Raw genomic sequence first — 72,089 nt, 5'->3', positions numbered from 1 at the left:
CGAATACTAATGACCCAAAGTGGATAACAAAGGATTTGAAGAACCTTATAGGTAAAAATAGAGCATGATACGAAAGGATTAAGAATGGGGAAGTCATTTTAGAACAGTAATTCGTACAACTGATTATAAATGTTAAAAAGAGATAAGGAAAGCAAAAAGAAACCATGAAGTTCGCATAAAAGGCAATCGAAGACCAATCTTAAAGGGTTTTTAAGTTATATCGAACTAAGACTAGGGAAAGGATAGGTCCATTAAAAACTGAGGCAGGTCAAATAAAGGATAATGACGAGGAGATGAGTAGTATTTTTTATAAATATTTTATATCTGTATTTACTAAAGAGGAACTTAACAATATGCCTTCAGCCGAACAAGTCCATGTGGGTGGGGATGAGGATAGGTTGACTAGCTTAGCAGTTACCAGGGAGGATGCAATTAAACAAATAGTAAAACTTAAACCAAACAAATCCCCAGGGCCGGATGAAGTGTTTGCCACGGTGCTTAAAGAATGCAAAGAGGAGCTTTCCGAGCCACTGTCTACCATATTTAATAAATCTATAGAGTTAGGCAGAGTGCCAGAGTCATGGAAGGTAGCTAATGTGGTACCAATTTTTAAGAAAGGAGATAGATCACTTGCGTCAAACTATCGGCTAATTAGCCTAACGTTTATTGTGGGAAAGTTACTTGAATCGATAATTGCAAATACAATTCGTCTTTATCTTGAAAAACATAAATTAATAATTGAGTCGCAACATGGTTTTACAAATGGCCGTTCATGTTTGACAAATTTGCTATTTTTTTTATTCCAGCATAGTTGAGGCCGTTGATAGTAGTAAGGATTGTGATGTAGTGTACCTTGATATTAGCAAAGCTTTTGATACAGAGCCACATGAAAGACTGATTAAAAAAATAGAGGCTCATGGTATTGGGGGTAATATATTAAGTTGGATTATCGCATGGCTATTCCAAAGGAAACAGAGAGTTAGTATAAATGGGGTTAAGTCAGAGTGGGATAATGTTGTTAGTGGAGTGCCTCAAGGCTCTGTCCTGGGACTTCTGTTGTTTATAATATATATAAATAATTTAGGATTTGTCTTTGCTTGGCCTGCTATATGAACTTCATAGTTTCTTTTTGCTTTCCCTATCTCTTTTTTAACATTTCTAGTAGGTTGGTCGAATTCTTGTTCTAAACTGACTTCCCCATTCTTAATCTTTTTGTACCAAGCTCTATATTTAGCTATAAGGTTTTTCAGATTCTTTGTTATCCTTTTCGGGTCATTTGAATTAGATCGATTCAATTTGTAAGGTATACTGCCTTCCTGTGCTTTGCTTAGAATATTTGTAAACCAGTTATACCATCCCACGCCCTATGCCCAAGACTTTCCAATCAATTTGACACAAAAAAATTCTTAGGATATTAAAAGTAGCTTTTACGAAAATCTGGCACTATAACAGAATTTTCTCCTGCAGATCTATTCCACTCTATGCTAAATCTGATTTCTTTGTGATCACTGTTCTCTACTTCACTCCCAATTTCGATGTCATTAATCTGTATTTCCCTGTTAGTTAACACTAAATCTAAAATATTATTTTCCTACGTTGGTTCCTTAATGTGTTGCGTAAGAGAGCAATCGTCAACTAATTCTATAAAATCTTCTGCTTCGTTATTCCTTGATCTGTTAATCCAGTTTATTCCCCTAAAATTAAAGTCACCCATGACACATATACTTTTAGACCTAGATATTTTATATATTTAAGAACAAAAGAACATAAGAACAAAGTCAACTGCAAAAGGCCTATTGGCCCATACGAGGCAGCTCCTATTTATAACCACCCAATCCCACTCATATACACGTCCAACCCATGCTTGAAACAATCGAGGGACCCCACCTCCACAATGTTACGCGGCAATTGGTTCCACAAATCAACAACCCTGTTACTGAACCAGTATTTACCCAAGTCTTTCCTAAATCTAGACTTATCCAATTTATACCCATTGTTTCGTGTTCTGTCTTGTGTTGATATTTTTAATACCCTATTAATATCCCCTTTGTTATGTCCATTCACCCACTTGTAAACTTCTATCATGTCACCCCTAACTCTTCGCCTTTCCAGTGAATGCAACTTAAGCTTTGTTAATCTTTCTTCATATGAAAGATTTCTAATTTGGGGAATTAACTTAGTCATCCTATGCTGGACACGTTCAAGTGAATTTATATCCATTCTATAATATGGCGACCAAAACTGAACTGCATAATCTAAATGGGGCCTAACTAGAGCAAGATATAGCTTGAGAACCACACCAGGTGTCTTGTTACTAACGCTGCGATTAATAAATCCGAGTGTCCGATTTGCCTTATTACGAACATTTATGCATTGATCTTTTTGTTTTAAATTCTTACTAATCATAACTCCCAGATCCCTTTCGCAATCCGACTTCTCAATCTCAACACCATCTAGCTCGTATCTTGTAACTGTATCATCATTACCTAACCTCAGAACTTTACATTTATCAGCATTAAACTGCATCTGCCAATCCTTTGACCATTTCAACACCCTATCTAGATCAACTTGAAGTGATAGTGAGTCCTCCTCCGAATTAATTTCCCTACCGATTTTCGTATCATCGGCAAATTTGCAAATGTTGCTACTCAAACCTGAATCTAAATCATTTATATATATTATAAACAACAGAGGCCCCTGGACAGAGCCTTGAGGCACTCCACTTGCAACATTTTCCCACTCTGACTTGACTCCATTTATACTAACTCTCTGTTTCCTTTGGTATAGCCATGCCCTAATCCAGCTTAATATAGCACCCCCAATACCATGAGCCTCTAGCTTTTTAATCAGTCTTTCATGTGGCACTGTATCAAAAGCTTTGCTGAAGTCAAAGTACACAACATCACAATCCTTACCACTATCAACTGCCTCAACTATGCTAGAATAAAAAGATAACAAATTTGTTAAACATGAACAACCATTTATAAAACCATGTTGCGACTCAATTATTAATTTATGTTTTTCAAGATGAAGACGAATTTTATTTGCTATTATAGATTCGAGTAACTTTCCCACAATAGACGTTAGGCTAATTGGTCGATAGTTTGACGTAAGTGATCTATCTCTTTTCTTAAAAACTGGTATCACATTAGCAACTTTCCAAAACTCTGGCACTCTGCCAGACTATTGATTTATTAAATATGGTTGACAGTGGGTCACAAAGCTCCTCTTTGCATTCTTTAAGCACCCTGGCAAACACTTCATCCGGCCCTGGGGATTTGTTTGGTTTAAGTTTTACTATTTGTTTAAGAACATCCTCCCTGGTAACTGCTAAACTCATCAACCTGTCCTCGTCCCCACCCACATAGACTTGTTCGGCTGAAGGCATATTGTTAAGTTCCTCTTTAGTAAATACAGATACAAAATATTTATTAAAAATACTACTCATCTCTTCGTCACTATCTGTTATTTGACCTGTCTCAGTTTTTAATGGACCTATCCTTTCCCTTGTCTTAGTTCGATATAACTGAAAAAAACCTTTAGGATTTGTCTTTGATTGCCCTGCTATGCGAACTTCATAGTTTCTTTTTGCTTTCCTTATCTCTTTTTTAACGTTTCTAACCAGTTGTACGAATTCCTGTTCTAAAGTGACCTCCCCATTTTTAATCCTTTTGTACCAAGCTCTCTTTTTACCTATAAGGTTCTTCAAATTCTTTGTTATCCACTTTGGGTCATTAGTATTCGATCTATTCAATTTGTATGGTATACTACGTTCCTGTGCTTTGTTTAGAATATTTTTAAATAAGTTATATATTGAATCCACATCGAAATCCCCATTTACGTCACCTATCGCTGGGTTCATGTCTCGCTCCGAGACCGGCCCACACCCCATACCCAAGACTTAGGCTATTAAAATCAGCTTTTCGAAAATCGGGCACTTTAACAGAATTTTCTCCTACAGGTCTATTCCATTCTATGCTAAATCTGATTTCTTTGTGATCACTGTTCCCTAGCTCACTCCCTATTTCGATGTCATTAATTTGTGTTTCCCTGTTAGTTAACACTAAATCTAAGATATTATTTTCCCGTGTTGGTTCCTTAATGTGTTGCTTAAGAAAGCAATCATCAATTAATTCTAGAAAATCTTCTGCTTCACTATTCCCTGTTTCGTTCAACCAGTTTATTCCACTAAAATTAAAGTCACCCAAGACATAAATTCTGTTAGATCTAGATGCCCTAGATATTTAATCCCATAGATGCTTTGCATCCATTCTGTCTAAATTTGGTGGCCTATATATAACTCCTATTATAATATTATTTGCTTTTTCGTTTAATTCTATCCAAATAGTTTCTGTGTGTGGCTCAGTTTTGATTCCCTCTTTGAGACTACATTTCAAATTGTCCCTAACATATATGGCTACTCCCCCTCCTCGTCTAATATATCTATCTGTGTGAAATAGTTTAAATCCATTTATTTGATATTCAGCTAATAGTTATCTATTTTCTACATTCATCCACGTTTCGGTAAGTGCAATAATATCTATTTTTTCTGTGCAGACAAGAGCATTTAATTCATTTATTTTATTTCTTAGACTTCTACTGTTAGTGTAATATACCCTAAGTGAATTGTTATTTTGAGGCCCTTCTCTTTCCCTGATCATTTTGCCAATTCCTTTCTCCAACAAACACATACTTTTATTACCTCCTTCCTCCAAATCAATTCCCATACCTCTATCAACTAACAGTTTAAACCCAAACAAACACCTCTAACCACTTCTTCCAACGAGTTCGCAACAGCAACAACCCCAGCCTTCGATAGATGCACCCCATCACGAGCATACATTTCATTTCTTCCATAGAAGTTTTCCCAGTTGTCTATGAAAGATATTGCATTTGATATGCAATATCTTTCCAGCCGGCAATTGACACCAATTGCCCTCGACATCCATTCGTTTCCCACTCCCTTTCTTGGAAGAACATAAGAACATAAGAACAAAGGTAACTGCAGAAGGCCTATTGGCCCATACGAGGCAGCTCCTATTCTATAACCACCCAATCCCACTCATATACTTGTCCAACCCGCGCTTGAAACAATCGAGGGACCCCACCTCCACCACGTTACGCGGCAATTGGTTCCACAAATCTACAACCCTGTTACTGAACCAGTATTTACCCAAGTCTTTCCTAAATCTAAATTTATCCAATTTATACCCATTGTTTCGTGTTCTGTCCTGTGTTGATACTTTTAATACCCTATTAATATCCCCCTTGTTATGTCCATTCACCCACTTGTAAACCTCTATCATGTCGCCCCTAACTCTTCGCCTTTCCAGTGAATGCAACTTAAGCTTTGTTAATCTTTCTTCATATGAAAGATTTCTAATTTGGGGAATTAACTTAGTCATCCTACGCTGGACACGTTCAAGTGAATTTATATCCATTCTATAATATGGCGACCAAAACTGAACTGCATAATCTAAATGGGGCCTAACTAGAGCAAGATATAGCTTGAGAACCACACCAGGTGTCTTGTTACTAACGCTGCGATTAATAAATCCAAGTGTCCGATTTGCCTTATTACGAACATTTATGCATTGATCCTTTTGTTTTAAATTCTTACTAATCATAACTCCCAGATCCCTTTCGCAATCCGACTTCGCAATCACAACACCATCTAGCTCGTATCTTGTAACTCTATCATCATTACCTAACCTCAGAACTTTACATTTATCAGCATTAAACTGCATCTGCCAATCCTTTGACCATTTCAAAACCCTATCTAGATCAACTTGAAGTGATAGTGAGTCCTCTTCCGAATTAATTTCCCTACCGATTTTCGTATCATCGGCAAATTTGCAAATGCCACATATGAATGCCACATATGATCGGGATTCCTCCCTTGCTCCTAACTAATTCAACGGCTGTCCTGAATCTCTGTATTAGTTCCTCACTCCTAACTCGTCCAACATCGTTACCCCCTGCACTAATACAAATAATGGGTTTGTTCCCATTTCCCGTCATAATATCATTCATGTTTCCAACAATATCACTAATTCAAGCTCCCGGACAGCAAACCCTTAATCTGTTCCCCCTATCTCTGGCACAAAACATTCTGTCTAAATACCTCACCTGGGAATCTCCCACAACCAAAATTCGCTTCGATTCTCCCTTTTCCTTTTGAGCAGTTTGAGGGACCTGCGCTTCAATGCTCCTCGTTGCTTTGTCTTTGCCTCCTCGTTGAACAACAGGTTCACCACAGCACTCGTCCTCTAATACGTCAAATGCGTTAAAAGTCCTTAGGTGTAGGCTATTAGTTGACGGTTTGGCAAGGTCTTCTTTAGACCCCTAGACCCCCTGTCTTTCACAACTTGCCAAGACGAGGTCTTCTTAATACTGGTTTCCTCCTTTGTTTCTTCCTGCTGTCGTATCAGCTGTCGTACCTCCTCCCGTAGCGAATCCAACTCTGTCCTCAGAGCTCCAACCAGACTCACCAGCTCCATCACTAATCCTTCCATTATTGCTAGAACAATGTTAGTACAATCGGAGCTCCAGCCAACACACCCTCTCACTGTGACTGCACCAGACTGACTGATTTCATCCCATAGATGATTTACTTCCATTCTGTCTAAATTTGGTGGCCTATATATAACTCCTATTATAAGATTATTTGCTTTTTCGTTTAATTCTATCCAAATAGTTTCTGTGTGTGGCTCAGTTTTGATTCTCTCTTTGAGACTACATTTCAAATTGTCCCTAACATATATGGCTACTCCCCCTCCTCGTCTAATATATCTATCTGTGTGAAATAGTTTAAATCCATTTATTTGATATTCAGCTAATAGTTCTCTATTTTCTACATTCATCCACGTTTCGGTAAGTGCAATTATATCAATTTTTTCTGTACAGACAAGAGCATTTAATTCGTTTATTTTTCTTCTTAAACTTCTACTTTTAGTGTAATGTACCTTAAGTGTGTTGTTATTTTGAGGACCTTCTCTTTCCCTGATCATTTTGCCAATTTCTTTCTCCCACAAACACATACTTTTATTACCTCCTTCCTCCATATCAATTCCCATACCACTATCTAATAACAGTTTAAACCCAAACAAACGCCACCAACTTCTGGTTCCAACGAGTTCGCAACAACAACCACCCCCAGCCCTCGATAGATGCACCCCCATCCCTAGCATACATTTCATTTCTTCCATAGACGTATTCCCAGTTATCTATGAAAGATATTGCATTTGATTTGCAATATCTTTCCAGCCGGCAATTGACACCAATTGCCCTCGACATCCATTCATTACCAACTCCCTTTCTTGGAAGAATGCCACATATGATCGGGATTCCTCCCTTGTTCCTAACTAATTATATGGCTCCTAACTACAATTCCATAAACAACATCAACAATAACCACCACCTTTACAACAATAACAACATCATCAACTACTACCTCCACAACCACAACATCAACTACTACGACAAGAAAACCAAAAAAAATCAAGTACCACGAAAACAACAACTACAATGACAACAACAACATCAACTATCACCTCTACAACTACTACATCAACAACATCAACCACCACCTACACAACCACAACATCAACCACCACCTACACAACCACAACATCAACCACCACCTACACAACCACAACATCAACCACCACCTACACAACCACAACATAAACTACCACGACAGCAACAACAACAACTACCACGTCAACAACGAAATCAACTACCATGACAACAACAACAACAACAACAACATGTTTATAAAAATTATTTCATCATTCCTAATGCTCGTATGCTTTACAACGAAGCTATTGTACATTAGGTTATGTCCCCCTAGTCTCGCAAGGACATATTTCTGAAACAGTCTCTGATATTTTCCAAATTTAAACTACTATTCGTCTCTCTCGAGTAGATAGAGATGCATTGTTCGAGTATGCGTCGCTTCAAAGAGTGGAGATTGAGCCATTTTATGCAATCCGAATAATTTACATAGCTCCTGATCCCAAGCCCCCAAGAAGGATCTGGGGCTCCTGATCCCAAGCCTTCCGCTGGTACCTGATCCCTAGCCCCCAGCTGGCCTTTTAACCCCAGCCCCCAGCTGGCCTTTGAACCCCAGCCCCCAGCGGGCACCTGATCTCCAGCCCCCAGCTGGCTCCTGATCCCCAGCCCCCAGCTGACACCTGATTCTCAGCCCCCAGCTGGCCTTTGAACCCCAGCCTCCAGCTGGCACCTGATCCCAGCTGGCACCTGATCCCCAGCCCCCAGCTGGCACCTGATCCCAGCTGGCACCTGATCCCAGCTGGCACCTGATCCCCAGCCCCCAGCTGGCATCTGATCCACAGCCCCCAGCTGGCCCCAGATCCCCAGCCCCCAGCTGGCCCTTGAACCCCAGCCCCCACCTGGCACCTGATCTCCAAGTCCCAGCTGGCACCTGATCCCCAGCAGCTGGCACCTGATCCCCAGCCTCCAGCTGGCACCTGATCCCTAGTCCACAGCAGGCACCTAATCACTAGCTGGCACCTGAACCCCAGCCCACAGCTGGCACCTGATCCCCAGCCCCCAGCTGGCACCTGATCCCCAGCCTCCAGCTGGCACCTGATTCCTAGTCCACAGCAGGCACCTAATCACTAGCTGGCACCTGAACCCCACCCCACAGCTGGAACCTGATCCCCAGCCCCACGCTTGCATCTGATCCCCAGCCCGCTGCAGGCACCTGATCCTCAGCCCCAAACTAACATCTGATCCCCAACCCCCAGCTGGCACCTGATCCCCAGCCCCCAGTTGGCACCTGATCCCTAGCCTCCAGCTGGCACCTGATCCCCAGCCCCCCAGCTGGCACTTATACCCAGCTGGCACCTGATCCCTAGCCTCTAGCTGGCACCTGATCCCCAGCCGACACCTGATCCCCAGCCCCCAGCGGGGCACCTGAGCCCCAGCCCCCAGCTGGCACATGATCCCCAGCCTCCAGCTGGTACCTGATCCCCAGCTGGCACCTGATCCCCAGCTGGCACCTGATCCCCAGAACCCAGCTGCCACCTGAACCCCAGCCCCCAGCTGGCACCTGATCCACAGCCCCCAGCTGGCACCTGATCCCCAGCCTCCAGCTGGCACCTGATCCCCAGCCCCCAGCAGGCACCTGATCCTCAGCCCCCAGCAGGCACCTGATCCTCAGCCCCCAGCAGGCACCTGATCCTCAGCCCCCAGCAGGCACCTGATCCTCAGCCCCTACCTGGCACCTGATCCTCAGCCCCCAGCAGGCACCTGATCCTCAGCCCCCAGCAGGCACCTGATCCTCAGCCCCCAGCAGGCACCTGATCCTCAGCCCCCAGCAGGCACCTGATCCTCAGCCCCCAGCAGGCACCTGATCCTCAGCCCCCAGCAGGCACCTGATCCTCAGCCCCTACCTGGCACCTGATCCTCAGCCCCTACCTGGCACCTGATCTCCACTTCATTACTTGCCAACAACTTGGTCCAGATTCATGAAGCAGTATCGAGAGTGCTTAAAGTAACTTTTCCTTCTTATCAGGTTCTTGGTTGATAAGTTGTGATACAACAAACTGTTTACTAATACCGATCTTTCTAGCAACACGCCTTCAAGCCAAGGCATTTCTGAAGCACTTGTAGGCGCCCAGTTCAGAGACCGGGCCGCGGGGAGGTTGATCCCCGAAATAAGCATTGCTGAACATTGCATGTCATAGACGCTTATTATAGCTAACTCAGTGGGAAACTAGACAACATTCTTCTGTCAAACGTTAATTACTAATCCTCGGTGTCTCACATTTTTATTATGTAGGTTTTTAATAAAATATGTAAATAAATAATATCACAGCATCATATTATGAGAAAAAATATTAAGTAAATAGAATCTGCGAAACATTTTAGTAGACCTCTGTTGAGTGGCAGGTGAACCAGATCCAAATAGCTGGCTAAGAACACCTTGGTAAATCCTGCCTGGGGGATTCTTACAGAGTTCCTAAGAACCTTCGTGAAACAGCCCAATAATAAGGTATTTGTGATGCTTAGTGAATCTAGTTCTGAAGTGGTAGAATTTTCATGTTTGATTTGTCAGTTTTTCTTGTGTTTATTACTTAGGCTTTCGTAAATTTATTTAAGTTTTCGCTTTATGTTGTTTTATTTATTTTTATTTTTCTGTTTAATAAAGAGCATTCAAGTTATTGACTTTAATTCTGTCCAATTCTTGCATAAATTTTTGAAATGCATTTCTTATCCTACAGATAAATATAATAATTAACCTACAAATTTAATGTTATTTATAGCTGTGAGAGTATGATCACTCAAGATTCTTCCACAGCTGACTTGAATGGCTCATTGCAGTGCACAGTGCACCGATCTCGTGCACAGGGCACTATCTCTGTTAACCCTGGATAGTAAACTGTCATGTTGGGTGTCCCTAGCATGCCCACATAACCAGTAATACGTTTATAAAACGGAGACCACCGTATGTCCAGGCAGGAAGTAGATACATGGAAGTTAAGCATCCATGCCATAGGGTCAGAGAGTACATGGCTGGTGCCAAGCGTGAGACCGAGAGAAGAGACGCCAGTGAGGCTACAGATCTGACCTTTGGGGGTCAGCCTCAACCGGCGGATGGAGAATAACAACTATGACGTGGTCGTGTTGTGTTCATGACGTCACCTCTGCTACTGATCATGGAACGATCAATATGATTGGTTCCCGCTCTTTTGCTGCAATGCCATTGGTCAATTGTAACCCCTTGTATTTGTGTCCCACGAGGAGCCCTGCAGCCGCAGGCAAAGGTATTCACGTGAGGAAGTTCGTAGCTAGTGGACGTGTCCTCTTCTGTCTATCGGCCAATAGACTGAACACTGTCCATTCCTCACCGTCAAGTTAAACTCCGTGTCTTTTCGATATACCAACGCTCGCCGGAATCGCGATCATGAATATATTGTTCAGAAGCCTAGTGACAAATCACCAGTGAAACAGACTGGGATCAGGTAACCCTTGGTGACAACTGGAGATCGTTGTGAGTGACCTAGAGTGAACTAAGGAGTGCCACTGCCTAAGTAATCTGTGAGTGACTTTACCACAGTGTACCGCATGGTACCATATAATCAGCCACCGCCAGCCGCCAATCTGTCCCGGCTACGCATTTCCATACGCATATCCAGGTTTATATTCCCCAATAATCTTTGGCAGGTGGAGTCCGGATTTCTTGGCATGATGTCTTCGATGAAACCATTGGAGAAGCCGTTATTGACTAGGACCTGCCTTACCCTACAGAGTTCTTCGTCGACTTGCTTCCATTCTGAGCTGTGGCTGAGAGCACGGTCGACATATGCGTTAACAACACTCCTCTTGTACCTGTCATCATAAGAAGGAAAGTGAAAAGCCATGCAACCTCTGAAGAGACAACTAACACAACACCTATACCCCCTATTAGACTATTTTACAGGAACTTCTTTTCCACAGCTCATAAAACGGAGGAAAGGGTCCTGAAAGATATTGTTAATAGAAACGTTATCCCTACAGACAAAAATCAGAGGATACAACTGACGATTTACTATAAAACCAGAAAAACGGCCAGCCTACTTATGAGAAACTCTCCACACACAAAACAGAACGCTTTAAAAGAGACTAACGTCGTCTATGCCTTCAAATGCCCACTTGGGGACTGTAAGCTCCAAAAAAACCAGTATATAGGCAAGACAACAACATCTCTTTCTAGGCGTTTAACGATGCATAAGCAACAGGGCTCCATTAAGGAACATATAATCTCTTCCCACAACCAAACCATCGCCAGTGAAATCCTAGTAAACAACACAGAAATCATAGATAGATACAGCGATAGCAGGCGGCTTGACGTTTGCGAGGCACTACACATCAAGAAGTCAACACCAGCAATCAACAGCCAATTATTGCACAACTATATTCTACCCACCTCAAGACTCCGCTCCAATATAGAAGCATCAAGAAATATGGACCAATAGGCTTTCTACAAACACTTCAATTCAATACCCATTGTTTGTGTTCTGTCTTGTGTTGATACTTTTAATACCCTATTAATATCCCCTCTTGTTCTGTCTTGTGTTAATGCCACATCACCCCTCCCACCTCACTCAAATGTAGATATAAAATCGGAGATACGTAAGTTCTAATCAGTTGTGTATTTGTGAACTAAAGTCTTTGAAAATGTAATAAGTTTTACGAAACGCGCCCGTGTCGCGTCAGACTAGAACTCCAACAGTGAAGCGTAATGTACGAAAGATTGAGAAAATTCGTGTTAGAATTATTAATCTTACTTTTTCGGTCATATTTAATAATATATGTCTACAGGAAAGACTGCTACCAAAATATACTAATATATATATATATATATATATATATATATATATATATATATATATATATATATATATATATATATATATATATGTTTCATTGAATATGACCGCATATTCTGTATTTATTATTTTCTGGTTTAGGGCTTCTATCCCTCTAACTATTTTCTTAGCATCAGGGCTTAATTGAGATAGGAGTTCTCAATTAAGAACATGTTTGAAAGAAAACCTGCTGCCAGTATACACCAATATATATATATATATATATATATATATATATATATATATATATATATATATATATATATATATATATATATATATATATATATATATATATATATATATATATATATATATATACTTATGGCGTATTCCCAGAAGTGTGGGATGACCTATTCTCAATCATGTCACTTCATTTATTTTATATTATGTTGTTTTATCAGCAATACTCTAATGACTCCTGAGAGATTCGAACCTTCGCTGGCAGAGCGTCAGTCATACCCACTATGCCATTGATAGCGTTATAAATGTAGCAGTTGGCATCCATCAGTCTCAGGAGACTGATGGAGCCCAACTATGGAGTTGGGCTCTGGTTGTCGGTCTGGAGTGGCCTCTCCAGGGCGCAAAGCCAGGGTAGGTTGATATGGAGGAGAAGCTGTTACCCAAGCAGCAGGTGATCCCCCTTCTCCACGGCGCCGAAAGTCTCCAATGGAAAGGCAAACGCCAATACGATTGCACAGACAGCGTCTGGGAAGATCTCGGATGCAGGTTCGAATCTCGTCACGGCCCTTGTGGACTTGTTCTATAACCAATACGATTGGTTCCAGGGCCGTCGCAGGAACTCTCAGATACCAGCAGAGAATGAGAGAATGTAGAAAGGTCGTAAATATGCGTGAAAAAAACAAACAGTAATCCATACATATGGGCTCGTGTAGCGCAGTGGGCTGACGGGCGAGGAACACAGGATCCGCGCAGAAGAGATGTTTGCGACGCCGGCCGCCCGCCACACGTGGTGCAGTAGCGCGCGAGGGGCGGCCGGAGGCAGGCCATGCTGGTGCGGTAGGTCAGGAGCCGTGCATGCTGACTCGTGCTGCTTAAACAGTCCCCAACAGTCTCCGTGGTGTAGTGGTAAGACACTCGCCTGGCGTTCCGCGAGCGCTATGTCATGGGTTCGTATCCTGGCCGGGGAGGATTTACTGGGCGCAATTCCTTAACTGTAGCCTCTGTTTAACGCAACAGTAAAATGTGTACTTGGATGAAAAAACGATTCTTCGCGGCAGGGGATCGTATTCCAGGGACCATAGGATTAAGGACCTGCCCGAAACGCTACGCGTACTAGTGGCTGTACAAGAATGTAACAACTCTTGTATATATCTCAAAAAAAAAAAAAAAAAATAAAGCTGCTGTCTTGATGCTGCCTGGGGAGGACCCCCTGCCCCCTTCCCTGAGGCCAAGCCAGAGTGAACTGCTGTCAAGGTCGCTTGCTTGGGTTGGCAGAGGTTCAGGGAGGTCCTGGAGGAGGTGTAGGGAGGTTCTGATGGTTCGTATGGGGTGAGAAGGCTACAGGATCGAACGCGGGATCTGCGAGTGTGAGTCGAATACTATACCACTGTACCACAGGACCCATATAAAGGAAACACAGAGACAAAGAGTGTATAACACGGACACAGGGGAAAGGGTCGGATATTGAAAACTGGGCCCAGTATGATGTGGATCCAAGACACTCTTGAATAGAGGCGACGCGTCTATTGTTCTATTTGGGGGAAAACAAATTCCGCGTCTCGATAAAAATAAAAATTGTGGGGAAATGTATTCCTAGGAGAAAATTTTTCTTTCTTTCTCTGTCTCTTTCTCTGTCTCTGTCTCTCTGTCACTTTCTCCATCTTTTTCTCTTTCTCTATCTTTTTCTCTGTCAGTCTCTTTCTCCATATTTCTCTCTGTTTCTCGGTCTCTTTCTCCATCTTTCTCTCTGTCTCTCTGTCTCTTTTTCTATGTTTGTGTCTATCGTTGGAACTAGGACCATTATTATTGTGTGCTATGACACCCTCGGGACACATATGGTGTAGAATCATACGATGGTAGAGTTACAAGATACAAGCTACATGGTGTTGAGATTGCGAAGTCTGATTGCGAAAAGCGATCTGGGAGTTATGATTTGTAAGAATTTAAAACCAAAAAATCAATGCATGAATGTTCGTAAGAAGGCAAATAGAATACTGGGATTTATTAATCAAATTACTAATAAGACACCTGGTGTTGTTCTTCAAATATATCGTGCTCTGGTTAGGCCCCATTTAGATTATGCAGTTCAGTTTTGGTCTCCATACTTTAGAATGGATATAAATTCACTTGAACGTGTCCAGCGTAGGATGACAAAGTTAATCCCTCAAAATATAAACCTGTCATATGAAGAAAGATTGACAAAGCTTAAATTACATTCTCTAGAAAGGCGTAGATGTTGACATGATAGAGGTTTACAAGTGGATATGGGGAAAATTAACCATTACAAGATGAACGGGCATAACAAAGGGGGATATTAATAGCGTATTAAAAGTATAAACACAAGACAAAACACGAAACAATGGGCATAAATTGGTTAAGTACACAGAAATCACACTAACGTGATGCATCAAATGAACAAGAAAACTCTTTTACCCTGTCGTAGCTCAGTCGATTAAGGCAGTGTCTGGGATGCTCCCGGACGCAGGTTCGAATCCTCGTCACGGCCCTTGTGGATTTGTTCGTTAAATTGGTTAAGTTTAGATTTAGGAAAGACCTGGGTAAATACTGGTTCGGTAACAGGGTTGTTGATTTGTGGAAGCAATTACCACGTAGCGTGGTGGAAGTGGGGTCCCTCGATTGTTTCAAACGTGGGTTGGACATGTATATGAGTGGGATTGAGTGGTTCTAAATAGGAGCTGCCTCGTATGGGCCAATAGGCCTTTTGCAGTTACCTTTATTCTTATGTTTCTATGTGTGTAAATCACGAAAATAAACACGTGATTAAAAATGTGACAGTGTCAGACCACGAAGGAAAATTGAAACAGGAATTTCCTTAAGTACTTTCGTATATTAATACATCTTCAGAAGGAGTTCTTATGTTCTTATGAAGCACGTGTCGTACAGAGCCGTCAGGCAAGTAATACTTCAGTTGCCCGAAGACTACATGTGGTGGTTTCAGTTATATATGTATACTCATGTATTGGCTACCTATTTTATTCATACATTTTATTGATACATTTTATACATGCATATTTTACTTTTTTTTTAACATGTGAACCCAGGTGTGTGGTAATACTCGAAGATATTTATCTTTTAGTATTAGAATATTAGTTTAATATATATATATATATATATATATATATATATATATATATATATATATATATATATATATATATATATATATATATATATATATACAGTATATATATATATATATATATATATATATATATATATATATATATATATATATATATATATATATATATATATATATATATATATATATATAAGCACGGGTGTTAATCTATCAATATCTGCGGGGGGGGGGGAGTGAGGGTGTGTATGATCATGTATAATCATGTATGATAGTGGAACATAATCCTCCGAACAATTAAAGGCAATTTAAATCTAAATTACAAATAAGTTTTTAATCATATTAATTTAGAAATTGCTTTGCACTTTATCCACAATATAAAAATAATACAAATTAGAACATTCTAATGTTCTAATATATATATAAAATATATATTTTATATATATATAAAATACCAAGATGACAAAATTGAAAGTTAAAAGGATAGAAAACTAGATACTAGATAGAAAGACTATTTAAAAAATAGAAAAAAAAAGAAAAATATTTATATTTTTAGATAGAAATACTAGAAAGCAAAGGAAAAATAGTAGTGGGAAAGAAGGGATGATAATATTACAACAATAGGAAAGGAAAAGAAGACATAATAGGAATATTACTAAAATAGGAAAGGTAAGGAATAGGCTACGTGACCTTCAGGAATGTTTCCTAGTTCTTCATAAGAATGGTAGTCTCTGCTGCCTACTCCTTAAGTCGGTGAGTTGTATATATGTATAGTGTAGTATTACCAATTATGTATGTATAGTGTAGTATTGCCAGTTATGTATAGTGTAGTATTACCAGTTATGTATGTATAGTGTAGTATTGCCAGTTATGTATAGTGTAGTATTACCAGTTATGTATGTATAGTGTAGTATTGCCAGTTATGTATAGTGTAGTATTACCAGTTATGTATGTATAGTGTAGTATTGCCAGTTATGTATAGTGTAGTATTACCAGCTATGTATGTATAGTGTAGTATTGCCAGTTATGTAGTGTAGTATTACCAGCTATGTATGTATAGTGTAGTATTACTAGCTATGTATGTATAGTGTAGTATTGCCAGTTATGTATAGTGTAGTATTACCAGTTATGTATAGTGTAGTATTACCAGTTATGTATAGTGTAGTATTACCAGTTATGTATAGTGTAGTATTACCAGTTATGTATAGTATAGTATTGCCAGTTATGTATAGTGTAGTATTACCAGCTATGTATGTATAGTGTAGTATTACCAGTTATGTATAGTGTAGTATTACCAGTTATGTATAGTGTAGTATTACCAGCTATGTATGTATGTATAGTGCAGTATTACCAGTATTCTATTCACTTATGGAGGGCATCCATATACTGAATGATAGGTATGCTGTATGATATATGCATATATGAGAAAGTATACTGTGTGTAATTTGGTATGTGATATATGGTCAGGTTGGTCGTGTAATATTGGTTGTACTTGTATACATGTTGTGATGTATACAAGTACTATGTTGAGTGATGTGTGATGCCTACTGGATTTTTATTATGTATGAATTTATGTATCCACGTATTTATGTTTGCTTATTTATATGAACGCTCAACCGCTTGGGCTGGACGGTAGAGCGACGGTCTCGCTTCATGAAGGTCGGCGGTCAATCCCCCGATCGTCCACAAGTGGTTGGGGCACCATTCCTTTCCCTCCGTCCCATCCCAAATCTTTATCCTGACCCCTTCCAAGGGCTATATAGTCGTAATGGCTTGGCGCTTTCTCCTGATAGTTCCCTGCTCTTCCCTTATTTGCATGTACATAAATGTACATAAGTATGTTTGTATGTATGTGTATTAATATATGTATATGTGTGTGGAAAAACCACAAAGAAATGGGGAAGAGAGATGAACGTTTCGTCTTGTTAAAGCCGTTGTTAACACCAGACTGACTAGAGAAAGAGAGAGAGGATACAGGCCAACACCTGGCACCTGACCAACCCATCTCTAGGCAAAGAATTTGTGTATGTATACACATGTGTATGTATATAAGCACATAATTGCCAAGATATAATTTTTTTACCTTTGGTCATTTATGCACCCATGTGACGTGTTGTTTACCCGGAGACGTGGACGCTGGGTACGGAATATTTATACATGGACTGGCGTCATGTGTGTATGTATTCCGGCTGACGGCTGGGACACTTCGTCATGATTTACAGGGTCATGCATAGCAGGGGCTGCGCTGGGTGTTGATGAGGACGGCCGTGGGGAGGAATGCTGTCATGACATCAGTCAGGGAGGCCTTGTTCCCGCCCGATGTCTAGGTGAGGCTGGAGTTTCCCGCGCGTAACAGCAGCGTCGTCCTTCTGCTGGTGCCCTTTGGCGCGGTGTTCCGCGGGGATTTGCCATCGCGTTTCGGCTCCTCTTCGCCGTCTCGGAGCTGTTGGTATAGGTGTTGTGTACAGTGTCGAGTCTTTCGTTGTTGATGTTGTCGTGTGGTGTGGCGACAGGACCGTCGCTTTTATAGTCTGGCGTCATAGTCGTGGTGTTTGTTCTAATTTCGCAGCTGTTTGTCTTCATATTGTAACTGTTTGTCTTCATATTGTAGCTGTTTGTCTTCATATTGTAGCTGTTTGTCTTCATATTGTAGCTGTTTGTATTCATATTGTAGCTGTTTGTCTTCATATTGTAGCTGTTTGTCTTCATATTGTAGCTGTTTGTATTCATATTGTAGCTGTTTGTCTTCATATTGTAGCTGTTTGTCTTCATATTGTAGTTGTTTGTCCTCATATTGTAGTTGTTTGTCCTCATATTGTAGCTGTTTGTCTTCATATTGTAGCTGTTTGTCTTCATGTTGTAGCTGTTTGTCTTCATATTGTAGCTGTTTGTCTTCATATTGTAGCTGTTTGTCTTCATATTGTAGCTGTTTGTCTTCATATTGTAGCTGTTTGTCTTCATATTGTAGTTGTTTGTCTTCATATTGTAGTTGTTTGTCTTCATATTGTAGTTGTTTGTCTTCATATTGTAGCTGTTTGTCTTCATATTGTAGCTGTTTGTCTTCATATTGTAGCTGTTTGTCTTCATATTGTAGTTGTTTGTCTTCATATTGTAGTTGTTTGTCTTCATATTGTAGTTGTTTGTCTTCATATTGTAGCTGCCTGTCCTCATATCGTAGCTCCTGGTCCTCATATCCCAGCTGCCTGTCCTCATATCGTAGCTCCTGGTCCTCATTTCCCAGCTGCCTGTCCTCATATCGTAGCTGCCTGTCCTCATATCGTAGCTCCTGGTCCTCATATCGTAGCTGGTTGTCCTCATATCCCAGCAGCCTGTCCTCATATCGTAGCTCCTGGTCCTCATATCGCAGCAGCCTGTCCTCATATCGTAGCTCCTGGTCCTCACATCGCAGCTGCCTGTCCTCATATCGTAGCTCTTGGTCCTCATATCGTAGCTCTTGGTCCTCATATCGTAGCTCCTGGTCCTCATATCGTAGCTCCTGGTCCTCATATCGCAGCTGCCTGTCCCCATATCGCAGCTGCCTGTCCTCATATCGCAGCTGCTTGTCCTCATATCGCAGCTGCTTGTCCTCATATCGCAGCTGCCTCTCATATCGCAGCTGCCTCTTATATCGCAGCTGCCTGTCCTCATATCGTAGCTCCTGGTCCTCATATCCCAGCTGCCTGTCCTCATATCGTAGCTGCCTGTCCTCATATCGTAGCTCCTGGTCCTCATATCCCAGCTGCCTGTCCTCATATCGTAGCTCCTGGTCCTCATATCCCAGCTGCCTGTCCTCATATCGTAGCTGCCTGTCCTCATATCGCAGCTGCCTGTCCTCATATCGCAGCTGCCTGTCCTCATATCGTAGCTCCTGGTCCTCATATCCCAGCTGCCAGTCCTCATATCGCAGCTGCCTGTCCTCATATCGTAGCTCCTGGTCCTCATATCGCAGCTGCCTGTCCTCATATCGTAGCTCCTGGTCCTCATATCGCAGCTGCCTGTCCTCATATCGCAGCTGCCTGTCCTCATATCGTAGCTCCTGGTCCTCATATCCCAGCTGCCAGTCCTCATATCGCAGCTGCCTGTCCTCATATCGTAGCTCCTGGTCCTCATATCGCAGCTGCCTGTCCTCATATCGTAGCTCCTGGTCCTCATATCGTAGCTGCTTGTCCTCATATCGTAGCTCCTGGTCCTCATATCGCAGCTGGTTGTCCTCATATCCCAGCTGGTTGTCCTCATATCGCAGCTGGTTGTCCTCATATCGGAGACCGGATGATCAGGTTAACTATTTAACACGCATTTAGTGCCCAATTAACGTGAAGGATCTTGACACCCAACACAGCAATATTTAACATGATTCGAAAGGAATCCAAAGAGAGATGAAGTGGGAAGGATTGACACAGTTGATGGAATCGCTTTGAATAGATGAGATCTCACAGAGTTTAATTTTAAAGAGGATAGAAGAGGATAGAATGGGAGGAGGAGATGCCTGAGGAGAAAGTCTCAGACGTCAGGTGACGAGGTGGAGACGAGAGAGTGACGGACGTAAGGTACGGACGTCAGGTGGGGATGTAATGATATATTCTAGAGTCGTAGAGAATTGTGTCCCTCCTGTCTCTTGGGCTTGTCACAGCTGGGTGTCAGCAGCTTAGCATGAGAATTGAATATGAGGTCGTCTCCATGTGTTCTGGGCGTCCGTGGTGTGTTCTGGGCGTCCGTGGTGTGTTCTGGGACGTCCGTAGTGTGTTGTGGGCGTCCGTGGTGTGTTGTGGGCGTCCGTGGTGTGTTGTAGGACGTCCGTGGTGTGTTGTGGGACGTCCGTGGTGTGTGGAAGGCGTCCGGGGTGTGTTCTGGAACGTCCGTGGTGTGTTGTGGGCGTCCGTGGTGTGTTTTGGGATGTCCGTGGTGTGTTGTATTCGTCCGTGGTGTGTTCTGGGACGTCCGTAGTGTGTTGTAGGCGTCCGTGGTGTGTTCTGGGCGTCCGTGGTGTGTTGTGGGCATCCGTGGTGTGTTCTGGAACGTCCGTGGTGTGTTGTGGGCGTCCGTGGTGTGTTTTGGGATGTCCGTGGTGTGTTGTATTCGTCCGTGGTGTGTTCTGGGACGTCCGTAGTGTGTTGTGGGCGTCCGTGGTGTGTTCTGGGCGTCCGTGGTGTGTTCTGGGACGTCCGTAGTGTGTTGTGGGCGTCCGTGGTGTGTTGTCGGCGTCCGTGGTGTGTTCTGGAACGTCCGTGGTGTGTTGTAGGACGTCCGTGGTGTGTTGTGGGACGTCCGTGGTGTGTGGAAGGCGTCCGTGGTGTGTTCTGGGCGTCCGTGGTGTGTTGTAGGACGTCTGTGGTGTGTTGTGGGACGTCCGTGGTGTGTTGTGGGCGTCCGTGGTGTGTTTTGGGATGTCCGTGGTGTGTTGTATTCGTCCGTGGTGTATTCTGGGACGTCCGTGGTGTGTTGTGGACGTCCGTGGTGTGTTGTGGGCGTCCGTGGTGTGTTGTAGGATGTCCGTGGTGTGTTGTGGGCGTCCGTGGTGTGTTGAAGGCGTCCGTGGTGTGTTTTGGGACGTCCGTGGTGTGTTGTGGGCGTCCGTGGTGTGTTGAAGGCGTCCGTGGTGTGTTGTAGGACGTCCGTGGTGTGTTGTGGGCGTTCGTGGTGTGTTGTGAGCGTCCGTGGTGTGTTGTGGTCGTCCGTGGTGTGTTGTGGGACGTCCGTGGTGAGTTGTGGGCGTCCGTGGTGTGCTGTGGGCGTCCTTGGTGTGTTGTGGGATGCTAGAGATGAGTTAGGGAGTTGGGGAGTGTTGTGGTGGGTGGATACACCTGGTGATATTGATTGGCAGGTTTGGAGGCAGGTGTGTGTGTGTGTGTATTTACTATTTGTGTCTGCAGAATCGAGCTGTTAGCTCTTGGACCCCGCCTTTCTACCCAATCTTTTTTTCCTTTATTATATCTACTGCATATATATTTCTAACACACACACACACACACACACACACACACACACACACACACACACACACACACACACACACACACACACACACACACACACACACACACACATAGCAGGCACCATAACAATGGCAGGACCAAGAATAGTAGTAGCAGTAATATACAACCCTCCACCAAATGACAGGAGACCCAGTCAAGAGTATGAAAACAACAACAAGGCAGTTAACACTATAATTGAGAGGGCAGCCTCTGCTGCCTGTAGAAATAGATCCCACCTGCTCATCATGGGCGACTTCAATCACGGAAAGATTGACTGGGAGAACAAGGAACCGCATGGAGGCGAGGATACGTGGAGAGCCAAACTATTGGAGGTGGTGACAAGCAACTTTTTAACGCAGCATGTCGGAGAACCCACAAGGATGAGAGGCAATGACGAACCAGCGAGACTCGACCTAGTCTTCACTCTGAACGACTCCGACATAAGAGAAATCGGTTTTGAGGACCCAGTAGGAATGAGCGACCACAGTGTACTGGTGTTTGAGTACTTGATTGAAGAAGGGTTATTGAACTCGAGGAGGGATACCGAAACCAAAAGGTTAGCATACCGAAAGGGAAACTATGAGGGGATAAGAAAATTCCTAACAGATATAGCATGGGAAACAGAGCTCAGGGGAAAGACGGCCCAAGATATGATGGATTACATCACGCAGAAGTGCAAGGACGCAGCAAACAAGTTTGTCCCAGTCCAAAAGGAAAACAGAGAAATGAAGATGAGAAACCCATGGTTTAATCAAAGATGTAGGCTAGCTAAGCAGCAAAGTAAAAGGGCATGGAGAAACTATAGGAATAACAGGACACTGGAGAGCAGAGAAAGATACCAGAATGCCAGGAATGAATATGTCAGGATGAGAAGAGAGGCAGAAAGACAATACGAAAATGACATCGCAAGCAAGGCAAAGACTCAGCCTAAATTGTTGCATAGCCACATTAGGAGAAAAACAACAGTAAAGGAACAGGTTATGAGATTAAGGATAGGGGCGGAAGGATTCACTACAAATGACAAGGAAGTGTGTGAGGAATTGAATAAGAAATTCCAGGAGGTCTTCACCTTAGAACAAGGAGAAATTCCAGAGGTAAGTGAGGGAGTAGCTAACCAGGAACCACTGGAAGAGTTTGAGATTACCAGTGGGGAAGTAAGGAAGTGTTTACTAGAGTTGGACGTGACGAAGGCTATAGGCCCAGATGGAATCTCCCCTTGGGTTCTAAAGGAAGGAGCAAGAGAACTGAGCCTACCACTCTCCATAGTGTATAACAAATCACTGGCAACAGGGGAACTGCCAGATACTTGGAAAGCAGCTAACGTAGTCCCGATATACAAGAAAGGGGATAGACAGGAGGCACGGAACTACAGGCCAGTGTCCCTAACCTGCATACCATGCAAGCTGATGGAGAAGATTGTGCGAAAAAAACTAGTGGAGCATCTGGAGCGAAGGAACTTTGTAACACAGCATCAACATGGGTTCAGGGATGGCAGGTCCTGCCTCACAGGGTTACTTGAATTCTACGACCAGGCAACAAAAATAAGGCAAGAAAGAGAAGGGTGGGCAGACTGCATATTTTTGGATTGTCAGAAAGCCTTTGATACAGTGCCACACAAGAGGCTAGTGCGAAAGTTGGAGATGCAGGCTGGAGTGAGAGGGAAGGTACTCCGGTGGATAGAGGAATACCTAAGCAACAGGAGACAACGAGTCTGTGTGAGGGGTGAGGTCTCAGATTGGCGAGACGTCACAAGTGGAGTCCCGCAGGGGTCAGTCCTTGGACCTATACTGTTTCTGGTATATGTAAATGATCTCCCAGAGGGTATAGATTCGTTCCTCTCAATGTTTGCCGACGATGCAAAAATTATGAGGAGGATTGAAACAGAGGATGATAGTAGGAGGCTACAAGATGACCTGGATAGACTGAGTGAATGGTCCAACAAATGGCTGTTGAAGTTCAACCCGAGTAAATGCAAAGTAATGAAACTAGGCAGTGGAAACAGGAGGCCAGGCACAGGATACAGAATAGGAGATGAAGTACTTAATGAAACAGACAGAGAGAAAGATCTAGGAGTTGATATCACACCAAACCTGTCTCCTGAAGCCCACATAAAGAGAATAACGTCTGCGGCATATGCGAGGCTGGCTAACATCAGAACGGCGTTCAGGAACCTGTGTAAGGAATCATTCAGAATCTTGTACACCACATATGTAAGACCAATCCTGGAGTATGCGGCCCCAGCATGGAGCCCGTACCTTGTCAAGCACAAGACGAAGCTGGAAAAAGTCCAAAGGTATGCTACTAGACTAGTCCCAGAACTAAGAGGCATGAGTTATGAGGAAAGGCTGCGGGAAATGCACCTCACGACACTGGAAGACAGAAGAGTAAGGGGGGACATGATCACAACCTACAAAATCCTCAGGGGAATCGACCGGGTAAACAAGGCCGAACTTTTCAACACTGGTGGGACGCGAACAAGGGGACACAGGTGGAAGCTGAGTACCCAAATGAGCCACAGAGACGTTAGAAAGAACTTTTTCAGTGTCAGAGTAGTTAGCAAATGGAATGCATTAGGAAGTGATGTGGTGGAGGCTGACTCCATTCACAGTTTCAAATGTAGATATGATAGAGCCCAATAGGCTCAGGAATCTGTACACCAGTTGATTGACGGTTGAGAGGCGGGACCAAAGAGCCAGAGCTCAACCCCCGCAAGCACAATTAGGTGAGTACAATTAGGTGAGTACACACACACACACACACACACACACACACACACACACACACACACACACACACACACACACACACACACACACACACACGCGCACGCACACACACACACACACACACACACACACACACACACACACACACACACACACACACACACACACACACACACACACACACACACACACACACACACACACACACACACACACACACACACACACACACACACAAAACACACACAAAAAACTAGTGGAGCATCTGGAGCTAAGGAACTTTGCAACACAGCATCAACATGGGTTCAGGGATGGCAGGTCCTGCCTCACAGGGTTACTTGAATTCTACGACCAGGCAACAAAAATAAGGCAAGAAAGAGAAGGGTGGGCAGACTGCATATTTTTGGATTGTCAAAAAGCCTTTGATACAGTGCCACACAAGAGGCTAGTGCGAAAGTTGGAGATGCAGGCTAGAGTGAATGGGAAGGTACTCCGGTGGATAGAGGAATACCTAAGCAACAGGAGACAACGAGTCTGATGAGGGGTGAGGTAAGGTGTAAGGTAATGATGGGGAAGGGAGGTAGAAGAGCAGAAGGACTGTACCCTATATGGGAATGCTAGGCATCGACAGAAATCACAAATAGAGAAATATTTAGGAATGGATATAATTCCAGCAGATATAATCAGAGATAACTCCAGAGACAGATATAATCAGAGATAACTCCAGAGGCAGATATAATCAGAGATAACTCCAGAGGCAGATATAATCAGAGATAACTCCAGAGGCAGATATAATCAGAGATAACTCCAGAGGCAGATATAATCAGAGATAACTCCAGAGGCAGATATAATCAGAGATAACTCCAGAGGCAGATATAATCAGAGATAACTCCAGAGGCAGATATAATCAGAGATAACTCCAGAGGCAGATATAATCAGAGATAACTCCAGAGGCAGATATAATCATAGATAACTCCAGAGGCAGATATAATCAGAGATAACTCCAGAGGCAGATATAATCAGAGATAACTTCAGAGGCAGATATAATCAGAGATAACTCCAGAGGCAGATATAATCAGAGATAACTCCAGAGGCAGATATAATCAGAGATAACTCCAGAGGCAGATATAATCAGAGATAACTCCAGAGACAGATATAATCAGGGGAACTTCAGTATCATATGGTAGGCTATCTTCATGAAGTTATCTTGAGGTTATTTCGGGGCTTAGCGTCCCCGCGGCCCGGTCCTCGACCAGGCCTCTTTTTTGTTACACCCCCCCAGGAAGCAGCCCGTAGCAGCTGTCTAACTCCCAGGTATATACCCATTTACTGCTAGGTGAACAGGGGCATCAGGGTGAAAGAAACATTTTGTCCATTTGTCTCCGCCTCCACCGGGGATCGAACCCGGAACCTCAGGACTACGAATCCGAAGCGCTGTCCACCCAGCTGTCAGGCGCCCTTCGAAACATTTGAACAATATATAAAAACCAAAATAATGATTGAAGACAATTTTTACAGTTTATTTGGGACCAATATTAGTATCCTTGGTATTCCACTAGCATGGAATCGCAAGTCCTCAAACAAAACTGAACTTGAAAAAGTTCAAAAGTTTGAATTTTTACGAGTTCCAGATTAAGGGGAACTCAGTCTCACAACTCTTGAAGAATAGAGAAAGAGCTGATGGGATATAATCACTACATACAAGATACAGAGACAAGATGGAAAAGTACAGTGTCTTTTAACTGAACGTTGGACAAGAGGACATTGAAGGGAAGCTGGGAACTCAAGTGAATGGAAGAAATATATGGAAATACTCATAGTGAGTATGGGTTACTCATTATCTTCATCATACTTCATAATCATACTGTGTATCCAGCAAACTGAATGAGTGATATTCTCTCATTCTTATCTTCTCTCTCTCTCACAATTTAAGAATGAGTGACATATATAATGGTGCAGCAGGTCAACAATATATGCAATAAATATACTGACTACAATTGACTCAAATAGTAATATTGAAAAATATTGAGTACTCGTAACTTCGAGTATTGAGTAATTTCGAGTATTGAGTAATTTCGAATATTGAGTAATTTCAATCACTGCTGAAGTCAGATGTATTTTGTCTGAACTATGTCTGTAGTGATTATAATCGTCCTGTATAGTTCTTGAATCTGTTGATGAAAAATGCTGAGGGTGTGAATTTTTGGTTGGATATAACTTCGTGGCATGATTATTTTATATTAGTTCCTTAAACTGTCTTCTCATCAATATGTCTCACTGCTCTGGTGGTAAACTATATTTTCGGCCCCACACGCATGGGGTTCGCAGTTCGAGTCTTCCAGAGCCCAGATGAATGGCAGGATTATTTGTCCAATATATATATATATATCACCTTTCAAATTGTAAGCTAAACGTTACTTTATGGAAACAATGTTAGGGTTGATGTCGATAAATGTACACCTGTTTAATTCAGCCATTAAATTTCATCACCTGTTTAATTCAGAAATTGAATTCATCACCTGGTTAATAATTTGTATAAGTTGCTATGAACATACATTCTGATTCTGCACTTGACAGGTGTGATGGTTTTTAAATCTGATAAATGTAGCTTCTAAATCTAAATTGATTTTAGATTTTCATGACCTTGAGTATACAGCATGTGATAATATATATTATATGATAATATATGATAATATATATTATAAGTTATTATGTGTCTGAATTTTGAATTTCATAATAATAAAGATTAGAGGAATAATAAAAAATAAAGTGACGATAATAATAATTATAATTCCAAATAAATTGCAAATACAAATTAAATAAAAATTGAGCAAAATGAAATAAAATTTCATGAAATATCTCGAGAAATAATATTACTGAAGTTCTTATATTTTATGCATATTAATTGATATATCAGATGGTCATTGTATATATGTATTACGTAAATTATTCAATAAATAAATTATTACAAAACTGGTTTATTTTGATATTCAAGCTGCCTACATGCTATCATAATTAATATTTATTAATTCAATATTCATACTCAACCCCACTAAGAAAAATCATTATGCAAGAATTCTGCCCCATCAGAAATTTTTACTTGAAAATGCAGACATTGATTACATGTAAGTCTACACAATTACCATTAGCAATCAATTACAATAATTACAGAGACATATAAAAGATATCACATGTTGCAAAAGCCATTGCACGAATAATTGTGGTGTATTTAATTTGGTTTAATTTGTCGTATAGCTTAAGGGCGCGGAGTGGTATATAAATTGGTCTTCAGTTTGCATTTTAAATAGGTTCCTGGATTCGAAATTTAAATTGGAAATGAATCAGGATTAGAAGTTTTAATTGGTATTGAACCTGGCTTCGAAATTATATTGGAATCTAAACAAGATTTAAAATTTAAATTGAAAATGAAATTGGATTCGAAATATCCATTGGTTATTATTATATATATATATATATATATATATATATATATATATATATATATATATATATATATATATATATATATATATATATATATATATATATATATATATGTGGGCCCAAACACACCAAACACCGCCGAGGCAGACCAAGTACGACAATCAGCGACAACAGAAAATTAGGTACCCAAGTCAGCAAGAAAATTGAAGAGGGCAATACAGTCGGGGCACTCAGGTTGATCACAAGTGAGGACAAAATTTTGCCCAGGGATGAAACCACAGCCCAAGCACTGAGAGAAAAACACCCCCACAGGGCCGTAGGTGGACCTCCCCCACAGGTCAGGCTCGCCCCTAACCAGGAACCTCTCGTCCTCCGGTAGTCTGAGGTTTATAAAGCTATCGTTTTATTTCCCCCGGGCTCCTCAGGAGGCTACACAGGGATAAGACCTCAACATGTGAAGGAAATGGTGAACCCTGTTCTTGGCCCAGCTGCAGAAGCGCTCCTGACAGAAATCACAACGTTTGTCAACAACTGCCTCGCCGGGTTAATCCCTGATGAAATCAAACCATTCTTCTTTGGTGCATCCCTATGTGCCCTTAAAAAGAAGGGGGGAGGGATCAGACCCATTGCCGTTGGTAATACCCTTCGCCGCCTAGTTGCAAGGGCTGCTGTCAGAAGTATCCGAATGGAAGCAGCCACCATGCTGCAACCCAACCAGCTGGGGTTTGGAGTCCACCAAGGCTGTGAAGCAGCGGCTCATGATTGCACGAGCCTACATTAGCTCTCTTACTGAAGACCAGGCAGTAGTAAAATTAGATTTTAAAAACACTTTCAACTCGGTCAAAAGGGAAGCAATCCTCACTGCAGTCCAGGAACAATGCCCAAGCATTCTCCCGTTTGTGTCAGCAGGCTACAGCAAAGACTCAACCCTCCTGTTTGGCAAACATGAAGTCACCTCAGCAGAGGGAATTCAACAGGGAGACCCACTTGCACCGTTCCTCTTTTGCATAGCGGTTCGAGAAATTACAACCAGACTGTCCAGTGAGCTCAACATCTGGTTCCTGGATGATGGCACTCTGGCAGGCACACAAGATTCCCTGCTAGAAGACCTACAGCTGGTGAAGACACGGGGGGAGTCCATGGGTCTCGTTCTTAACCCCTCCAAGTGCGAAATTATTGCATCCAGTGAAGTAATCATTAGAGCAGTGAAATCAGTTCTACCAGAAGCCTCAGTCGTTAAACCTACCGACAGCACACTACTCGGAGCACCTCTGGGCCACAATGCCATTGCTGCAGTCCTTCACGAAAAGTTTAGAGACCTAAAGAGGATGGAAGAGAGAATTGGGGACTTGGACTCCCACGATGCCCTCTACCTTCTCACAAAGTGCCTTACCTTGCCCAGGCTAACATACTTCTTAAGGTGTGCACCAACTTTTGGCAACCCACTTCTACATCAATATGATGAGCTCCTCAGGTCAATATTCAGGAAGGCGCTCAACCTAGATTTAGATGACAGTCAGTGGGACCAAGCAACGCTCCCAGTGAGATTTGGAGGGATAGGCATACGAAAGGCAACTGAGGTAGCACTTCCAGCATTCTTATCCTCATGTACAGCAGCCAACGAATTGGTAGGGCAGATCCTACCAGAGCGTATGAGAGAGACAGCGGGAACTCATGATCAAACGTTCATCGAAGCAGCCAGACAATGGGACACCATTGCACACCCTCAACCCCGACCACAAGTCCCAAAAGACCACAAGCAGGCCCACTGGGATAGCCCCATAGTGGAAAAGACTGTCACAGCAATGATTGACAACGCTGATGCTGAAAACAAAGCCCGCCTCCTAGCGGTAACAGCACCCCACGCCGGGGATTTTTTATTTGCTGTGTCCAATGCAGCCCTGGGAACTCGCCTCAGTCATGACGCTCTCCGCATTGGAGTTACCCTTCGCCTTGCCGCCCCCATCCTCACCGAACATAGGTGCATCTGCGGAACTGCGATGGCAGACCAATATGGTCGTCATGGTCTGGTATGTCGTAAATCACAGGGTAAAATTGCAAGACATGAAGAAGTCAACGACATCATCAAGAGGAGCCTCGCCACAGCCCGCTGCCCGGCACAAAGAGAACCACACTTATCCAGACCTAACGACCCTCAGAAGCGCCCTGATGGGGTCACCTTGCTACCTTGGAAGGATGGTAAGCAAGTGGTATGGGACTACACGTGCGCTGCCACACTGGCCAGTACCTACCTCCACTACAGCACACGTGAAAGCGGCGGTGCTGCTTCTTTCAGGGAATCGCAGAAAATTATTAAATACAGAGGTCTAGCACACTGCTACAGCTTTGTTCCGATCGGCTCGGAGACCCTCGGTTCGTGGGGAAAATGTGCATTGAAGTTCCTGAAGGAATTGGGGGACAAATTGATCAGCGCTACAAAAGACCAGAGAGCAAAAAGTTTCTTGTTCCAGCGCCTCAGTGTTGCGATTCAGAGGGGAAATGCCTGTTGCGTCTTGGGCACTAGTCCAACTTCAGAGGAATTCGAAGAAGTGTTTGACTTGCAACAATGATCGAACCCGTCTGTGACATTCATCAATGTTTCCCATTGTTGTGTTTTTCAAGAGATCCATAACCTTTAAGCACCTTTTTGCATTATTATTTTTGTATCAACCCATGTATATCTTGTAACCATCAAATGCATAATAAAGCACAAAAAATAAAAAAGGAAGGGGGTGGTAGGAGAAAAGCACACAGAAACTGTATTGGAGGGGATCTAAACATTCCCTCTAATGCGTTATGCGTGGTTTCCTCCGAGGCTATGGGTCCCCCTTCTTCCAGCTAGAGGTGGTACTCCCTTCCATATATTATTTTATTTATATTATTTAAAAAAAAAAATATATATATATATATATCTATATATATATATATATATATATATATATATATATATATATATATATATATATATATATATATATATATATATATATATATATATATATATATATATATATATATATATATATAGGGAAGAGAGTACCACCTCTGGCTGGAAGAAGGGGGACCCATAGCCTCGGAGGAAACCACGCATAACGCATTAGAGGGAATGTGGGTCCCCTCCAATACAGTTTCTGTGTGCTTTTCTCCTACCACTACCACTCCTCCTATATATATATATATATATATATATATATATATATATATATATATATATATATATATATATATATATATATATATATATATATATATATATATATATGTCGTACCTAATAGCCAGAACGCACTTCTCAGCCTACTATGCAAGGCCCGATTTGCCTAATAAGCCAAGTTTTCATGAATTAATTATTTTTCGACTACCTAACCTACCTAACCTATAGAGATAGGTTAGGTTAGGTTAGGTAGGGTTGGTTAGGTTCGGTCATATATCTACGTTAATTTTAACTCAAATAAAAAAAAATGACCTCATACATAATGAAATGGGTAGCTTTATCGTTTCATAAGAAAACAATTAGAGAAAATATATTAATTCAGGAAAACTTGGCTTATTAGGCAAATCGGGCCTTGCATAGTAGGCTGAGAAGTGCGTTCTGGCTATTAGGTACGACATATATATATATATATATATATATATATATATATATATATATATATATATATATATATATGCAAACAAGCCTGAATGGTCCCCAGGACTATATACAACTGAAAACTCACACCCCAGAGTTCGAGTCACTTCTGGGGTGTGAGTTTTCAGTTATATATATATATATATATATATATATATATATATATATATATATATATATATATATATATATATATATATATATATATATATATATATATATATATATATATATATATATAAGTGATTGTAGAAAGCCTATTGGTCCATATTTCTTGATGCTTCTATATTGGGAGAAAGGATATCCCTACAGACAAAAATCAGAGGATACAACTGACGATTTACTATAAAACCAGAAAAACGGCCAGCCTACTCATGAGAAACTCTCCAGACACAAAACAGAACGCTTTAAAAGAGACTAACGTCGTCTATGCCTTCAAATGCCCTCTTGGGGACTGTAAGCTCCAAAAAAAAACAGTATATAGGCAAGACAACAACATCTCTTTCTAGGCGTTTAACGATGGATAAGCAACAGGGCTCCATTAAGGAACATATAATCTCTTCCCACAACCAAACCATCGCCAGAGAAATCCTAGTAAACAACACAGAAATCATCGATAGATACAGCGATAGCAGGCGACTTGACGTTTGCGAGGCACTACACATCATGAAGTCAACACCAGCAATCAACAGCCAATTAATGCACAACTATATTCTACCCACCTCAAGACTCCGCTCCAATATAAAAGCATCAAGAAATATATATATATATATATATATATATATATATATATATATATATATATATATATATATATATATATATATATATATATATATATATATATATATATATATATATATGTATATATATATATATATATATATATATATATATATATATATATATATATATATATATATACATATATATATATATATATATATATATATATATATATATATATATATATATATATATATATATATATATATATATATATATATATATCAGGCTTTTGAACTTAAAAGTGTAATTATATAATAAAATATCCATTCATTATTTTATATCATCCGAATATGGAATTATTAGATAATTGCAAATATATAAGTAGGATAGTAAATATATATTTGATTGGGCACGTTTCCTATCACCTAATGCCTCTGTTCACCTATCAGGAAATAGTCTTATTTTGCCACCCAAATACATTCACATATATGTCTAACCTGCGCTTGAAACAATCAAATGATACCTCATCTGCCACATTACCCGGTAATTTCTTTCATTAAACGGGCGGACACACACACACACACACACACATCCGGCTGGCTGGGTAAACATTTAATCCTATTGAATAGCACATCGAAATTTGACGTAGAAGTCCCTTAAGGCTAAAGAACCTGATGAACTAAAACTGGCTGCGGCTCGCTGTGATCTTCCGTTTTCTATTCGTGGACCCTCGGGTAAGTTAGGTAAGTGAGCACATCAGCTTACGTTGGAAACGCGGCTATGTAAAGCTAGTCCAACACAGAACAATCTCACAAATCAATTCTAATTGCCTTTGGTCTTGTCAGCTTCCCTGGCAGACCCACCACGACCAGCTCACTTGCTTGCCAAACATACACGACAACACCGCATTGCTTGGCACTTGGTCCACCCAGTTGATGCCAATGTTGGGAGGGCGGGCCGGGCTTGGGGCAGGTCAGCGCCACCGAGGGCTCCTGGCCAGCCTGGGACCACCATTACTCTCACTATGGGAAGGTCTTTCTTCATGGTACACGGAACATGCTATGGCACGAGACCCCTTCGCCAGTAAAAAATGCATCTGGTTTGCCTAGCATATAATGTATATAATTCAACTGTTTTATCTAACATATCAGGTAGAAAATGGAACTGTTTTGCCTGACATAAACATAGAAAATGGAACTGTTTTGCCTAACATAAACATAGAAAATGGAACTGTTTTGCCTGACATAAAGGTAGAAAATGGAACTGTTTTGCCTGACATAAACATAGATAATGGAACTCTTTTGCCTGACATAAAGGTAGAAAATGGAACTGTTATGCCTGACATAAACGTAGAAAATGGAACTGTTTTGCCTGACATAAAGGTAGAAAATGGAACTGTTTTGCCTGACATAAACGTAGAAAATGAAACAGTTTTGCCTGACATAAACGTAGAAAATGGAACTGTTTTGCCTAACATAAGCATAGAAAATGGAACTGTTTTGCCTAACATAAACATAGAAAATGGAACTGTTTTGCCAGCCATATAACGTATAAACCGAAAATCTCATCAGATCTATCAAGGCTGATGCATAGAAAACGAGAGCGGGGTTGAACAGGTTCACAGCTCTTGGACCGCGCCTTTCTAAGCGTTGATTGTTTAATATACTGACTCCCGATCTGTTTTATATATGTTATCTTCTACATATTTGTCTCTCACACACACCCAGGAAGCAGCCCGTAGCAGCTGTCTAACTCTCAGGTTCCTATTTACTGTTGGGTGAACAGAGGCATCAGGGGGGGACAGAAAATGCCTATTTGTTTCTGTCTCGACCGGGAATTGAACCCGGGCCCTTAGGACCACGACTCCAGAGCGCTGTCTGCTCGGCTGCAAGGACGTGTATGTGTGTGCGTGTGTGCGCGAACTCATTTGTGCTTACATAGGTTGAGTTTCGGCTCCTTGGTCCCACTTCTCGCCTGTCAACCAACTGGTGTACATTTTCCTGAGCCTAATTACTCCACCACAGGATAACTGTCTTATCCTGAGGCTTTTATGTCTACCATCGAGCAAGGATAAACTGTACTGGGAATTACCTTAGACTATTAATAACACTAGGATAACTGCCATAGTTAGAACGGCTAGTTCCTAACTAAGTCTATCATCCTAGAACTGAATACCTAGATTAAAACAGAATGGGTAAGGATAATTCTTGTAGTCTAGGATAACTGACCTACACTAAATCCTACCTCCTCTTTCTTTTCATTTTGCAGGCCACACTGTCTCTACCTCGGGTTTACCTGTCTTCCCCTCTCTACTAGGACAATCCTCCCTCCCCTCTCTAAAAGGACCACCCTCCCTCCCCTCTCTACAAGGACAACCACTCCCCTCTCTACAAGGACAACCCCTCCCCTCTCTACAAGGCCAACCCCTCCCCTCTCTACAAGGACAACCCCTCCCCTCTCTACAAGGACAACCTACTCCCCTCTCTACAAGGACAACCCCTCCCCTCTCTACAAGGACAACCCCTCCCCTCTCTACAAGGACAACTCCCTCCCTCCCCTCTCTACAAGGACAACTCCCTCCCTCCCCTCTCTACAAGGACAACCCTCCCCTCTCTACAAGGACAACCCCTCCCCTCTCTACAAGGACAACCCCTCCCCTCTCTACAAGGACAACCCCTCCCCTCTCTACAAGGACAACTCCTCCCCTCTCTACAAGGACAACCTCCTCCCCTCTCAACAAGGACAACCTCTCCCTCCCCTCTCTACAAGGACAACCCTCCCTCCCCTCTCTACAAGGACAACCCCGCCCCTCGCTACAAGGACAACCCTCCCACCCCTCTCTACAAGGACAACCCTCCCTCCTCTCTCTACAAGGACAACCGTCCCTCCCCTCTTTACAAGGACAACCCTCCCTCCCCTCTCTACAAGGACAACCTCCTCCCCTCTCTACAAGGACAACCCCTCCGCTCTCTACAAGGACAACCCCTCCCCTCTCTACAAGGACAACCCTCACTCCCCTCTCTACAAGGACAACCCTCCCTCCCCTCTCTACAAGGACAACCTCCTCCCATCTCTTCAAGGACAACCCCTCCCTCCCCTCTCTACAAGGACAACCCCTCCCTCCCCTCTCTACAATGACAACCCCTCCCTCCCCTCTCTACAAGGACAACCTCCTCCCATCTCTACAAGGACAACCCCTCCCTCCCCCTCTCTACAATGACAACCCCTCCCTCCCCTCTCTACAAGGACAACCTCCTCCCCTCTCTACAAGGACAACCCCTCCCTCCCCTCTCTACAAGGACAACCCTCCCTCCCCTCTCTACAAGGACAACCTCCTCCCATCTCTACATGGACAACCCCTCCCTCCCCTCTCTACAAGGACAACCCCTCCCTCCCCTCTCTACAAGGACAACCTCCTCCCCTCTCTACAAGGACAACCCCTCCCCTCTCTACAAGGACAACCCCTCCCCTCTCTACAAGGACAACCCCTCCCCTCTCTACAAGGACTACCCCTCCCCTCTCTACAAGGACAACCTCCTCCCCTCTCTACAAGGACAACCTCCTCCCCTCTCTACAAGGACAACCCCTCCCCTCTCTACAAGGACAACCCCTCCCTCTCTACAAGGACAACCCCTCCCCTCTCTACAAGGACAACCCCTCCCCTCTCTACAAGGACTACCCCTCCCTCCACTCTCTACAAGGACAACCTCCTCCCCTCTCTACAAGGACAACCCTCACTCCCCTCTCTACAAGGACAACCCCTCCCCTCTCTAAAAGGACAACCTCCTCCCCTCTCTACAAGGACAACTCCTCCCCTCTCTACAAGGAAAACCCCTCCCCTCTCTACAAGGACAACTCCCTCCCTCCCCTCTCTACAAGGACAACCCCTCCCCTGTCTACAAGGACAACCCTCCCCTCTCTACAAGGACAACCCTCACTCCCCTCTCTACAAGGACAACCCCTCCCCTCTCTAAAAGGACAACCTCCTCCCCTCTCTACAAGGACAACCCTCACTCCCCTCTCTACAAGGACAACCCCTCCCCTCTCTAAAAGGACAACCTCCTCCCCTCTCTACAAGGACAACCCTCCCCTCTCTACAAGGACAACCCCTCCCCTCTCTACAAGGACAACCTCTCCCCTCTCTACAAGGACAACTCCTCCCCTCTTTACAAGGACAACCCCTCCCCTCTCTACAAGGACAACTCCCTCCCTCCCCTCTCTACAAGGACAACCCTCCCCTCTCTACAAGGACAACCTCTCCCCTCTCTACAAGGACAACCCCTCCCTCCCCTCTCTACAAGGACAACCCTCCCTCCCCTCTCTACAAGGACAACCTCCTCCCCTCTCTACAAGGACAACCCCTCCCTCCCCTCTCTACAAGGACAACCCTCCCTCCCCTCTCTACAAGGACAACCTCCTCCCATCTCTACAAGGACAACCCCTCCCTCCCCTCTCTACAAGGACAACCCCTCCCTCCCCTCTCTACAATGACAACCCCTCCCTCCCCTCTCTACAAGGACAACCTCCTCCCATCTCTACAAGGACAACCCCTCCCTCCCCCTCTCTACAATGACAACCCCTCCCTCCCCTCTCTACAAGGACAACCTCCTCCCCTCTCTACAAGGACAACCCCTCCCTCCCCTCTCTACAAGGACAACCCTCCCTCCCCTCTCTACAAGGACAACCTCCTCCCATCTCTACATGGACAACCCCTCCCTCCCCTCTATACAAGGACAACCCCTCCCTCCCCTCTCTACAATGACAACCCCTCCCTCCCCTCTCTACCACTACAACCCTCCCTCCCCTCTCTACCACTACAACCCTCCCTCCCCTCTCTACCACTACAACCCTCCCTCCCCTCTCTACAAGGACAACCCTCCCTCCCCTCTCTACAAGGACAACCCCTCCCTCCACTCTCGCTTGACAATGGTGACATTACAATGAAGCAAATGGTTGGTTGTGACTCCGATCTCTGTGCATACCCTCTGACCTTCCCCTCTCCCTCTCTCTCTCACTCATCCTGAGTGAGAGAGATATGTAACACCCGAGGAAAGCCTTGTCGGGCTTCCATGTGCTCTGGCACATATTGTCTTCTCCTACATATGTAATTGTTTATTTTATTTAGACTTTGTTACAAAAAATTAGCTACATATAGGGTACAAAGATGATTATAATAAATTGTCGAGTTCCTCCAGCTCCTCAGGTGGCGGCAGGAACCCTGGATGCAGTGAGCATTTCCCCTCTGTATCGTTACGCTGAGGCGCTGGAAAAGGACGCTGGCAGCTCATGGGTCTTTTGGTGTTCCAGTTAGCCTAGAACCCAATTCCTTCAGAAAACTGGTAATCTCAAATCCCCGTGATAAGAGCTTTCAGTTGGTATATAATATAGAAATCATCAGTTACATATATAAGGAGAGAAGATACAATATATTAATTATATTAACCCTTCTGTAAAGCTGCGTCGTAATTAAATGAACAAATCCATAAGGGCCGTGACGAGGATTCGAACCTGCGTAATTAGTATAATAATGTGTGTTCTTGAAGGTGAATATAAAAGACTGTTGCTACGCCTGTGATTTATAATCAGTTCCCCTGCGGCTGACGACGATATAGACTTGCTGTTCCTAGTCCAGTGAACTATCCACTTGAATATATCTTGGTACTTCATAATCCCTCCCCCTCCCATCCCAACCCTCAACATTGTGGAAAATTGCCCGACTTTTGTGATGAAGAGGAGGAGGAGGTGGCCAAGAATATACCAAGTTCCTTTTTTATATTGTTTTGTGGTGTCGGGAAATAGTTGAATCAGTTGATGTAACATACTTTTACAAATGGGAATGTTGTCGTTATATATATATATATATATATATATATATATATATATATATATATATATATATATATATATATATATATATATATATATATATATGCGAACAAGCCTGAATGGTCCCCAGGACAATATGCAACTGAAAACTCACACCCCAGAAGTGACTCGAACCCATACTCCCAGGAGCAACGCAACTAGTATGTACAAGACGCCTTAATCCACTTGACCATCACGACCGGACATAATGAGGTGATAGCCGAGGCTATTTGAACCACCCCACCGCCGGCACTCGGATAGTAATCTTGGGCATAGCATTTTACCAAATCTCCTCATTCTTTGGGGCACACGTGAGGAACACAAATGCGAACAAGCCTGAATGGTCCCCAGGACAATATGCAACTGAAAACTCACACCCCAGAAGTGACTCGAACCCATACTCCCAGGAGCAACGCAACTGGTATGTACAAGACGCCTTAATCCACTTGACCATCACGACCGGACATAATGAGGTGATAGCCGAGGCTATTTGAACCACCCCACCGCCGGCACTCGGATAGTAATCTTGGGCATAGCATTTTACCAAATCACCTCATTCTTTGGGGCACACGTGAGGAACACAAATGCGAACAAGCCTGAATGGTCCCCAGGACAATATGCAACTGAAAACTCACACCCCAGAAGTGACTCGAACCCATACTCCCAGGAGCAACGCAACTGGTATGTACAAGGCGCCTTAATCCACTTGACCATCACGACCGGACATTCAGGCTTGTTCGCATTTGTGTTCCTCACGTGTGCCCCAAAGAATGAGGTGATTTGGTAAAATGCTATGCCCAAGATTACTATCCGAGTGCCGGCGGTGGGGTGGTTCAAATAGCCTCGGCAATCACCTCATTATGTCCGGTCGTGATGGTCAAGTGGATTAAGGCGTCTTGTACATACCAGTTGCGTTGCTCCTGGGAGTATGGGTTCGAGTCACTTCTGGGGTGTGAGTTTTCAGTTGCATATTGTCCTGGGGACCATTCAGGCTTGTTCGCATTTGTGTTCCTCACGTGTGCCCCAAAGAATGAGGTGATTTGGTAAAATGCTATGCCCAAGATTACTATCCGAGTGCCGGCGGTGGGGTGGTTCAAATAGCCTCAACTATCACCTCATTATGTCCGGTCGTGATGGTCAAGTGGATTAAGGCGTCTTGTACATACCAGTTGCGTTGCTCCTGGGAGTATGGGTTCGAGTCACTTCTGGGGTGTGAGTTTTCAGTTATATATATATATATATATATATATATATATATATATATATATATATATATATATATATATTTATATATATATATATATATATATATATATATATATATATATATATATATATATATATATATATATATATATATATAACTGAAAACTCACACCCCAGAAGTGACTCGAACCCATACTGCCAGGAACAACGCAACTGGTATGTACAGGGACGCCTTAATCCGCTTGACCATCACGACCGGACATAAGGAAGTGATAGCCGAAGCTATTTGAACCACTTCCCCGCCGGCACTCGGATGGTAATCTTGGGCATAGCATTTTATCAAATCACCTCATTCTTTGGGGCAACACGTGAGGAACACAAATGCAAACAAGCCTGAATGGTCCCCAGGACCGCCGAGTGCCGGTGGGGAAGTGGTTCAAATAGCTTCGGCTATCACTTCCTTACGTCCGGTCGTGATGGTCAAGCGGATTAAGGCGTCCCTGAACATACCAGTTGCGTTGCTCCTGGCAGTATGGGTTTGAGTCACTTCTGGGGTGTGAGTTTTCAGTTGTATATAGTCCTGGGGACCATTCAGGCTTGTTTGCATTTGTGTTCCTCACGTGTTGCCCCAAAGAATGAGGTGATTTGATAAAATGCTATGCCCAAGATTACCATCCGAGTGCCGGCGGGGAAGTGGTTCAAATAGCTTCGGCTATCACTTCCTTATGTCCGGTCATGATGGTCAAGCGGATTAAGGCGTCCCTGTACATACCAGTTGCGTTGCTCCTGGCAGTATGGGTTCGAGTCACTTCTGGGGTGTGAGTTTTCAGTTGTATATAGTCCTGGGGACCATTCAGGCTTGTTTGTATATATATATATATATATATATATATATATATATATATATATATATATATATATATATATATATATATATATATATATATATATATATATATATATATATATATATATATATAACGACAACATTCCCATTTGTAAAAGTATGTTACATCTACTGATTCAACTATTTCCCGACTATAACGTTAGCAGTTATATATATATATATAAATATATATATATATATATATATATATATATATATATATATATATATATATATATATATATATATATATATATATATATATATATATATATATATATATATATATATATATATATATATATATATATATTATTAAATATGACCGAAAAAGTAAGATTAATAATTCTAACACGAATTTTCTCAATCTTTCGTACATTACGCTTCACTGTTGGAGGTAAATCAAAAATCACTTCTCCAAAGTTCATTTTTATTTCTAGTCTGACGCGACACGGGCGCGTTTCGTAAAACTTATTACATTTTCAAAGACTTCACAAATACACAACTGATTAGAACTTACGTCTCTCTGATAATATATCTACATTTGAGTGAGGTGGGAAGGATGATGTGGCATTAACACAAGACAGAACAGGGGATATTAATAGGGTATTAAAAGTATCAACACAAGACAGAACAGAAACAATGGGTATTGAATAGAAGTGTTTGTAGAAAGCCTATTGGTCCATATTTCTTGATGCTTCTATATTGGAGCGGAGTCTTGAGGTGGGTAGAATATAGTTGTGCAATAATTGGCTGTTGATTGCTGGTGTTGACTTCTTGATGTGTAGTGCCTCGCAAACGTCAAGCCGCCTGCTATCGCTGTATCAATCGATGATTTCTGTGTTGTTTACTAGGATTTCTCTGGCGATGGTTTGGTTATGGGAAGAGATTATATGTTCCTTAATGGAGCCCTGTTGCTTATGCATCGTTAAACGCCTAGAAAGAGATGTTGTTGTCTTGCCTATATACTGGGTTTTTTGGAGCTTACAGTCCCCAAGTGGGCATTTGAAGGCATAGACGACGTTAGTCTCTTTTAAAGCGTTCTGTTTTGTGTCTGGAGAGTTTCTCATGAGTAGGCTGGCCGTTTTTCTGGTTTTATAGTAAATCGTCAGTTGTATCCTCTGATTTTTGTCTGTAGGGATAACGTTTCTATTAACAATATCTTTCAGGACCCTTTCCTCCGTTTTATGAGCTGTGGAAAAGAAGTTCCTGTAAAATAGTCTAATAGGGTAGAGTAGATTTCTCATGAGTAGAGAAATAGTTTCTCTACTCATGAGAAACTCTCCAGACACAAAACAGAACGCTTTAAAAGAGACTAACGTCGTCTATGCCTTCAAATGCCCACTTGGGGACTGTAAGCTCCAAAAAACCCAGTATATAGGGAAGACAACAACATCTCTTTCTAGGCGTTTAACGATGCATAAGCAACAGGGCTCCATTAAGGAACATATAATCTCTTCCCATAACCAAACCATCGCCAGAGAAATCCTAGTAAACAACACAGAAATCATCGATAGATACAGCGATAGCAGGCGGCTTGACATTTGCGAGGCACTACACATCAAGAAGTCAACACCAGCAATCAACAGCCAATTATTGCACAACTATATTCTACCCACCTCAAGACTCCGCTCCAATATAGAAGCATCAAGAAATATGGATCAATAGGCTTTCTACAAACACTTCTATTCAATACCCATTGTTTCTGTTCTGTCTTGTGTTGATACTTTTAATACCCTATTAATATCCCCTGTTCTGTCTTGTGTTAATGCCACATCATCCTTCCCACCTCACTCAAATGTAGATATAATATCAGAGAGACGTAAGTTCTAATCAGTTGTGTATTTGTGAAGTCTTTGAAAATGTAATAAGTTTTACGAAACGCGCACGTGTCGCGTCAGACTAGAAATAAAAATGAACTTTGGAGAAGTGATTTTTGATTTACCTCCAACAGTGAAGCGTAATGTACGAAAGATTGAGAAAATTCGTGTTAGAATTATTAATCTTACTTTTTCGGTCATATTTAATAATATATGTCTACAGGAAAGACTGCTACCAAAATATACTAATATTAAAGTGCACGACCCAGCAGCAAGGAATCAAGCCTTCACGATAAAATATCGCCAGGATCTGATTCGTGATCAGATATACAAGGCAGAGAATGAAATCAAAGACAACAAAACGCAACTACTTCATGCTACAAACGAGTGGAGAAATAGCAACATCGACCATAGTATCCGTACCCGCATTGAACAACACCTCGACATCCTGACAGACCAACATCACCTCAGCACTGAAACAAGGATTATCAAGAAACTAACAACATTATATGGAGGACCTATGGCAATTCCACGACCAAGAGATGGCTTCCTGAACCTTGCAGGAATTAACCTCACTGAGGACCAAGTCACTCTCCTAAATCTGGGCATAAACTGTCATGTTATGTCCAGACCGAGTGAAATGGCCCGGAAAGTAGAGTTGGAAATTCTGTTGGACGACATATTCGACCTCGAGACACAAAAGAAGGTCACTACCAAAGATACCTTACAAGCAGAACTTATTGCAGAAGGAGGAAAGAATCGAGGCAACTACAGAAGCACCATACTGTCCCCCGAGCTTAAAGCGGCAGCTAAAAGCCTTCGTGAGAACAAGGAGATAGTTGTCAGGAGAGGTGACAAGTCGCCAATATATGTCATTCTTAAAAAAGACGAATATCTGGCGAAAATGAACATCATACTCTCTGACCAAACTAAGTTCCAAAGGGTAACGAAGGACACTACAGCCGAATTAAAAGCAAAGGTCAACAAACTGATCGAAACTGTGAACGCCAAGAAATCCGGACTCCACCTGCCAAAGATCATTGGGGAATATAAACCTGGATATGCGTATGGAAATGTCAAGACGCACAAGCCTGGAAACCCACTTCGGCCAATCATTAGCCAGATACCCACACCCACGTACAGACTGGCGAAGCGACTCAACGGCCAGCTGACTCCTTATGTTCCTTGCGCCTTCAGCCTGAAGTCTCCAAAGGAATTTGTGGACTTACTGCGGGGCACACGGGCCACAGGGATAAGAGCCTCGTTGGACGTAGAATCGCTGTTTACCAACGTACCTGTGGACGAGACAATCGGAATGATAGCCGACAGAGTGTATCGTGATCCAGCCTGTACTCCTCTTGACATGCCAGAAAGTATTCTGAGGAAACTACTCCAAGCTTGTACTAAAGAGGCACCCTTCTTGAGCCCGGATGGGCACATGTATAAGCAAGTAGATGGGGTCGCCATGGGTTCTCCCCTAGGTGTCCTGTTTGCAAACTTCTACATGGGTACCATCGAGCAAAAAGTCTTAGTCGACATGAACTTGAAACCGGCCATATACTACAGGTATGTTGACGACATTTTTACACAGGTACCTGATGTCAGACATCTGCAGGAGCTGAAGGAGGCATTTGAGCAGAGTTCCGTGCTGCGTTTCACTTACGAGACGGAAAAGGATGGGAAGCTGCCTTTTCTAGATGTAACAGTCATGGAAAAGGGCGGAGGTTTCCACACTGCAGTCTACACTAAGGAAACAAACATAGGAATGTGCCTAAATGCCAACAGCGACTGCCCCGACAGGTACAAGAGGAGTGTTGTTAACGCATACGTCGACCGTGCTCTCAGCCACAGCTCAGAATGGAAGCAAGTCGACGAAGAACTCTGTAGGGTAAGGCAGGTTCTAGTCAATAACGGCTTCTCCAATGGTTTCATCGAAGACATCATAAGAAGGAAAGTGAAAAGCCATGCAACCTCTGAAGAGACAACTAACACAACACCTATACCCCCTATTAGACTATTTTACAGGAACTTCTTTTCCACAGCTCATAAAACGGAGGAAAGGGTCCTGAAAGATATTGTTAATAGAAACGTTATCCCTACAGACAAAAATCAGAGGATACAACTGACGATTTACTATAAAACCAGAAAAACGGCCAGCCTACTCATGAGAAACTCTCCAGACACAAAACAGAACGCTTTAAAAGAGACTAACGTCGTCTATGCCTTCAAATGCCCACTTGGGGACTGTAAGCTCCAAAAAACCCAGTATATAGGCAAGACAACAACATCTCTTTCTAGGCGTTTAACGATGCATAAGCAACAGGGCTCCATTAAGGAACATATAATCTCTTCCCATAACCAAACCATCGCCAGAGAAATCCTAGTAAACAACACAGAAATCATCGATAGATACAGCGATAGCAGGCGGCTTGACGTTTGCGAGGCACTACACATCAAGAAGTCAACACCAGCAATCAACAGCCAATTATTGCACAACTATATTCTACCCACCTCAAGACTCCGCTCCAATATAGAAGCATCAAGAAATATGGACCAATAGGCTTTCTACAAACACTTCTATTCAATACCCATTGTTTCTGTTCTGTCTTGTGTTGATACTTTTAATACCCTATTAATATCCCCTGTTCTGTCTTGTGTTAATGCCACATCATCCTTCCCACCTCACTCAAATGTAGATATAATATCAGAGAGACGTAAGTTCTAATCAGTTGTGTATTTGTGAAGTCTTTGAAAATGTAATAAGTTTTACGAAACGCGCCCGTGTCGCGTCAGACTAGAAATAAAAATGAACTTTGGAGAAGTGATTTTTTATTTACCTCCAACAGTGAAGCGTAATGTACGAAAGATTGAGAAAATTCGTGTTAGAATTATTAATCTTACTTTTTCGGTCATATTTAATAATATATGTCTACAGGAAAGACTGCTACCAAAATATACTAATATATATATATATATATATATGTCGTACCTAGTAGCCAGAACGCACTTCTCAGCCTACTATGCATGGCCCAATTTGCCTAATAAGCCAAGTTTTCATGAATTAATGGTTTTTCGTCTACCTAACCTAACCTAACCTAACGTTTTCGGCTACCTTACCTAACCTAACCTATAAAGATAGGTAAGGTTAGGTTAGGTAGGGTTGGTTAGGTTCGGTCATATATCTACGTTATTTTTAACTCCAATAAAAAAAAAAATTGACGTCATACATAATGAAATGGGTAGCTTTATCATGACATAAGAAAAAAATTAGAGAAAATATATTATTTCAGGAAAACTTGGCTTATTAGGCAAATTGGGCCATGCATAGTAGGCTGAGAAGTGCGTTCTGGCTACTAGGTACGACATATATATATATATACATATATATATATATATATATATATATATATATATATATATATATATATATATATATATATATAAAAGCATCCTAACTTGGCAGTAAGAGTGGTGTTAAGAGGTGTGGTAGGACACTTAGAACATGGAACAGATGTGTGCTATGAACAAATCCACAAGGGCCGTGACGAGGATTCGAACTTGCGTCCGGGTGCATCCCAGACGCTGCCTTAATCGCCTGAGCTACGACATGGTGTGATGTGTGCTATATTCCTTTCTTGCTAGAAATCAAGCAAGAAAAGGTCTAAGCAACTTGACTCTTCACTGGTTGTCAGAAAGCATTGGACACTGGCCGGTAGAGTACCCTTCAGTCTTGTACTCACTTAGTTGTGCTTGCGAGGGTTGAGCTCTGGCTCTTTGGTCCCGCCTCTCAACTGTCATTCAACTGACCTACAAGTTCCTGAGGCTACTGGGCTCTATTATATCTACACTTGAAGCTGTGTATGGAGTCAGCCTCCACCACATCACTGCCTAATGTAGTCCATCTGTCTACTACTCTGACACTATACCATTCATACACTCTTGTGTATTCACACTTGTTCACCTACAGCCCGACCTGACGCCTCAAGTATCTTGTCGTAGAGTGAGATGTGAGTTGACTTGTGACCCCGGACGGTCGGTAGTCACCTGTGGGACTTCTGTATTCACCTTTGCTCACCTTTCCGAGCACCTGCGGCCATCTATATTCCCTCTGCTGTCTTGCTCTCACCTGTGGTAACTGGAGCTTATTGCCGGCGACTCATCTTCTAACACAGGATCATAAAACCCCACTTATGACTCGAGGGTAATCTACCCCCTTCCCCCCCCCCCTCTCACTAGGATTACACTAAATAATCATCTTCCCCCTCTTCTTCCCTCACCGCCCTCTCCCTCTACACCAATCACAAGGCCCGTCACGTCCTCAGCCTGCCAATTAGTGGACCATATACATGCGCGACCACCACGCCACTTGCCATTGACGGCAGGAACCAGAAGCTCTCTCAGTAAATATCTGTTTTGTGAACTTTAATAACAGCTAACGACATCTTTCTACTACTCTTTTCTTTTTTATAATTTTTCTTCTATATAGCTACTATTATGTATATATTGCACTGATATATTTATCATGATTTTTATTGAGAGCAATGTCTGACAAGCCGCCGGCTTTCTGTCCCCCGTCGAGGCCGCTGGAGGTGATGCTTCTCGGGTAAATCCAGGTAAAAAAATTTCTCTCTCATGGGGTTCCCGCGCAAAATGTTGAAAATATCTCTTCAAACTTCAGAAAATTATATAATCTCGATGAAAATATCCTGATTTGCAAAGCCAAAATATTGCACAAACGTTTCTTATGGTTAATCGTCTTATGACATCTAATGATATCATCTTATGATATCATCTTATAAAATCTTATGGTTAATGGTCTGAAGGGGGTCTTCTATGGGACAACGTTTATTCTGGCTGATTGATGATATCTTTTGAGGTCACGTTATCCTCCTTTTCCTATTCGAGACATTTACTGAAAATGGTTGAAAGTTTGAGGACGTGACACGTGTGTGAACTGCTTGAGTTGAGTTAGGTTATCTTGAGAGGATTCTTGAGGTTATCTTGAGAGGATTTCGGGGCTTATTGTCCACGCGGTCCGGTCCTCGACCAGGCCTCCACCCCCAGGAAGCAGCAGCCCGTAGCAGCTATCTGACTCCCAGATACCTATTTACTGCTAGATAACAGGGGCATCGGCGTGAAAAACATTTTGCCCATTTGTCTCCGCCTCCACCGGGGATCGAACTCGGAACCTCAGGACTACGAATCCGAAGCGTTGTCCACCCAGCTGTCAAGCGCACTCATGTAGGTTAGGTTAAGGGGTGAATTATATTATGTTAGGGTGAATTAGGTTATGTTAGGTTCAGTTTGGTTAAGTTAGGTTGAGTTTGGTTAAGTTAGGTTGAGTTTGGTTAAGTTAGGCTGAGTTTGGTTAAGTTAGGTTGAGTTTGGTTAAGTTAGGTTGAGATAGGTTATGTTAGACAGTTCTGTCTATAGCAGTTCCCTATTAGGTAGCGTCTGTGATTTGAAGTTTGAATTTTGAAAGTATAAACTTGTTAATTTGCTAGGTATGATACCTGCTAGGTATGCAGAACAATATCTTGTCTTATTTCAAAGAAGATAGATTAGCAGGTATGGAAGATGATATGTGACCAGGTATGAAAAAAAGATATATCATCAGGGGTAATGGGATTGATTTTTGATTGTTGCCTCCGGAGGCGGCTAGTTTATTGTGCACCCCATACCCATCCTGTGAGCGGTAGCGCAAAAAGCATTACAGAGGGCACAAAAGGTCTTTATCAGACCTCATCTTAGAATATTACATAAACAATTTCATCTAGATCCCTATACAAGCCGAACTGCCAGAGATACTTGTAGCCAAGTCTTATACGAGCTGTGACAACATCTGTTAGTCTACTGACTTTGTTACTTGCCCCATACACATGTTTTACTCCACACATTTCCTTGTGATGAACAATGGAACTGCTAGTTCCAGTTTGCACTGTTCTACTTTCTTCAGATCCCTCCAGGAGCTCTCGTCTTGAAGGAACATAGTAGTGGAGATGATGATGACAGCGATTGTGATAACGACCAATTTGAAACCAGTGACGCCTGTAGTGATAATGAAAGAGTGGAACCGGACGTTGATGACATCCTCGGACTTCACGGTGATAGGATTGAACCCACATCCTGGCTCCTTCAAAGACGCTAGCGTGCGTCTTGGGAGACACCCAGGATCCCGGTTTGATACTACCGCCCTTCTCAAAATATATTTTCCTCCTTGAAAATGTTGTCATAACCTTGTTTCCGTCTCTTGCTCCTTAGCAAATGCACTTCGACTTTGGCTGGGTGACTATTGTGTTGTGTGATACATCCTGGGATGTTTAGGTTGTCAGTAAACCTAAACCTGAGGTTGTCAGTAAGGTTGTCATTACTAGCATCAAAGTCATCCCAATTTCACATCTTCCAGTGTCATATGTAAACTGTACTCATCATTTCATGTAGATTTTGTGGCAACAATCCTGGGGAATGAAAGGTGCAGAGAGGTGACAGCTATTCTTCCCTCCTCAAACAAGAAAAATACAACTGGTTATCTTGAGGTTATCTTGAGATGATTTCGGGACTTTTAGTGTCCCCGCAGCCCGGTCCTCGACCAGGCCTCCACCCCCAGGAAGCAGCCCGTGACAGCTGACTAACACCCAGGTACCTATTTTACTGCTAGGTAACAGGGCCATAGAGTGAAAGAAACTCTGCCCATTATTTCTCGCCGGCGCCTGGGATCGAACCCAGGACATGAGGACAAGGACACGGAGCATGGTTTTCGGGCACAAATGCTTCAGGTGAAACATTTGTGTTTCCACAGAGTCTGCTGATAGTCTCCATCATGGCCAACTTCGCAGCCAATTTAAGGGTTCGATTCTCCTCTTCGCTCTCGTCTACGCGTAGCTCGTTCACTTTAACAAGACTCGACGCGGAGGTGGCCTCGTTACGGGGAAATCAGCGAGGCTTTGTTCCAGTCAGTTGGAATGGTCTGTATGGCAACGGATTCGCATCATATAGGTGTTGTTCTGATCTCCTGATGATCCAAGTGGTTGTCGATCGTTCCTCACCTCTGTCTTATGTCAGTTTCTTGTCCTGTTATTCTAGTTCCTTGTCCTCGTACCTCAGTTACTTGTCCTCATGTCCCAGTACCTTGTCCTCATATCCCAGCACCTTGTCCTCATATCCCAGCACCTTGTCCTCATATCCCAACTCCTTGTCCTCATATCCCAGCTCCTTGTCCTCATATCCCAGCACCTTGTCCTCATATCCCAGCACCTTGTCCTCATATCCCAGCATCTTGTCCTCATATCCCAGCACCTTGTCCTTATATCCCTGTCCCTTGTCCTCATATCCCAACACCTTGTCCTCATATCCCAGCACCTTGTCCTCATATCCCAGCACCTTGTCCTCATATCCCAACACCTTGTCCTCATATCCCAGCTCCTTGTTCTCATATCCCAGCTCATTATCCTCATAACCCCTTGGAAGTGCCATATAGTCATTAAATTGCCTTGTGGCGTCCTCTCAAGAGCTCGGCGCTTTGAGCCAAGCTTTTCTCCAACAATTTCCACCAAATAACAAGATACAGGCCACCATATGGAACAATGATCTTAGCTCTGTGTTTCATAACAAGGTACAGGTCACCATATGGAACAATGATCTTAGCGCTGTGTTTCCGGTTAGTACCTAACTTTTAACCTTCTAAAATCGAAGCCCTCACATACACGACTGCTGTTGAAGTACTGAAATAAACCCACGAGCAAGTTGCGACCGATAAATCTAGCGGCGTGAGCGAAATATTAGTGACAGGCGTCTGATGCTGCATCTTGTCCCCGCGAGATCAAAGGTAGGAGAGTAAAGTTGGCTTCTGAGAGCATCCTATGCTCCTGACCTGCCTCAACTCTCTGGCTGGCAGCTCTTATGCTTTCACACACACACACACACACACACACACACACGCACACACGCACACACACGCATTGTTTGTCTGGGTGTGGGTGTGTGTGTGTGTGTATAGGTGTGTGTAGGTGTGGGTGTGGGTGGGTGTGGGTGGGTGTGGTGTGTGCGCAGTGTTATGATCTCAGCCTACAGGAAAAACGAGTCTCCCCCTTGAGAGTTATTCATCAAGTCTGACCTGATTAGAAGGTCTAGCAAATATTGAGGTGATAACACATATGTAAAATAGTTGCTTGGATATGATAAACAATTTAAGATTATGGGCAATGAAGAAGAAAACAGATAAATGACTGGCTAGGAGATGTGGACATTTTGCTGGAGGCGTGAGGCTCGCTTCGGGAGGGCTTTGACCTCACTTGAGTGCCAGACATCGCAGGGGGAAAGCCGCGCTCCGTTCGAGCTCCCGTCAGAAGGGAACCCCTAGTGATATATCTCCAAGAGAAGAGAAGTGTGTAGACGTGCCAGCTGTGGAACTGAGCAGGGAACGTTGTGGTCTCAAGTCCTTGTCGAAGAGGAGAGTATTAAACCGCCCAGAGGCATTATTGTGGGCTGTGGAAGCGCCCTGACCAAGCTTCATCAGAGGGAGGAGCGCCCTCGACCAGACAATCTGTGGTAAGCATGATATACGCCAGTTCATAGTGATTGCATGTAGTTGGTCGTGTGCCCAGCGACAGTAGCAATGTTTATTGATAAGTTAGACATGTTTTAATAAGGCAGAAGCCCTGAAATAAGAGAGTGGAGAGGGAGGAACACGGAGCGACATCCACCTCCTCTGAGTGCTGGCAGGCAACTGAGGGAGACCGGCTCCTGACGGCGAAGGACCTTCCCAGTGTGACTCACACCTGCCAGGCGAGGTGGAGTATGGACCCGCCCAAAACGGGGGAGTCCACTCTCACTGTATGTAGAGGACAGATAGAGGTTTGAAGCAAACATATTGTGTGATTATTTTTGTTTATGTGTTAAAGGGGAAACATTTTTATTGGAGTGTCGATGGGTTGCAGGTTTGTCTTTGGGGAAGAAGTCGCTGAGAACTTCGAAGCCAGCACAGAGGAAGTAGTTGATGAGACTCCAAGGTAGTGGAGCAGAGGACCTCGAGCTGTGAGGAGAAGCAGTGAAGAGCAGTGTCACGTGCTTCTGTAGAGGTGGTGAAGCACCATAGTTGCTCGAGGGAACTTCATGGTGTAGCAGCCTGGAGAGCTGTGGAGGACCCTAGCAGAAGGGTGAAGCACCGTAGTTGCTGAAGGAAACTTCATGACAGCAGCCTGGAGGAGCTGCAGAGGATCCTGGTAGTGAAGCCCGGAAGAACCTGAAGATATCAGGGTAGTGAACTTCCAGAGGTGGAAGGGAAGTTCTGGTGGATTACTTGTAGGGAGTTGATAGTGTTTGGTTGTCATTAGCGTGCAAGACGCAGTGAGAGGTGAGTGACTGTTTGCATTCTTATGTCAAGGAGTGTTTTATACTGAAGTTTAGAGTTGCAGGCGTAGGCTGGATTACCTACAGATGTATACGTTCTAGGACTGATAGGGTGATCGATTGATCATTGCGGTGTAGCAAGGAACATTTATGCTGATATATGTTATTGCATTATTGCATATATATATATATATATATATATATATATATATATATATATATATATATATATATATATATATATATATATATATATATATATATATATATATTCCTCCTGTTGTTAGTGCAACAGTGTATGTAGACTTGATCTACTTGAGGAGGGTGATAATATCAGGTGGTGAATCAGAAGATAGGATACCACTTGGTAAACTGATAATAGAGTTCTGGTGGTGTTGGAGTGCAACCTGATTGTAATATTATAGAGCATAGGATTCATTATTATTATATATAACAACTGAGTTTTCAGTTGCATATTGTCCTGGGGACCATTCAGGCTTGTTCGCATTTGTGTTCCTCACGTGTGCCCCAAAGAATGAGGTGATTTGGTAAAATGCTATGCCCAAGATTACTATCCGAGTGCCGGTGGTGGGGTGGTTCAAATAGCCTCGGCTATCACCTCATTATGTCCGGTCGTGATGGTCAAGTGGATTAAGGCGTCTTGTACATACCAGTTGCGTGGCTCCTGGGAGTATGGGTTCGAGTCACTTCTGGGGTGTGAGTTTTCAGTTGCATATTGTCCTGGGGACCATTCAGGCTTGTTCGCATTTGTGTTCCTCACGTGTGCCCCAAAGAATGAGGTGATTTGGTAAAATGCTATGCCCAAGATTACTATCCGAGTGCCGGCGGTGGGGTGGTTCAAATAGCCTCGGCTATCACCTCATTATGTCCGGTCGTGATGGTCAAGTGGATTAAGGCGTCTTGTACATACCAGTTGCGTGGCTCCTGGGAGTATGGGTTCGAGTCACTTCTGGGGTGTGAGTTTTCAGTTGCATATTGTCCTGGGGACCATTCAGGCTTGTTCGCATTTGTGTTCCTCACGTGTGCCCCAAAGAATGAGGTGATTTGGTAAAATGCTATGCCCAAGATTACTATCCGAGTGCCGGCGGTGGGGTGGTTCAAATAGCCTCGGCTATCACCTCATTATGTCCGGTCGTGATAGTCAAGTGGATTAAGGCGTCTTGTACATACCAGTTGCGTGGCTCCTGGGAGTATGGGTTCGAGTCACTTCTGGGGTGTGAGTTTTCAGTTGCAAATTGTCCTGGGGACCATTCAGGCTTGTTCGCATTATTATATATGTGTATGTATCCTGTATGTGCTCTGTCCAGTAAATGTATCCCAATTTGCTGGTGTTTGCCCTTGTCCTAGTGAGGCTTCCCAGGAGGTAGTAAAGAAGAAGAGAGAGAGAGAAAGAACCAAGAACCACTGCTGTGGACATGGTAGATGGTAATACTAATAAGTGAAAAGGGGATTGAGGAGATCATATCACCTAAGGAGAGAGTGGGGAATCACAGTGGCTCGTGTGGGTGTGTGCACGTGACAACGAGGCTAAGTGTTGGAGCCGCATCCCCTAAATGTGTGACGTTGAGCCCCTCTCCAAGAGCTAGAAACGACAAGGGTGATCTCCTAGTGAGGTATAAGCACTCTACCGAGTTGTGGGTTGGGTTGTCCGTAAAGGAGGAACACGACGACAACAACACCACCAACACACAATCTATAATAAATTGGGGGCCTGTGTCCGGGAGAGTGAACTGACACACCCACACCCTGTCCAAGAGTGGATTTGTACATCCTTGCTGAAATAAACTGCGTGACCACAGGTGTATATTCTCTCTCTTGGGAAGACTCACAGGACAAGATGGATAAGGTGCAAGCGTTTGTGGAGTCAGGCAAGCCTGAGGACTTAGAAGGTTGCACGAGGGATCAATTAAAACAAATAGCAGAAAAATGTGGCATTTGGTTGAAAGCATCTAAAGTAGCTGGGATGAAGGATGAGATCCTGAGGCAGTTAAGAGCCAAAAATGAAGCGGCAGAACAAGGAGCCCAGAAAGGAGCTGAAAGTGGAAAGGAGAATGATGGGCAGGATGAAGTGAGATCCAAGGGATTGAGTAGGAGCAGTAAGAGTAGCCACAGTAGCAGGAGTAGCCGAAATAGGAGCTTGGAGAGATTCCAGTTAGAGCTCCAGATGCAGCAACAACGAGAGGACAAGGAGAGACAGTTCCAGCTGGAAAAGATGAAATTAGAACTCCAGATGAAAAATGAAGCCGAGAAGGAAAAAGAGAAAACCAGACTGGAAGTAGAAAAAGAGAAAACCAGAGTAAGAGAACTGGAGTTGGAACAGGAGAAAGAAAAAGAGAAATCAAGACTAGAGGTGGAGAAAGAAAGAGAGAAAACCAGAATAAGGGAACTGGAGTTGGAACAAGAAAAAGAAAAGGCCCAGGTCGAAAAAGAAAGAGAGAGAACAAAACAAATGCAGATAGAAGCGAACAGAACCTTGGCTGAGCAAAGGATTGAACATGGGTTGCCAGAGAGCATCACCCAGGTATCACACCCACCAGATGTTAGGGTTAGGGAGAAGGACATTCCCTTGTTTATTCCCGAAGAGGCAGAGAGCTTTTTCGAGCACTTTGAAAAAGTAGCCAGTATCAAGGAGTGGCCACAGGAGGAATGGGCCCAGCTGGTCCAGTTAAGATTAACCGGTGCAGCCAGGGAGGCATACACCCAATTGTCACTGGAAGAGTGCCAGGATTATGCCACGGTAAAGAGCAGCATATTGCACTCGTTTCAGTTAACCCCAGAAGCTTATAGGAAGAACTTCAGAGGGATGATCAAAGTTGGAGCATGTACTTTTGCTGAGACAGCAAGAGTTCTGGAAAGACGATTCCAGAAGTGGATTGAGGCTGCTGGAGTTGGATCTTACGCTGACCTGAAGCAACTGATGGTCATGGAAAAGTTCTTTTAGATGACGCATCACGAAACAAAGTTCAAGATCCAAGAAGCAGGGATAAAGGAGGTGAAAGATGCCGCAGATAGGGCGGATATGATTACCGAAGCGTACAAGAGCTTGAGGGAGAACAGAGTGAGAAGCGAGGTGAGACACAGCAATGGCAGACCCAGTGGAGTCTGGGGAGGAAGAAATTATGAGAGACCCAGAAGAGTCTGGGGTGAGAAGAATTTTGATAAATGGGGAGATAAACGTGAGTACTCTAAAACTCACAAGAGTAGGTCGCGCACTTCGTCTGAAAGTGAAGATGGAGGAGCTAAACGAGAAACTAATCGTAATCCAGGAAATCAAGAGTCCAATAAAGCCCCACAGAGTGCAGGTAGTGTACCTGGCCCGAGGAACTCTCATGTGAGTGGACAAAGTCAGTGCCGCTCTGGTACATATAGAAGAGACTATACCCAGGTGAGGTGTTACAATTCTAACGGATTGGGTCACGTGATGCGAGATTGTAGGCAGGGCAAAAGAGTTGTGACCCTGGCCATGTGTGTCCCCCGAATAAATATACTAATGTGTTCCAAGACAAACCACAGAGAGCGAACTTAGTGAACGAGAGGTATAGGCCGTTCATGAGCAAAGGTTGGATCAGTATAGGAGGCCAACCTGAGGTAGAAGTGGGTATCTTAAGAGATACCGGAGCTAATCAGAGCTTGATTGCGAGAAGCCTGATTGGAAATGATCGACGGTTAGCTGGCAGGAGTAAGATGAAAGTATATGGGTTATTGTCTGAGAGTGACATGCCCGTATGCACTGTCCAGCTAAGGTCGGAATATGTGTCGGAAGAGGTGATGTTGGGAATGTGCCCCGACATACCTGTTCCAGGAGTCCAAGTGATCCTGGGAAATGACTTGTGCGGGACAAAGGTGTTGCCAGGAGTCATAGCAGAGACTGAGTCAGAGGAGTGCCCAGAAGGCCACGGCACGGGTGGGACACCTGGGAGTGTGAACCTGACTGACATCCGAGGAGATGAGTCAGGAGACCGCCAAGCCATTGAGTACCCTGTCTCGGTAGTGAGGAAGGCAGAGGTGGCCGACAAGGAAGACGCTGGAGAAGATGAGACAGTGTCGATTAAACCGGTAGAAGATATCGATGTAGATATAGCGTGGCTGTTTGATGAAGGTCCAACCCAGGAAAATGAAGTCTCGGTGAGGTCAAAAGTGAAGATGACCCAGCCGAAGAAGAATCATGTGAAGAGAGTGGACCTGAGTAGAGCCCAGACCACTGAAATTAAGAGTCGGAAGGCGAATGCAACTGTGCTGAGTAGAAATGAGGAAGGATGTGGACATACTGAGGACGGGAGAAGAGCGTCAAGTGGTCCACGAGCACACAGGCATATAGATAGTGGAGCTAAGTTGTTTGAGATGTCAGGAGTTGACATGTTTCGCAGAAAACGTGTAGGAGAGATGGTGAAGAAGAGTAATAGCCGAGAAAATGAAAGGAGAAGAGACAGTATGTGTGGAGAGATGCTCACGAACACTCTAGGAGAGGTAAAGTGACATGTACGGTCGAGTGCTGTTGGCTGTAGTACAGTGCTCGGAGAAACTTTTAGGGAATGAAGAAGAGTTGAAGGAGAAGAAATGGAGTTGTATAGAGGTGAGAAGTGTGGGAAAAGGATGATGATACAAGCGTGGAGGAGTAGAAGAAAGCCGAGGACTCGATGGAAGTCAAACAGGATGAGGTCTCGGATAAATGAGGAGACGAAAGGGTGGATCGTCGGTGAAGACGAGGGAGTGAAGTATGATGACAGGAGACGAAAGTATAATGGCAGTAGCTGGAAGTGTGAAGACGACAGAGGAGGTACAGACAGTAGATGTCTGACTCTGGACGTGAAGAGAAGAAGACGAGGAAATAGAGGGTGGAAATAATAAGTAGAGTGGACCGATGGAGCGCAGGCGTCCTAGGAGGACAGCCTAGCCGAGAGGTGCCAGAGAAGTCAGATCGTTTGTGAGAAGATCATGTTTCTGGCGAGTTGTGAGCCAGATGTTGCAAGGTGCAACAAACTAATTGTAGACTCCTAAGGGAGTATATCGGTTGAAGAACGAGACAGTGAGGTGGCGGATGAATTATCCCAAGCTTTGCCACTGGAATAACTCTCAAAAATAAGGGGAGGGGAGTGTTATGATCTCAGCCTACAGGAGAAACGAGTCTCCCCCTTTGAGAGTTATTCAGCAAGCCTGACCTAACTAGAAAGTATAGGAAATATAGAGGTGATAACACATATGTAAAATAGTTGGTTGGATTTAAATAACAATTGGAGATTATGGACAGTGAAGAAGAAAACAGATAAATGACTGGCTAGGAGATGTGGACATTTTGCTGGAGGGGTGAGGCTCGCTTCTGGAGGGCTTTGACCTCACTTGAGGCCAGACATCGCAGGGGGAAAGCCGCGCTCCGTTTGAGCTCCCGTCAGAAGGAAACCCCTAGTGATATATCTCGAAGAGAAGAGAAGTGTGCAGACGTACCAGCTGTGGAATTGAGCTGAGAACGTTGTGGTCTCAAGTCCTGGTCGACGAGGAGAGTATTAAGCCGCCCAGAGACATTATTGTGGGCCGTGCAAGCGCCCTGACCAAGCTCTGTCAGAGGGATAGCGCCCTCGACTAGACAATATGTGGTTTGTCTTTGGGGAAGAAGTTGCTGAGAACTTCGAAGCCAGCACAGAAGGAGTAGTCGATGAGACTCCAAGGTAGTGGAGGGGAAGACATTGAGCTGTGAGGAGAAGCAGTGAAGAGGAGTGTCACGAGCTTCTGTAGAGGTGGTGAAGCACCATAGTTGCTCGAGGGAACTTCATGGTGTAGCAGCCAAGAGAGCTGTGGAGGACCCTAGCAGAAGGGTGAAGCATCAAGGAAAACTTCATGGTAGCAGCCTGGGGGAGCTGCAGAGGATCCTGGTAGTTAAGCCCGGAAGAACCTGAAGAGATCAGGGTAGTGAACTTCCAGATGTGGAAGGGAAGTTCTGGTGGATTACTTGTAGGGAGTTGATAGTGTTTGGTTGTCATTAGCGTGCAAGGCGCAGTGAGAGGTGAGTGATTGTTTGCATTCTAATGTCAAGGAGTGTTTTATACTGAAGTTTAGAGTTACAGTCGTAGGCTGGATTACCTACAGATATATGTGTTCTAGGACTAATAGGGTGATTGATTGATCATTGCGGTGTAGCAAGGAACATTTATACTGATATATGTTATTGCATTCACATGCTGACTTTTCTTGTACACGTTTATATATATATATATATATATATATATATATATATATATATATATATATATATTATATATATATATATATATATATATATATATATATATATATATATATATATATATATATATATATATATATATTCTCTTGTTGATAGTGCAACAGTGTATATAGACTTTATCTACTTGAGGAGGTTGATAGTATCAGGTGGTGAACCAGGAGATAGGATACCACTTGATAAGCTGATGATAGAATTCTGATGGTGTTGGAGTGCAACCTGATTGTAATATTATAGAGTATAGGATTCATTATTATTATATGTGTGTATGTATTGTGTATGTGCTTTGTCCAGTAAATGTATCCCAATTTGCTGGTGTTTGCCCTTGTTCTAGTGAGGCTTCCCAGGAAATAGTAGAGGAAGAGAGAGAGAGAGAGAGAAAGAACCAAGAACCACCGCTGTGGACAAGGTAGAAGGTAATACTAATAAGTCAAAGGGTGATTGAGTAGATCATATTGTTACCTATCGTTCGTTACGGCTCGTGACCCTACAGCAGCCAAGCTTTATTTACGTCTAGGGATACCACTGCTGCTCTCTAAAGCGGGTCACCAGTATAACCCCATGAATGATAACAGGTTAAGACTTAAAAGTATTTCTCCCTTAGGACTGAAGAATTATACATATAACTTATAATATATATATTCAAAACAGTATAATATAAAAACACAGATGGTAAAGTTAACTTATACAACAAACCAAAAACGTATTGTCATTACACTTAATATAACATAATAAAATATGGCACAACATAAATGTTACAGACTTAACTCTACAAAGGTGTGAGCTCTCTTGGCCCGTATCAGCTACTGAACTCTCGCTCTGTCGCTACCCATAATCCTCTCCTCCTCTGCCTCTTCCAGGATGAGGGATGGAAACTAAAGATTTTTTAATATTTAAAACTAATTGAACAACCACTTGTTCTCAAAACACATAAGAATGCAAATTACATATAATAGTTACTTGCAAAATATATAAGTACAATGCCACCTGCTTAATTACAGTAAATAAACAATTATATATACTAAATAAAAGTGACATCTGGAACTTCCAAACTGAACAGGTCCAGCTTCCCGAATCTAACAGGTATTAGACGTGTGCAAAGCAACCGCGCTCCTGTCCCCACTGACGCTGCCACACCACACGATAATTTACAAAAACACAATGTGTGTACATATACAGGCAATGATATAATGGAACAAAACAAGTTATTTTAAATTTACATACGTATTCAGCTAGGAGTACGTAACACTTCCACCTCCAAGAAAAAAAATGCAATAGATTGAAGATCAATGGCATTTTTTCAAAGTAAAATGTATGACACTTGAGATTTATGGTATTAATTACACCAACATGTGTAAGTAATAAGAACACATTTCTGGACAAAAATGAAAACACTCCAAATATAGTCTTACAGGAAACTCAGAAATTTCAGTCTTATGACTATGTTCTACATATGTTTCACTGGAGTATGCAAATTTATCTCTCCAGGGTACTATCTCATTTATTTCACTTTGTTTCAGATCATATTTCACACTCCTATCTACAACAGTATCATTAGTAGCATGAATAGAATCGTCAATAAAGGAAGCTGCTTTCACACAGTTATCACGGCGATTTATCTTCCTATCTGTTTCTACTATTTCTCTAAGATCAGTCCCGTATTTCCATGTGATTCCTTTTCCACATGGTGAATTTTTCCAAAACAGACTCCATTTTCCATTACTCCCTTTTTCTGGAGCTGAACTGCTTAATTGAAGCTGACTGGATGTTGAGTAGATTTGGGACTTCTCCTGGGTATGCTCTGACACAGACATCAGCTCTTCATCACTCTTGATCCTCTGTGGAACACATACTCTCGCCCAATGGATACTAAAATTAGAGAAATTAGCATTAAACCTCACAATTATGCATAAGACTTTCCCATTCATAGAACCTTCCGAAACACAAGACACTGACTTAGCAAACCATTGACCTTCAAACCAAGAAATACAACCCAAGATAAGTGCAAAGACTACCTGATCGAACTGACTCAGATGATCCATAAGGAACACAGAAATCAATTGCCTCATAACTCTGTCATAACGATCAGTGAAAGAAAACAGGCATATGCCTAGGCACCATATCTCAATCAGAACTCTCAAGACAAGTTCACACCTCCTGATGGTGAACTTGAACACCACACACACTTTCATCAACCGTCTAGTCTGCCAAAAGACTAAATAAAACATGCCGAAAACTTTACAACCCTCACCATCACTTCCCAAGTGATTTACGTCTGATGACAACCAATCAACCGAAAGGTTTAAGGGTCTTAACATCTTGAAGATGAACAGCAGATTACCTGGGAAACACCCAAGGCCAATCTGAAACCCTTCACAATGATTAACACTAGGTAGGATAACCTTATCCCCCAACTTGAAATACACACCTGGAGCCTCAAACATCTGCTCCCCAGTATGATTTAATCCTTCACCCACAATATGACTCTGAAAGTCAACTCCAATATGACTCTGAAGGTCAACACCACACTGGAGTGGAACATACACTTTCATCACTCGTGCATCAAAATAACCTGGATCTGAATATAGAGACACTGCTCTACCATAACTCACCACTTCCTCAGAACTGGATGCACAACCTACTTGAGTAAACTCTCTCTGCTCAACCACAAGGCTTGACAAAGATGTCCCACAGTCCATTTCTTCACTAGACAATGGCTCCTGCAGAATAAAAGTAGATTTCAACATCCTACACACACTCTGACTCAATGTACACAATGAGAAATACTTACTCCACATGGAATAAGAATCACAACTCCGCAACTTAGATCCAAATGCTACTTTACCACTCTTAATGATTTTACCAAAATTTCCGCCCATGACTTCTGGAGCTGCTCGGAGTACTGTCTGCTCACAATCAATAATATCACTACCAAGCTGGGTCACATCCTCACAGACAACTGAAGAGGGAGGCTCAATGGGTCTCCATCTACTCAACAGAAGCTGATCCTCTGGCTGCTTTCCCACACTCTCCAAAACTGGATCTACAGTACAGACTGTCTCCTTGCTTCTCTCTGAAATCTTAGGGTCAGTTCTACTCAATGCACTTAAATTAAGGGAATCTGAAACGAGCGGGCAAGTAACAGGTAGTTTGACCTCCTCCCCTATTATATCACCTTGACTAGGGTGAGGCGGGGCCTCTACAACAGACTTACTCTCAACAACTGATTCTAAACTTGGAGTGAGCGGGAATACTTCTGCCAACCCGACATCTGGTCCTAAACCATTCACTTGGCTGGAATACAATAGAGTCGTGGCTTTTAAGTTTCTCTTAACTCCTGGCACAACGTTCGTAGTGAGCGGGCAAGACAATGGTACATGGACATCCTTTCCCAATTTATTGGAAAAAAGCAGAGTCATAGTATCAGGCTTACTCTCAACAACTAAATCGGCCACACAGGAATCTGGAACAACCACATCCCACTTCTCCACTGAAGGGGTACTGGTTACTGGAACAAATGCTTGAGTAACAACATCAGAACTGACAACTGGATTTATATTAGTACTGACATCAGCACAGGTAGAATGGACAAAACCATCTTCTACAACAGGTTCATTCATAGAACTAACTTCAGCACAGGCAGAATAAACATGGTCTGCAACTGGCTGTTTACACAAACGGGGATCATTCTCACCCACAACATGATTTATGGCCACATCATTGCCCAATATAACATCCACACCTGGGATGGGCAACTGTGTACTAACACCCACAGTGCATAAACTTGGTGAAATGGTGGATCTGAAATTAATGTCTATTAGAGATACAGTTTTACATCCTGCAACACTCTGAAGAACAACAAACTTTCCTGTCTCTCTCTTTTTAACTTCAGAAAGAATACTGGATGAAATTATGGTTTGGGAAGCACCTGTATCACGAATTTAACCACTGGCTTCCACTTCCCATTAGTACACAAAACTTCACCTGAAGACATATATGGTGAATACTGTTTCACCCAATTGGGGTTTACAGTTACATGTTTATTAGTAAGTTTATTTTGCACACCTCTGCAATAAATGAGACTAGTTGGTCGTAACTCAGGGTGCAATATAAAACATGATTTAATTCCATGGCCTTTTCTCTTACAATGGGAACAAGACCTTACAGTGGACACATTGGTAGAACCAACTGTAGGTTTAGAAATAACCTTATTATTATTTGACATTCCTGACAAGGAAGTAGCAGGATTAGGTTTTGTAAGAGAAGAGCTCATATGAGTAACTGGAGCACTAGGACTGGATGGATTCTGATAAGGAGTTCGGTGAGCATTATAATTTATTCTACGACTAGACTTAGGTGAAGTGGCCGTAAGCTGGGCCTTAGTCAACAACTCATGCTCATCCGCCAGCTTTGACAGCTCATAAATGTCTGTTACATTCTTTTGTTCTGCCATAAAAGTAGACAACTGGTCTGGGAGACATGACAATACTTCTTCCATGATAAGAAGATTCTTTAGAGCATCAAAGTCAGTGACTAAAAGTGACTTTAACCATCTGTTGCAAAAATTCGTCTTCTGATGAGTAAAATCTGCTATTGTCTGATCACTTACCCTCCTTAGGTTCCTAAACTTTTGCCTGTGTGCCTCTGGATTTAACTGATACGCATTTAAGATGCTTTTCTTTACAAATTCATAATCAAAGCTATGAGCGTCAGGTAGGGATGTAAAAACCTCCTGACTACGCCCCTTAAATTGAGACTGCATAATGGCTACCCACTGATCCCTTGGCCAGTTCATACTGATGGCAATTTTATAAAAATGTGCAAAGAAAACCTCAGGATCCTCCTCATTGAACTTGGGTAACTATATACTTATGCATCCTGATGGGATTATTATCACTATTTATTGAAACATTACTAGTATTTCCATGCCCAGCTGCCATACGCTGTGTTTCAAGCCTGAAGTTAGTGTCAGCCATTTGTTGTTGAATCTCTAATTGCCTAGTTTGTTCCTTTTGAGCTTCAAGTTCTAATATTCTCTGTTCTTTTTGAGCTTCAAGCTTAGCATTGGCTATTTGCGCTTCTAACTCAAGACGCTTTAACGTCATCTGATCACTCGACTCCTCTCTTAACTCTTCTAGAATTTCTTCATCTAACTCTCCATTCTCAACAAAATGTGTCACAGTGACTTTTAATATTTGAGCTTTAACCATTCTATTGTTGGCGGTCAAATCCAACTGATTTGCCATTTGTATTAACTCAGTCTTTTTAAGGCTCTGAATCCCTTCAAAGTCTGGGTGAGCCACCAACGATGCAACTTTCTCCTCCATCGTTACTAACACTTGGCACTTGATTCACAACAATAATTAAAACAATGGCACTGCACTACACTTCACTGTAAAATTGTCACCACACTGAAAATTCGCTTGGCCTCACTGCACAAACAAATATATAGGATGACTTACCTCAAAATCGTGAAACGTTGTTACTTGACACACAGGAAGGCTTGCTTGGCACATGGAATAGTTCTTAAGAAAAACACACAAGACACTTAACACACTGGTACCTAGGAAGGCAAGGTTAGATTAGCATAGTTAAGGTTAAGTGGGAACAATATTTCCCGGCACAGGCCCCCATAACTCTTTGCTACCTATCGTTCGTTACGGCTCGTGACCCTACAGCAGCCAAGCTTTAGTTACGTCTAGGGATACCACTGCTACTCTCTAAAGCGGGTCACCAGTATAACCCCATGAATGATAACAGGTTAAGACTTAAAAGTATTTCTCCCTTAGGACTGAAGAATTATACATATAACTTATAATATATATATTCAAAAGAGTATAATATAAAAACACAGATGGTAAAGTTAACTTATACAACAAACCAAAAACGTATTGTCATTACACTTAATATAACATAATAAAATATGGCACAACATGAATGTTACAGACTTAACTCTACAAAGGTGTGAGCTCTCTTGGCCCGTATCAGCTACTGAACTCTCGCTCGGTCGCTACCCATAATCCTCTCCTCCTCTGCCTCATCCAGGATGAGGGATGGAAACTAAAGATTTTTTAATATTTAAAACTAATTGAACAACCACTTGTTCTCAAAACACATAAGAATGCAAATTACATATAATAGTTACTTGCAAAATATATAAGTACAATGCCACCTGCTTAATTACAGTAAATAAACAATTATATATACTAAATAAAAGTGACATCTGGAACTTCCAAACTGAACAGGTTCAGCTTCCCGAATCTAACAGGTATTAGACGTGTGCAAAGCAACCGCGCTCCTGTCCCCACTGACGCTGCCACACCACACGATAATTTACAAAAACACAATGTGTGTACATATACAGGCAATGATATAATGGAACAAAACAAGTTATTTTAAATTTATATACGTATTCAGCTAGGAGTACGTAACACATATCACTTAAGGAGAGAGTGGGGAGTCACAGCGGCTCGAGTGGGTGTGTGCACGTGACAACGAGGCTAAGTGTTGGAGCCGCATCCCCTAAATGTGTGACGTTGAGCCCCTCTCCAAGAGCCAGAAGCGCCTAGTGTGATCTCCTAGATCACACTAGGTATAAGCACTCTACCGAGTTGTGGGTTGGGTTGTCCGTAAAGGAGGAACAACGACGACAACACCACCAACACACAAACTATAATACAATGTATAAGTATATTATCAAATGAATTGTTTAAGACGACAATTATTAACCTATTCGTATAGAAAAAAATTGGCTAAAGTATTCGAAAATGTTATATATAATTATTGTCCTAATTATTTGCAATGGTATATTTGGGAGACATATGAAGGTAATAGTATAAAATTATAATAGTAGTAATATTATGTTTTATTCGATGTAAAATGCGCATATAGAACTTATTTGCACATTTTACATCGCACATAAAACAAAACTATCGAGATGTTTTTACTTGCTTCACAAAAATAATAAACTTCAAACGCACTCTCATCACCAGAACCGGTGTTATTGTGGTGTTTTCTATTTTGCTATCCCGACTGCAATGCGTACGTCGCCAATGTACATGTGGTAGACGCTTTACGAAGCTTTCGGAATGAGCAGAGAAAATACAAGAGCAACCGTACAGGGCCTGGGAGCAAGGTCGAGTTAGAGTCCTTGAGGGTCTCTTCTCAGACTAGTCTCACCTGGTCCTGTTCCACGTTGATCGTTGGAATCTCCTCAATGATTTAAAACTTTAAGGGATTCCTAGGGTCCTCATCGCATTTATAGTTTAGTGAATATAGGCAACTCGGTGTTGAAGAAACCTAGAGCTGAAGGCTTGAGTAAAATGATTGGCAGTATTCAGAAGTGGTTCAACGAAAACACCGGATAAAGCTTAACAGTAGTTTTTTACTAACTTAACCATTAATACAAAGGGTGCTTGATTTACTTTAGATTGGCGTCAGAAAGGCTATGGTTGCATTAGCGAGACTCCTGACGTCTGACTAATCGATTCGGATCCACTCGTGGAGAAACCTCTAACTTAACACAATTAGCAGCCAATCATTAACACGGCAAACCTAACTGACGGTATGCAAAGGGATCACAAGAGTTCCAACCAGATACTCGGGTAATGATGATGTGCAATAAATCAACAATGGCACTGTCAATGGGACAGGCAATAATCATGCACAATAATAATGTCACACAATAACTAAATGTGTGGTGTATGTGAAGCTAACATTCACTGACGAGTGTAATGTGATACCACACAGATAACCACGCATACACCGTCGGGTGTCTCCCTCTATACCTGTGTCAGGTACGAGAAGGTGAGAACTGTGGTTGATCCCTCAGATCCACACAGACAGACACAATAATACAATAACAAGATCTTGTACTTACAGGTAGGCTACGTCTCTTATTCACTCACTCACTCAGGCACATGTATGCAAGAACTCGTAGGTGGCCTGACAGCTGGTTTTGCTCATTATGACGTGAGACCATTGATGACAGACATACCCAACAACCCGTACTTGACACGGAGGGTACTCGCAGGAGGGTGCGCTGTATGTCTAACAGACACACGCACACACACTTGATGACACTGGTGGTGAGTAAGGTGGTGACGTCACATAGTACAATGAGGGTGGCGGCTGGCGGCGGCTGGCTACACGCTCGGGACAGATTGGCGGCTGGCGGTGGCTGATTATATGGTACCATGCGGTACACTGTGGTAAAGTCACTCACAGATTACTTAGGCAGTGGCACTCCTTAGTTCACTCTAGGTCACTCACAACGATCTCCAGTTGTCACCAGGGGTTACCTGATCCCAGTCTGTTTCACTGGTGATTTGTCACTAGGCTTCTGAACAATATATTCATGATCGCGATTCCGGGCGAGCGTTGGTATATCGAAAAGACACGGAGTTTAACTTGACGGTGAGGAATGGACGGTGTTCAGTCTATTGGCCGATAGACAGAAGAGGACACGTCCACTAGCTACGAACTTCCTCACGTGAATACCTTTGCCTGCGGCTGCAGGGCTCCTCGTGGGACACAAATACAAGGGGTTACAATTGACCAATGGCATTGCAGCAAAAGAGCGGGAACCAATCATATTGATCGTTCCATGATCAGTAGCAGAGGTGACGTCATGAACACAACATGACCACGTCATAGTTGTTATTCTCCATCCGCCGGTTGAGGCTGACCCCCAAAGGTCAGATCTGTAGCCTCACTGGCGTCTCTTCTCTCGGTCTCACGCTTGGCACCAGCCATGTACTCTCTGACCCTATGGCATGGATGCTTAACTTCCATGTATCTACTTCCTGCCTGGACATACGGTGGTCTCCGTTTTATAAACGTATTACTGGTTATGTGGGCATGCTAGGGACACCCAACATGACAGTTTACTATCCAGGGTTAACAGAGATAGTGCCCTGTGCACGAGATCGGTGCACTGTGCACTGCAATGAGCCATTCAAGTCAGCTGTGGAAGAATCTTGAGTGATCATACTCTCACAGCTATAAATAACATTAAATTTGTAGGATAATTATTATATTTATCTGTAGGATAAGAAATGCATTTCAAAAATTTATGCAAGAATTGGACAGAATTAAAGTCAATAACTTGAATGCTCTTTATTAAACAGAAAAATAAAAATAAATAAAACAACATAAAGCGAAAACGTAAATAAATTTACGAAAACCTAAGTAATAAACACAAGAAAAACTGACAAATCAAACATGAAAATTCTACCACTTCAGAACTAGATTCACTAAGCATCACAAATACCTTATTATTGGGCTGTTTCACGAAGGTTCTTAGGAACTCTGTAAGAATCCCCCAGGCAGGATTTACCAAGGTGTTCTTAGCCAGCTATTTGGGATCTGGTTCACCTGCCTCTCAACAGAGGTCACTACTAAAATGTTTCCCAGATTCTATTTACTTAATATTTTTTCTCATAATATGATGCTGTGATATTATTTATTTACTTTTTTTATTAAAAACCTACATAATAAAAATGTGAGACACCGAGGATTAGTAATTAACGTTTGACAGAAGAATGGTGTCTAGTTTCCCACTGAGTTAGCTATAATAAGTGTCTATGACATGCAATGTTAAGCAATGCTTATTTCGGGGATCAACCTCCCCGCGGCCCGGTCTCTGAACTGGGCGCCTACAAGTGCTTCAGAAATGCCTTGGCTTGAAGGCGTGTTGCTAGAAAGATCGGTATTAGTAAACAGTTTGTTGTATCACAACTTATCAACCAAGAACCTGATAAGAAGGAAAAGTTACTTTAAGCACTCTCGATACTGCTTCATGAATCTGGACCAAGTTGTTGGCAAGTAATGAAGTGGAGATCAGGTGCCAGGTAGGGGCTGAGGATCAGGTGCCTGCTGGGGGCTGTGGATCAGGTGCCAGCTGGGGGCTGAGGATCAGGTGCCAGCTGGAGGCTGTGGATCAGGTGCCAGCTGACGGGGCTGGGGTTCAGGTGCCAGCTGGAGGCTGGGGTTCAGGTGGCAGCTGGGTTCTGGGGATCAGGTGCCAGCTGGGGGCTGGGGGCTGGGGTTCAGGTGGCAGCTGGGTTCTGGGGATCAGGTGCCAGCTGGAGGCTGGGGATCAGGTGCCAGCTGGGTTCTGGGGATCAGGTGCCAGCTGGAGGCTGGGGATCAGGTGCCAGCTGGGTTCTGGGGATCAGGTGCCAGCTTGGGGCTGGGGATCAGGTGCCAGCTGGGTTCTGGGAATCAGGTGCCAGCTGGAGGCTAGGGATCAGGTGCCAACTGGGGGCTGGGGATCAGGTGCCAGCTGGGGGTTGGGGATCAGATGCTAGTTTGGGGCTGAGGATCAGGTGCCTGCAGCGGGCTGGGGATCAGGTGCTAGCTTGGGGCTGGGGATCAGGTTCCAGCTGTGGGCTGGGGTTCAGGTGCCAGCTGGTGATTAGGTGCCTGCTGTGGACTAGGGATCAGGTGCCAGCTGGGGATCAGGTACCAGCTGGGACTTGGAGATCAGGTGCCAGGTGGGGGCTGGGGTTTAAGGGCCAGCTGGGGGCTGGGGATCAGATGTCATCTGGGGGCTGGGGATCAGGTGCCAGCTGGGATCAGGTGCCAGCTGGGGGCTGGGGTTCAAAGGCCAGCTGGGGGCTGGGAATCAGGTGTCAGCTGGGGGCTGGGGATCAGGAGCCAGCTGGGGGCTGGAGATCAGGTGCCAGCTGGGGGCTGGGGTTCAAAGGCCAGCTGGGGGCTGGGGATCAGGTGCCAGCTGGGGGCTGGAGATCAGGTGCCAGCTGGAGGCTGGGGTTCAAAGGCCAGCTGGGGGCTAGGGGTCAGGTACCAGCTGGAGGCTGGGGATCTGGAGCCCCAGATCCTTCTTGGGGGCTTGGGATCAGGTGCTATGTAAATTATTCGGATTGCATAAAATGTCTCAATCTCCACTCTTTGAAGCGACGCATACTCGAACTATGCATCTCTATCTACTCGAGAGAGACGAATAGTAGTTTACATTTGGAAAATATCAGAGACTGTTTCAGAAATATGTCCTTACGAGACTAGGGGGGACATAATCTAATGTACAATAGCTTCGTTGTAAAGCATACGAGCATTAGGAATGATGAAATAATTTTAAAAAACATTAAAAGCCCAATAATTTTTATCGCCTTCCTCTACACGTAGGGCATAACTAGCCGAGCATCTAGGTATTCGAAGGAGAACTGGGTAAACCTTCAAATGAATTCCTGATCAAGCAGGTGAGGAGTTGATCATCGATCATTTATATCAAAGTGAATGATTCCTGTCAATTACCTGGTTGACCAGACCCCAGCCAGAAGGCCTGGCCAGAGACCGAGTCGCGAGGAAATTTAAAATTGAAACCAGTCAGGTAAGGAGCTTTATATGATCAAATATCTAAATATGTGCAACGTTAGGTGCTTTCTTTAGGAGTGTGCGCAAGGTTTGGAAGCGATTAGTGCCCAGGAATATAGTGAAAGTGCAACTTACAGAAGAAGGAACAGGTAGGATTATTATTTAATGAGAGAGACTCCAGTGAGAATCTAAGGAAAGCAGATGGGATTCTATGGAGGGTCAGATAATATTATTAATAAACAACAAACTGAATGAGACAATTTTTAAATATATGATTGAAAATGAGGGTCGTTGAGGATAACAGAGACTCAAGGAGTCTGAGGAGGGCATGTAAGTGAGGCTGAGACCTCATATGTTTGGAAGTTCTTGCTCATAGACCTCGAGCTGTGGTCTGTCTTATATATGACTTCATAGTCTGGCTCCCTGGAGTTCAGCTGTGGCCTGCCGGCAAAAATCTGGCTCCCTTATATATGTTTGCAAGCTCTGGCTCATGAACCACCAGTTGTGGTTAACCTTACATATGTCTGCAAGCTCTGGCTCACGAATCATCAGCTGTGGTTAAACTTACATATGTCAGCAAGCTCTGGCTCATGAACCACCAGTTGTGGTTAACCTTACATATGTCTGCAAGCTCTGGCTCATGAACCACCAGCTGTGATTAACCTTACATATGTCAGCAAGCTCTGGCTCATGAACCACCAGCTGTGGTTAAACTTACATATGTCTGAAAGCTCTGGCTCATCAACCACCAGCTGTGGTTAACCTTACATATGTCTACAAGCTCTGGCTCATGAACCACCAGCTATGGTTAACCTTACATAAGTCTGCAAGCTCTGGCTCATGAACCACCAGCTGTGGTTAAACTTACATATGTCTGCAAGCTCTGGCTCATGAACCACCAGCTGTGGTTAAACTTACATGTCTCCAAGCTCTGGCTCATCAGCCACCAGCTGTGGTTAACCTTACATATATCTGCAAGCTCTCGCTCATGAACCACCAGCTATGGTTAACCTTACATATGTCTGCAAGCTCAGGGCCATCAGCCACCAGCTTAAGCTTACAGGTTACGGAAGATGAGAGGAAATGTCAGCACTGTGGAGAAATGCCCGACAGACCACTGGAACATTATCTAACACAGTGCACAGTTACAAACCCATTAAGATTTCAACTTAGATTCAACAGAGCAGAAGTTGTTAAACACATATGGCAAAATCTTACTGAAGCGACCATACGAGTCATAAATACTCATATTCCGCCCAAGTAAAACAGAAACAAGCAACACTTAGTGGGCCAGCCAGAGGCTTAGGGCCCGAGCAGGAATATCCCTGCAAAAAAAAAAGCCACCAGCTGTGGTTAACCTTACATATGGCTGCAAGCTCTGGCTCATGAACCACTAGCTGTGGCTAATCCAATATATGTCTGGAAGATCTGGCTCCCGGACCTCCAGCTGTAGGTAACCATTTTCAAGTTTTGAAAGTCTAGCTCCCGGGCCTCCAGCTGTGCTTAGCCTTATACAAGTCATGAAAGTCTGGCTCCTCGACCTCCAGCGGGGTGTAGAAATAACCTAAGCTACTCTATCCCTTTGATATGTATTTTTTCTTGTCTCCATAAACATACTTCAACTTGAACTTGACCTTCAGCTGTGTTCAACCATATACAAGTCTTGAAAGTCTGCTACCTGACCTCCAGCTGTAGGTAACCATATTCAAGTCTTGAAAGTCTGGTTTGCTGGTCTTCCCGTTGTGGTTAACCATATATTAGTCTTGGAAGTCTGGCTCTCGGACCTCCAGCTGTGGTTAACCATATGCAAGTCTTGTAAATCTGGCTCTCTGACCTCCAGCTGTGGTTAACCATATACAAGTCTTGAGAGTCTGGCTCCTCAGGCTCTAGGAGCCCTCCAGTGGCATCCCAAACAGATGCGCGTGATTCATTTTCTTTGCACATTTATGGATATATAATTTAAGCTCCAGTTTCTCTAGTCGTTTATTGTGAGGTAGTTAATGATGTGGGGGCTTGTTGTTGTTGTTGTTGTTGATATAGTAGTTCAAGCAAATGTAGTAGTAGTTGTAGTAGTAGTAGTAGTATTAGTAGTAGTATTGTTGTTGTTGTGGTAGTTGATGTTGTTATTGTTGTTGTAGTTGATGTTGTTGTCGTGGTAGTTGTTGCTGTTGTCGTCGTGGTATTTGATTTTGTTGTTGTCGTCGTAGTATTTGATTTTGTTGTTGTCGTTGTTATTGTTGTGGTAGTTGTTGTTGTTGTTTGTGACGTGGTAAATGTTGCTGTTGTTGTCGTTGTTGTTGTTGTGGTGGTTGTTGTTGTTGTTTGTGTCGTGGTATATGTTGCTGTTGTTGTCGTTGTTGTTGTTGTGGTAGTTGTTGTTGTGGTTTGTGTCGTGGTAGATGTTGCTGTTTTTGTCGTTGTTGTTGTTGTGGTAGTTTTGTTGTTGCTTGTGTCGTGGTAGATGTTGTCGTTATTGTTGTCGTGGTAGTTGTTGTTGTTGTTTGTGTCGTGGTAGATGTTGCTGTTGTTGTCGTGGTAGTTGTTGTTGGTGGTGGTGTCGTGGTAAATGTTGCTGTTGTCGTCGTGGTAGTTGAATTGTTGTTGTTGTCGTGGTAGTTGAATTGTTGTTGTTGTCGTGGTAGTTAATGTTGTTATTGTCGTGGTAGTTGATGTATTTGTTGTCATGGTAGTTGTCATGGTAGGGAAAGTTACTCGAATCGATAATTGCAAATGAAATTAGTCTTCATCTTGAAAAACATATTAATAATTGAGTCGCAACATGGTTTTACAAATGGCCGTTCATGTTTAACAAATTTGTTATCTTTTTATTCTACCATAGTTGAGGCAGTTGATAGGGGTAAGGATTATGATGTTGTCGGCTCTGTTATGATGTTGAGGCTCTGTCCTGGGACCTCTGTTGTTTATAATATATATAAATTATTTAGATTCAGGTCTGAGTAACAACATTTGCAAATTTGCTGATGATACAAAATTCGGTAGGGAAATTAATACGGAAGAAGACTCACTATCACTTCAAGTTGATCTAAATAGGGTTTTGAAATGGTCAAAGGATTGGCAGATGCAGTTTAATGCTGATATATGTAAAGTTCTGAGGCTAGGTAATGATGATAGAGTTACAAGATACGAGCTAGATGGTGTTGAGATTGCGAAGTCGGATTGCGAAAGGGATCTGGGAGTTATGATTAGTAAG

The 72,089-nt window shown here is 42.9% G+C and overlaps 2 protein-coding genes across 2 annotated transcripts in view; both read right to left on the bottom strand.

Annotated features, from left to right (window-relative positions):
- LOC138358474 (uncharacterized) overlaps window positions 1-14,299 on the bottom strand; it is a 17,629-nt gene extending 3,330 nt beyond the window's left edge. The window contains exon 1 of the mRNA XM_069316467.1: window positions 14,213-14,299. Within this exon, the coding sequence (XP_069172568.1) occupies window positions 14,213-14,299 (87 nt within the window). The remainder of the gene's footprint in view (window positions 1-14,212) is intronic.
- A 3,918-nt stretch (window positions 14,300-18,217) lies between these two features.
- Window positions 18,218-49,410, bottom strand: LOC138358473 (trichohyalin-like). The gene is made up of 3 exons (XM_069316466.1): window positions 49,318-49,410; window positions 19,488-19,912; window positions 18,218-18,905 (listed from the first exon to the last, which is right to left on the bottom strand). Exons 1-3 carry the CDS (start codon window positions 49,408-49,410, stop codon window positions 18,218-18,220), a joined length of 1,206 nt encoding a protein of 401 aa, XP_069172567.1.
- Window positions 49,411-72,089: the final 22,679 nt, after the last annotated feature.

The sequence above is a fragment of the Procambarus clarkii genome, chromosome 83 (assembly GCF_040958095.1).
Source record: "Procambarus clarkii isolate CNS0578487 chromosome 83, FALCON_Pclarkii_2.0, whole genome shotgun sequence".
NCBI lineage: Eukaryota > Metazoa > Arthropoda > Malacostraca > Decapoda > Cambaridae > Procambarus > Procambarus clarkii.
The sequence above is the reverse complement of the archived record's forward strand: the minus strand, read 5'-3'. Positions and strand labels throughout refer to the sequence as shown.

Excerpts from the sequence above, each read along its gene's own strand:
- LOC138358473 (XM_069316466.1), bottom strand. The coding sequence starts at position 49,410 with ATGGCACTTCCAAGGGGTTATGAGGATAATGAGCTGGGATATGAGAAC. Across the intron at positions 19,913-49,317 it reads TGTTGGGATATGAGGACAAG|GACAACCAGCTGCGATATGA; the intron begins GTGCTGGGATAT and ends CTCCGATATGAG. Across the intron at positions 18,906-19,487 it reads CAGCTGCGATATGAGGACAG|GCAGCTGGGAAATGAGGACC; the intron begins GCAGCTGCGATA and ends ATATGAGGACAG.